Source organism: Zingiber officinale, chromosome 10A (genome assembly GCF_018446385.1).
Source record: "Zingiber officinale cultivar Zhangliang chromosome 10A, Zo_v1.1, whole genome shotgun sequence".
NCBI lineage: Eukaryota > Viridiplantae > Streptophyta > Magnoliopsida > Zingiberales > Zingiberaceae > Zingiber > Zingiber officinale.
This window is the reverse complement of record NC_056004.1, coordinates 57598891-57670979: the sequence shown is the minus strand read 5'-3', so window position 1 is coordinate 57670979 and position 72089 is coordinate 57598891. Positions and strand designations below refer to the sequence as shown.

The window sequence follows — 72089 nt, the reverse complement described above, 5'->3', positions numbered from 1 at the left end:
TGAGATTTCAACTTATCAAACGCCTCAGCATATAACCGGAGTCTGTCATTATTAATTTCAAAATTACCTGATAGTTGTTGGGCTGCCAATTGAGAATCAGAATAGATAAGAACTCGAGCTGCTCCTATATGCTGAGCGACTTGCAATCCTGCTATCAAGGCTTCATATTCTGTTTCATTGTTAGTAGCTCTATAATTCAATCTGATAAAGAGTTGAAGTCTGTCTTCCCTTGAAGATATAAGAAGAACACCAATTCTACTACCTTGTCTAGTTGAGGAGCCATTTACATAAACTTTCCAAATGTTTTCTTCTTCAGGGCCTTGAACTTCTATAATGAAGTCTGCTAAAGCTTGTGCTTTGATGGCCGAGCGAGGTTGATATTGAATGTCATATTCTCCAAGTTCAGTTGTCCATTTGATCAGCCGACCTGATGCCTCTGGGTTAAGTAACACCCGTCCAAGAGTACTGTTGGTTAATACAATAATCTCATGCGCTAAGAAATATGGGCGCAACCTTCGAGCGGTCAAGACTAGTGCATAAGCCAATTTCTCTAGTGTAGTATATCTACACTCAGCTCCCTTTAATAAATGACTAGAAAAATATACAAGTTGTTGCTCTTTTCCTTCTTGTCTGACTAATACAGAGCCTACAGCGCTTTCATTAGCAGACAAATATACCCAAAGAGTCTCTCCTACTATAGGCTTAGCTAATACAGGGAGAGTAGACAAATAATCTTTCAACTCTTGGAAAGCATTATCACATTCCTCATTCCACTGAAATTTATTGGCTTTTCTGAGTATTTTAAAGAAATGAAAACTACGATTGGCCGATCTGGAAATAAACCTAGACAAGGCTGTAATCCGGCCGGTCAATTTTTGAGCTTCTCTCATGTTACGCGGTGACTCCATGTTCTGAAGTGCCTTGACCTTGCTCGGGTTGGCCTCTATTCCCCGTTCGGACACCATATATCCCAGGAATTTCCCTCCTTTCGCGCCGAATAAACATTTGCTCGGATTTAACTTGAGCCCATATTGTCTCAATGTCTTGCAGGTCTCCTCTACATCCCTGCACAGATCAGCAGCTTGAAGAGACTTAATTAAGATATCATCAACATATACTTCCATATTTCTTCCAATCTGCTTCTGGAAGACCTTATTCATAAGCCTTTGATAAGTTGCTCCTGCATTTTTCAGTCTGAAGGGCATAACATTATAACAATAAGTACCTTCATATGTTATAAAACTAACATTTTCTTGATCTTCTTTAGCTAAGAGAACCTGATGATAGCCTTGATAAGCGTTTGGCATAGAGATGTACTCGCATCCAACAGTGGAGTCCACCAATTGATCGATCCTGGGTAATGGATAATAATCTTTTGGGCAAGCTTTGTTGAGATCTCGGAAATCAATGCACACTCGCCATTTGTTTCCTGGCTTAGAGACTAACACCACATTAGCTAACCAGCTAGGGAATTATACCTCCCGGATATAACCAGCCTCCATAAGTTTAGTTATTTCTTCTTTGATGATTTGATTCTGTTCCGCGCTAAAATTCCTCTTTCTTTGCATAACCGGGCGGGCATCTGGGAAGACATGTAAGGCATGCTCCATGACTGTCGGAGAAACGCTCGAGACTTCTTTGGGCGTCCAGGCAAACACATCATTATTCTTCTTCAGGCATTGTACCAGTTCATCTTTCAGAGTAGGATCAAGATCAGCCGCAATATATGTAGTAGCTTCAGGTCGACCGGTCTGGATCTGAACTTCTTCCTTTTCTTCATAAACCAAAACAGGCAGCTTCTCTTGAATGACGTTAACTTCCATTCTTTGAATCTTTCGGGCAGTGTTAGCTTCAGCCCGAATTATCTCTACATAACATTTTCGGGCTGTCTTCTGATCACCTCGCACCTCCCCAACTTGGTCATCTACAGGAAATTTAATTTTCTGAGAAAAAGTAGAAATGACCGCCCTAAACTCGTTTAAGGCAGGTCGACCCAGTATCACATTGTAAGAGGATGGCGCGTCTACTACCATGAAATAAGATCTTCTTGTTCTCATCAGAGGCTCCTCTCCCAGAGATATGTCCAACTTTATTTGACCTAACGGTTATACTTCATTGCCTGTGAATCCATATAGAGGAGTGACTATCTGTTGAAGTTCACTTGGGTCAATTTGTAGTTGATCGAAAGCCTTCTTGAATATAATATTGACAGAACTTCCCGTATCTATGAAGGTACGAGAAATGGTGTAGTTGGCTATCACGGCTTTTATAATTAGGGCGTCGTCATGGGGTATTTCTACCCCCTCGAGATCTCTAGGCCCAAAATTTATCTCGGGACCGGCCGCTCGTTCTCTGCTACACCCCACGGCATGAATTTCCAGCCTTCGGGCATGTGCTTTTCTGGCCCTATTAGAATCCCCATCAGTGGGTCTTCCCGTAATCATATTGATATTGCCTCGAGCAGCATTACTCCTGTTTTCCTCCTGCCGAGTCGTCATAGCTTTAGAAGGTGCTTTTTCTGACACTTGGCTTGTACCGGCCGGGGCTGGTAATGCCTCCTGCCGAGGCTCGATTAGGCGATATTCCAATTTGAGTGGGCTTTGCTGCCTGGGATACTGCTGCCGATAATAGTTTTGCCTCTGATAACGCTCCCTATTAGCTCGTTTATTTTTAAAAACAAAACAATCTTCAGTATGATGACTGCTAGTTTTATGATAAGTGCACCATCTTCTCGGTGCCTCTGGCTGTATCTCCACGTGTTGTACGGCTTGTGGACGATATTCTGGTTGTCGATGAGGTGGATGAGTTTCTCTGGGTCCCCTGGGTGGAGGGACAGGGGCCGGAGTTTTCTCCTTAATCTAGATAGAAGAAGAGGTAACACCCTCCTTCCTTTGAGCAGATTGAGCTTCTTCCACATTAATGAATTCGGTGACTCGCTCAATCAATGAATCAAAATTAGCAGGAGGATTTCTTACTAAATCTTTAAAGAAATCGTTATCATTTAAACCCTGAGAGAAAGCGCTTACTAATATTTTAGTGGTAGCATTAGATACATCAATAGCTACCTGATTGAACCTTTTGATGTATGCTCGGATGGATTCTTTGGATGCTTGCTTAATTGAAAATAGACTCCAAGGAGTCTTATGATACCTCTTGTTGCTGGAAAAATGGTGTAGAAAAACTTTCTTGAAGTCTTTGAATTTTCGAATAGACTTCTCTGGCAGTCTCTTGAACCAACACTGTGCGGCTCCTCCAAGGGTAGTAAGAAACATCCGACACTTCACTCCATCAGAGAATTGTTGTAATAATGCTACGTTTTTGAATTTCAACAAATGATTTTCTGGATCTGTTGTTCCAGTGTACTCACCGATCTGAAGATTTTTATACCGCTTAGGGAGCGGATCATCCAGTACATTATGAGAGAATGGGGAGATGACTTTCTCTGGTGAGCTATCGCTATTTATCATCTTGATCTTACGCTTTTCTCTATCTGGTGCTTTGCCAGAGGATTCTTGGAACACGGGCCTCCTACCCCCTTGCTCCATGGGAGTGCGAAGGAAGGCTCGTGGATGCCTTGTCGGAGAAACAGCAGCTGGAGGAAAATACGCATGTTCCTTCTCTTCCGGTTCCTTTCCTTTTCGATGCTCATAGTTGAGATTGCTAGATTATAAGTTGTTGGTAGAGTGGCTCCAGTGTGGGCTTGAAGTTGTTGTTGCTGTTGTTGTAAGGCTTTCTGTACGTGAGAATTGATGAGGAAATCCAAGTCCTCATGACTGATGGTGAGTAGGTTTGATTTTCTGGCCTCTTCCATCCTGTAGTCTCAGATTCAGGAGAATTTCCCACAGACGACGCCAAATTTGATCCTGTCTGAGAAGCTAGGCAAGATGGAGATCCGGAAGAAGAAACCCACTGTTGATGGAGAAAAAAGCCTGGAAAACCTCGATCCGAGAAACCCAAAGCGGATCGGGGAAAATAGGGTTACTGAATGCCTTCCTTGTGCAAAGATCCGATGACGAGAGAGAAACCCAATCAAAGAGACACACAAATTGGGAGCCTCCCAGATTTCCTGCGCACAAGAGACCAACCAACACTATCGTTAGTGACCTAAGACCGGGGTGGGAATCCCTGGCTAGGTCCTCCGACGCTCAAGTCAGTGATCTCTCTCGGTGTGGAAGAGGGAGGAAGAAGCAGATGAACAGTAGCTGGCAATTAGGGTTATGAATGTGCGCAATGATGTGAACTCACCTTGCCAACGGAGAGGATTCCCCCTTTTATACCACTTCATATAACCTCCGTAGTCATGAAGTAGACCCCGGTTTGTTAGAGTTTGTTATGAGATGACGTAAGTCATGTACTTGTGGTGAATGACTTTTTAAGGAATCTTTCTTGTACCCCAGATGTACCTTCTTTGTCATTTAGCACCTGCAAAACAATCTAAAAACACATTTCCTGCCAAAATATATAATTCCTGTCGTATAGTTACATATTGCAGATATCTTCATTAATTATCGTTTCACCCCTCCTGCTGCAGATAACTCAATGTACCAATATTCATTATATCGATTGAAGTTAATCATGATTAGGTTTAGTTAATGAGGCAACCTTCTATGTTACTGATCCTAACTAGCCCTAGGCTATATTTTATCAAGTATCTTTCCCAGGTATTGGTCAATCGGCCGGTCTCGGCTTTCCTTCTAGGAAGCATATTTCGGTCGATGCGAACTTACCTTCTTTGGAGGTATATCCCGGCTGATATTGACCTATCTCCTTTGAGGTATATGCCAATTGATATGGGTTTCCCTCCTGGGAAACATGTTTCGGTCAATACAAACCTACCTTCTTTAGAGGTATATCCCGGCCGATATTAGCCTACCTCTTTTGAGGTATATGCCACTTGATATGAATCTTCCTCCTAGGAAGTATATTTCGGTCGATACAAACCTACCCTCTTTGGAGGTATATCCCGGTCGATATTAGCCTACCTCCTTTGAGGTGCATGCCAATTGATGTGAATCTTCCTCCTGAGAAGTATATTTCGATCGATACAAACCTACCTTCTTTGGAGGTATATCCCGGCCGATATTAGCCTACCTCCTTTGAGGTATATGCCACTTGATATGAATCTTCCTCCTAGAAAGTATATTTCGGTCGATACAAACCTACCCTCTTTGGAGGTATATACCGGCCGATATTTGCCTACTTCCTTTGAGGTATATGTCACTTGATATGAATCTTCCTCCTGGGAAGTATATTTTGGTCGATGCGAACCTACCTTCTTTGGAGGTATATCCCGTCCGATATTGGCCTACCTCCTTTGAGGTACATGCCAATTGATGTGAATCTTCCTCCTGGGAAGTATATTTCGGTCGATGCGAACCTACCTTCTTTAGAGGTATATCCCGGCCGATATTAGCCTACCTCCTTTGAGGTATATGCCAATTGATATGGATCTTCCTCCTCGGAAGCATATTTCGGTCGATGCAAACCTACCTCCTTTGGAGGTATAGCCCGGCCGATATTAGCCTACCTCCTTTGAGGTATATGCCACTTGATATGAATCTTCCTTCTGGGAAGCATATTTCGGTCGATGCGAACCTACCTCCTTTGGAGGTATAGCCTGGCCAATATTGGTCCTCTTTCCTAAAAGTATGTCTCGATCGATATTAACCTACCTCCTTTGAGGATATCCCGGCCAATATTAACCTATCTTTTTTGTTTGATCCTCTCCCTTCCTTTCCTTATCGGGAACCCATGAAACCTAACATATATCAGTTTGTATTTTGGTTTTTGATTTGGTTTATTTGACTTTACGTAATATATTTTATCTTTAGGGATATAATATTGGTTAGGTCCTATTTGCGTGGTTAAACACGCTTTCGGAACCCAGGCTTTATTCGTTAGTTTGCATTGGGTTATTAATGATTTAAAAGTTTTATTTGAGTTCGACTTATATCCGAGTCCGGTTTTATTATAACATGCTTTTTGATTATTTAGGATTTAGTCTAAATTTTTTGATCTGGTCGTAAATTTTTCTAATATATTTTTTAAATTATTAATTTCTAATTTTAATGATGAATTCTCTTCCTCAAGTGTTAGATCTTGAGTTAGTATATTATTTACAACTTGTTCCTTGAGGGTTTGATTTTCCTCGAGGAGCAATTTATTTTCATTTTCTAATTTAATTAACTTATTATTTAAGCAAGAAATAATTTTTAAAAACTTTCGATTTAAAGTTAGAAATACCTCTTCGGAACCTTCGGAAACGAGTACGGATTCGTGGCTCGATTCGGGTTCGGACCCGTCTTCCGATTCGTCTTCCGACTCTGCTTCGTGAGCCATCAACACGAGGTGGCTCTGGTGCTTCTGATCTTCTACTTCTGATTCGTCCGAGGAGGAGTCGCCCCATGTCGCTTTGAGGGCCTTCTTTTTGGTCGGCTTCGGTTTGTCGATCTTCAGTCTTGGGCACTCGTTTTTGTAGTGCCCCTTTTTGTTGCATTCGAAGCATGTCACGTTCCTCGAATCGGCTGGCAAACTGATCTTTTGTATATCTTTCTTGCTGAAGCTTCTCTTCCTCCTGGTGAACATCTTCCTTAGCAGGTTCACCAGGTGTTCTTCATCTTCAGAGCTCTGGTCAGAGTCTTCTTCAAGTTCATCCTTGTTCTTCTTGGAGGAACCTGCATATAAGGCAATACCTTTCTCAGCCCCAGTGTTAGTCTGCTCATGTAATTCTAATTCACAAAATAGTTCATCTAATTTAAGCTTAGTTAAATTCTTAGAAATTTTGTAGGCATCCACTATGGATGCCCACAAACTATTACGTGGAAATGTGTTTAACGCATACCTGATAAGGTCTCTGTTGTCCATCTGGTGGCCTATTGCGTGGAGCCCGTTGAGGATATCCTTGATCCTCGCGTGCAGCTGACTCGCTGTTTCTCCTTCCTGCATTTTTATATTAAATATTTTATTTAGTAATAAGTCCCTTTTTGTTACTTTTGTGTCGCTGGTTCCTTCATGCAGCTCGATCAGTTTGTCCCACAGTTCTTTAGCGTTCCGGTGCGGTCCTACCCAGTTCAGTTCTTCCCTTGTTAGTCCGCATTGCAAAGTGTTGATTGCTTTGTTCTCCGTCGATGCCTTTTTCTTTATATCTGATGTCCATTTTTCAGGATCCAGTAGATCGCCGGAGCTATCAACTGGTGGTGTGTAAGCTTTTGTGACGCTCAGCCACGGGTCAAAATCGGTCTTGAGATATACTTCCATCCGCTTCTTTCAGTATGAGAAATCATCTCCATTGAAAAGGGGAGGTCACACTGTGCTGAAACCCTCGATCTGTGACATTTTAATCTGCAAAAAAAAAACAAAGAACAGAGGTTCCAAGACTTGGTCTTGGATTAGTAGTGTGGGAGAAATTAAATAAAAATAACTAAATTGATGTTGCACCAATTTAGATTTAATTGTGACGGAAGGAGATTTCCAAAAAGGTAATAATACCAGTTTGGAATTTTTCAAAAAACTGAAATCCGAAAAAAAATAAAAAAATTTAAGAACAAATCACCCCCTTGTCTGATTGGTGGTTGCACCAAATTAGAGCGGTACCTGCTCTGATACCACTTGTTGGATCGTAGACGTTCGATAGAGGGGGGTGAATATCGATTACAAAAAAATTTCGATAAGAGTAAACACAGCGGAAAAGAAAAGAACAAGCCAAAGAGAACGCAAGGATTTACTTGGTTCGGAGCTTTTGGTGACTCCTACTCCAAGGCCCTCACACGAGGGTGCTTTCGATGGGCAATTCACTAGCAGTTCGAAGGATATTACAAACTGAGTACAGCAAGTGCTAATGAAAGAATTAAAGCAATACCGACAAAATAAGAGACTTAAAAGAAAGAAGCAGTGCGTTTGTCAGAGCTTTGCAGCGTCGCAGGAGCACAGGAGAGTGAGTTCTTCAATTCAAAGTGGTTGTTCAAGCTCCACCCCTGCCCCTTCTTTTATATGAGGCTCTGGGCACCCCAGATCCCTTCCGGGCGCCCTGGTGTGACGTAGCAGGTCCAACTAGAGAGCTCCACATGTTGACGCCGCGATCAGGATAGAATTCGCCTCCGGGCGCCCAGACCTCCGAGCTCACGGACAACCTTTCTCCAGGGAACATCTTTCCTACAAGATAAGGTTAGTCCGAGGCAAATAGATAATGTATATCCTACAAAACAAAGTGTTAGCACAGTTTATAAGTTCAATATAAAAAGTATGACTTAGATTCCATCTTTCCAAGACCAGAATCTAGTCACGATCTCGACTTAGATATCCGAAATGGATCTAAGCCGGATCGACGCCTAATGTTCCCTTCCCGGGAACGCGTCCTCACAGTCACTCCCTTCCAGTGACTTACCTTTACTCACCTGCCAAACGTCCGGTCAGCCCTTCGACCCGTCTAGACTTCTCGCCAGCTATCCGGTCAGCCTGTCGACCTAGCTGGACTTCGTGCCAAGTGTTCGGTCAACCCTTCGACTCGCTTGGACTTCGTGCCAAATGTCTGATCAGCCCGTTGACCCATTTGGACTTCTTGCCAAGCGTCCGGTCAACCCGTCGACCCGCTTGAATTTCGTCCCAGACATCCGGTCAGCCCGTCGATCTGTCTGGACTTCGCTTGCACACTCGGTCAGAGTGTTAGATAACGACAAACCTAACTTAACCTGAGTTAGATCGTTAGTGCTAACCGCACCAACAAATACAACCCCTCATACAATAAGAAAGGCACATAAAAAAAAGCAAGTCTTCGCTGCACTCTTAAGATGTCCGGACAGTATGTCGTGCATCCATCTCGCTTGCTCGCCTACTCCGTACGCCTACCTTCCATCATATCCTGGGAAACGTCCTCACCTGAAATGTAGGCATCATGAGTCTACAGACCCAGCAAGAACATCTCAATATGAAGGTATGACATCCATAAAAAGTAAGAGCAGTAACTAATAATCATAGAACATGAACTAAATTAATGTGCAAGGAATAAAGCAATAAATAAAAGAGCCTGTCTAACTAATAAGGGTGGATATGTCACAAAGTGATAACCACATCTTGAGCTAGTCAATCAGTCCCATGATCCTAGAGGTGCCTCCTAGAGAACATACAGTCGTATAGTCGTAGCTAGCATAAAAAAAATTACAGCATCAATCATAAATTACTGTATCAGTCAGGTTTGGAAGGACCCTCCCCGGAACACATCCCGGAGTACCCATCCCGTACTGTTACCATATATTTTCATACCCATCCAATTAGCTTCATAAGAAAACATGTCCTATCCTCATTATCCTTATCATAATTCATTCATTGCATTCTTCACATTAATATATATATACTTATTGCATAAGCGACTTCCATTAAAGAATCTGCAATCACAATGGTTCGTGGGACCATGTGTTTTGGTGTTTGGGCAAAGGGTTTAAGTTAGGTTTACCCTTGTTATTTGATATGTGTACTTGAGTTGTGCAGGACTGCAGGTGACACATGTGACTCAGGTTGATGGCTTCGGGTCCGGTGAAGGATGGAGCATCCGAGGGACCGTGGACAAGGCAGCAAGGACAAGGGCCGAGGGAAGCGATTTCGAGGCATACGCGAAGGATGACATTGAAACGAGCCGCGGGCTTGGATGCATCCGAGGGACGAGAGCCAAAGGAAGTAGGCTTGAAGGCAAGAGGTCAAGGCTGTAAAGGAGAGTCAAGTGAGTCGTGAGGGTCCGAGTGCGAGAGAAATGTACTCGGGATGGGAAACCCTAAGTTTAGGGTTGTACCAGTCGACTGGTACTGGAACCAGTCGACTGGGGGTGAGCACAGAGAGGTTCTGTGCCCGAAATGGCTGGGATCAGTCGACTGGTCCTGGGACCAGTCGACTGGTAGAAAGCCGTTGGGCTGGCACCAGTCGACTGGTGCAAGGACCAGTCGACTGGTAACGGGCAAATCAGCAAGGCTGATTTCCCCAAGCTCTATAAGAAGGAGCTTGGTATGGTCAGCCAAGGTGACGAAATTAGACTTGGTTAAAGCCTAATTAGTAGTCACCAAAGTGCTCAAGGTCTCTTGTGTCCAAGTGTTCTTGGTTGGAGTTGTGGTGAGGTTTCTCCACCCACAAGGAGTTGCTTGAGTATCCAGAGTTTACCGGGGGCTAATCCACCGAAGGATCGGGATCGTCCACCTTACTGACAGCCGTGGAGTAGGAGCATCATCTCCGAACCACGTTACATCGACGTGCATTGGTTTGCTTGTTCTTTTCTTTGTCATTAGCTTTTGTATTCGTTATTAGTATTTGTATTTCCTCTTGCGCACTAACGAATACGTAGGAAGCGAGTATTTGGGGGCGCCGTCTATCCAACCCCCCTTCTAGCAAGCCGCAAGATCCTCCAACAAGTGGTATCAGAGCGAGGCCGCTCTCCGTCGGACTAACCGCCGAGGAAGCTAAGAAGATGACCGGCTTGATAGATCCGCCAAAGTTCGAAGGAGGAAGCTTATGGGACATCACCTTTTGGATGGTAAAGATGAAGAACTTCTTCGAGACGGATTGGGACACAATGATGGTGGTAGAAGATCCATTTGAAGTCCCTAAAGACAAGAAAGGGAAGAAGCTCCGAACACGACATTGGACGGAGGAGCAAACCTCACGATCGGAGGCAAACTCAAAGGTAATAGCAATTTTAATTGATTTATTGCCTCCTAATGTGATAAGTGGTGTAGGTAAATATGAGAACGCACATGAATTGTGGAGCAAAGTGAAGAAATTTCCATGGGAGGAAAGTTTTCCTACACAAGAAGAAGAAGAAAAATCCGAAGAAAGTGATGAAGTGGTCCAAGAGGAGAAGAATGACCAATCGGATGTGGAGCCCAAGGAGATGGGCTTAGTAGCTCAAGAAGAGGAGAAGGAGCAACCGGAAGTTGAGTCATGCTCGACATCCGAGGAGGAGAAGGAAGATGAGGCATCATCTACATCCTCAAGAATTGAAGAAAATTCCAAGGTAAGTGAAGAGGAAGAAGAGGTCTTGGAAGTGGCCAACCTAGTGAGCACTTCCACCGAAGCAATGTCAAAAGATCGCATAGTATGCTTCGGGTGCAATAAAAAGGGACACTACAAGAGTAGGTGTCCAATGGGTAAGAAGAAGGTATCTCCTAAACTCAATTCAATCTCTTTAGAATCTAATTTGAGTTGTAGGAAGAAGAAGGAGAAGAAGCACATTAGATGCTTCACGTGTGGAGAACTTGGATACTACCACACAAGATGCTCGAGGAAGGGAGAGTTCAAGAAGTTGGAGCATCTAAAGAAGTGGGAGAAGAAGAAGAGGAGCTCAAGTCAAGGGGGAGCTTCAAGGGTAAGGGAGGTATACCCTAATTTGAAGTATAATTCAAATTCAAATTCTTATGTTCCCATGCATGCTAGGAAAAATAATGATTATCATTATGTAGCAATACAAAATTTTGGATTTAGATATCATGATAGGAGTAAGGTAAATGTGGATCATAACCCTAGGAAATATATGCATGATAAATTTAGAAATGATAGACTTAAGGAGACCCAAGGCATTAATCCCAAGAAGGGGAGACATATGCCTAGAAATGGTAGGTCTAGGAATGTCCAAGGTGGACATGTTGACTCTAGGTTTAGGAACCTAGAAAGGGAAAATCAAGTTTTGAAGACAAAGCTTGATGGTTTGGAGAAATTTCTTAAGAGATTCACTATTGGATCTAAGGGATTAAGTATGGTGTTGGGAAGCCAAAAACCCAACAATGATAGATCGAGCTTGGGATACCGATCTAGTCCCTCCAAGGTCAAAAGGAGACCATGTGCTAGGGTGGCACATGATAAGGGCAAGGGAGAGTCATCCAAGGCCAATAAAAAGAAATATGTTAGGGTTGCATATGATTATGGCAAGGATGATGTGTCCAAGGTCAAGAAGATAAGGAGATCTTCTAAGGGACATCATTGTGGTTTGGTCACAATAGATGAGTCACCTAGGGAGGTGACTAAGGTAAAGAGCTCTAGGGAGAGCTCCAAGTGTCAATTTGGGACCCATGGCCAATGGATCTCAGGTGGGTTCTACTTGGGGGTCTAGAGGAGCTATGGAGTGTGCCAAATGGTTTAGAGACGGACTTGAGTCTCAAACCTAGGGATTTGGCACACATGGATTATGTTTCATGCAAGTAAATATGACATTAAGGGTCATATTGTATGATAATTGGTTTTGGATGTATAGATTCCATATAAACCAATTCTAGGGATGCATTGTGGGTTGGTATGGACAAATACATCAAAAGGAAGCCAAAACTAGGACTTTAGGTCAAGGTTCAATTGAACCATTTAGCTAGTTTTGGATTTTGTGTCAATCTTGGGATTGGTGATAGATACATTTTGTAATGTATTTTTCCCAAGTAGACAATGGTACAATAGACCTCTCCACAAAATTTGGAAATTTTTGGAGGTCTAGGGAATTTCTGGTGCATTTCTGAAGGTGACCTGAAAAGACTGATTTTTTCAGAAATAGGGTACCAGTCGACTGGTACAGATACCAGTCGACTGGTAACAATGTTTTTTAGCACAGAATGGTTCTGTAAGCTCATTTTGACGAGGGCAGTCGACTGGTGTCGATACCAGTCGACTGGTAACAGTAGATTTCGACCACAGAATGCTTCTGTAAGGTTCTGTCGAAGGGGGCAGTCGACTGATACCAGTCTGAAACTGTTTTCAGCATTAGTTTGTGACCATGTCAACTCACTTAGATGTATGAGATCCAAGGGGGATTAATACATGAGTGTAGGGTCAGTTTGGATGAGAAATTTTCAACAATTAGGATATTGTTGGAGAACTTTTTGGATGTTAGGCAAAGGGGGAGAAGTAAGGTTTAAATTGGGAAAACCTTTAGTGCCTTTGCGTAGGGGGAGCCTTGGGATAGGTTCTTAAAAAGCCCTGTGATAAAATCCTAGCTCAATGGGGAGCTTAGGTGTAGGGGGAGCCTTGTGATAGGTTCCAATACTTGGTGCATTGTTTCGGCGGTTGCCAAGTGTGTAGCCTTGGTGATGTAAGTCCATTCGGCGAAGTAAGTCCAAGTGTGTAGCCTTGGCATCGTAAGTCCATTGTTTTTAGCATGTTTATTTGCTATATGTTTTCCCTAACTTAAACGTATTGCCAAACACCAAAAAGGGGGAGATTGTTGGAGCAATCCCAATGGTTCGTGGGACCATGTGTTTTGGTGTTTGGGCAAAGGGTTTAAGTTAGGTTTACCCTTGTTATTTGATATGTGTACTTGAGTTGTGCAGGACTGCAGGTGACACATGTGACTCAGGTTGATGGCTTCGGGTCCGGTGAAGGATGGAGCATCCGAGGGACCGTGGACAAGGCAGCAAGGACAAGGGCCGAGGGAAGCGACTTCGAGGCATACGCGAAGGATGACATTGAAACGAGCCGCGGGCTTGGATGCATCCGAGGGACGAGAGCCAAAGGAAGTAGGCTTGAAGGCAAGAGGTCAAGGCTGCAAAGGAGAGTCAAGTGAGTCGTGAGGGTCCAAGTGCGAGAGAAATGTACTCGGGATGGGAAACCCTAAGTTTAGGGTTGTACCAGTCGACTGGGGGTGAGCACAGAGAGGTTCTGTGCCCGAAATGGCTGGGATCAGTCGACTGGTCCTGGGACCAGTCGACTGGTAGAAAGCCGTTGGAGTGCCGTTGGGCTGGCACTAGTCGACTGGTGCAAGGACCAGTCGACTGGTAACAGGCAAATCAGCAAGGCTGATTTCCCCAAGCTCTATAAGAAGGAGCTTGGTATGGCCGACCAATGTGACAAAATTAGACTTGGTTAAAGCCTAATTAGTAGTCACCAAAGTGCTCAAGGTCTCTTGTGTCCAAGTGTTCTTGGTTGGTGTTGTGGTGAGGTTTCTCCACCCACAAGGAGTTGCTTGAGTAGCCAGAGTTTGCCGGGGGCTAATCCACCAAAGGATCGGGATCGTCCACCTTACTGACAGCCGTGGAGTAGGAGCATCATCTCCGAACCACGTTACATCGACGTGCATTGGTTTGCTTGTTCTTTTCTTTGTCATTAGCTTTTGTATTCGTTATTAGTATTTGTATTTCCGCTTGCGCACTAACGAATACGTAGGAAGCGAGTATTTGGGGGCGCCGTCTATCCAACCCCCCTTCTAGCCGGCCGCAAGATCCTCCAACACCCATCCCGTACTATTACCATATATGCTCATACCCATCCAATTAACTTCATAAGAAAACATGTCCTATCCTCATTATCCTTATCATAATTCATTCATTGCATTCTTCACATTAATATATATATACTTATTGCATAAGCGACTTCCATTAAAGAATCTGCCTAAATTCAAACAGAGCATAAACTATCTAAAATTTTTCAAGAGAACAATCACACCTTAGAGATGTTCGACATTCCAATCCAATCCATTTGGTGTTCAAAATCATCTCGAAAAGCCATTCACATCGTTAAAATCCAAAGCAAAATTAACCACTTCTGTTTAAGGTCCGAAGACACCGTAAAGTAGCAAGACAAAACCTCAAACTCGAACAACTACTAAATCTGAAACAAATTACCGACAACTGAGGAGTCCGAGAGCATCATAGAATCTAAAACACAACCTACCCATTAATCCAGAATTCCAGTGAAACGGAAAGAAATAAGAACAACATCTTAACCAACACCAATTCATGTTCTTTCGAATCTGACCCAAAGTTTCGGCTAATTTTAAGGAAACACACATCCAATCAACATCGATTCATCACTTTCCAAATCAGTCTAATAAATCAAAACCAAAGCTATCACAAGAATCCAGAATGCAACAATAACCAATTCACCATCTTCCAATCGATCCAAAAAATCCACAGCTAACTCAAAGAACCAAGTAAGGCATTATCATGAAAACAACAAAGCACAATCTACCATAAATCTCATCTAAAAAATACAAAGCTAGCATGATTAAATAACCCCTCCGTGAACTCATACCAGGAATTCCCTAAATCCACTCTCTTACGCCAAACCCATAAGTTTTCAGCATGCACACTCTAGATTTGTTACCCAAAATAAAAACATCACAGAATCAAATTTGTATTATCTTTCCAACTAGATTGTGCACACTTACACATTGTACTCAATGGAAGAAAAATAGGAGTCACAACAACCCTTTAAGGCAAGAACTCTTGAAGTCTGATGAAAAGCAAAGTAGGAATTAAAGGACTTGTCCTCTAAATCGTAGCTAGCTCGGGAAGAATAGAACAACAACAAATTCAATCATAAACGCTCCAAATCCTTGCAAAAATCCATTAGAAGGCACCATCCGAGTAGGAACATCACGAAGATCACAAATCAACAAATGCTTCAAAGAACATAACATCATATGGAATTCACACAAAACCCACAGCTATTCGAAGAAGTTGAACAACCTCATGTTGAAATCACACAAATCCACATCAACACGGTGGAGCAGAATAGTGTCAGAGTGAATTCACCACCCAAAACGATCCAGCAGTAAAGAAACACAAAAGCATCTTCGATCAAAGCTTGAAACACCAAAATCCGACCAAACTTTCGAAGACAATCGGAAGGGTAGATTCTAATCTTCTTCGAACCTAGTTAAAACTACCAAAAGTTTGTTCCAGAATTCAAACCATCGAGAAAACCCAAGCCAGATCCTAAATACCACACGAAGCCCTAATCCATGGTAAAAATCGAAAAGAAATCCCCTGATGGAACCAAAACATCTCAAGAAAATCGAATCACAAAACATCTAGTTAATCGATCATCATAGGCAACCATATAATTCTCTCCTAGGTTCCTATCCTTACCTCCACAGATCTCATACCAAAATAGAGAAATGAACTTGCCTCGTTTCCTTGTGCCTCCGAAAGCCCTCGCCTAGCCGTGCCATTCCGTCGATGAGATGGCTGAAGACCAACGTGCCTGACCGTGACGCCCTCAAAGGAAATCACCCGTGTGAAGAGGTGCTTCGTCGGGTTCCAGCAAGCAATGGAGAGGAGATCGACAATTTGTTTTAGGGCTACAGTGAGGGGCGGTGGAAAATTTAGGATTTATAGTTAGGTTAGTTATTAAGTTACTTAGGGTAATTAAATCTACCAACTCCTAATTTAATTAGGGGTTAACTTAGGCTTCACTTAATCTTAATTGTTCTATCCCCTTAAATCATGCGTACAAGTTCATAAAATATTTTGTAGAAGAATTCCTTAATTACCGCCCATGGGACCTTACAATTAAATTTAGCTAATGATTTTCTTAATTTATTATCTGAATATAAAAATAAACTAGAATCGGTACTACCGCTAGTTGAAGAAAATCTTGATAATTATGTTTGAGAACAGTCGAGTCCAAATTCCGTCGGGTGCTTCATTTCTACATGTCGTTTCAACGACCTATAGTCATGACGGCGGCTTGGAATTTGTAGGAAACATTACAGTGCTTATATTTTGCACGCATTTCTCCCGACGGAAGAGTGACCTTCTCAAAATGTTTAGTGAAAATAGAAGATTTTAGAGGAGGAAGTTCCTGAACCGTAGAAGTAATTGCATCGGTACTTCGTTGTGTTTCAGGTGTCGGATTCGGAAGATGTTCGATCTCATCATCGGTGAATTAAATGTTGGGGTGCTCCTTCTGCGGATTCATTATTTCCTTTCCCTTTCGAGCTCGAGATGACGCACCTCCACAATCTCCTTCCATTGTAATTGAAAATTGGAAACGAAAGCATGTAGAGAATATGAAATTGAGATTAAGAGTAGAGAAGATGTGTGTGACAGTGATGAAATGAGCTCTCTATTTATAGAGTTTTGATAGTAATAGACACTAAATCATAGTCATTGATAAAAAAACGATCAAATGATTCTAACCGTTGAAAAAAAATATCCAAAAAATCCCTCACCCTCTCCCAACGCCTATGAATCGCCGGTTAACCGACGGTTCCAACGACTATGAACCACCAGTTAACCGGCGGTTCAAGCCGTTCAAAAAAATAAATAAATAAAGGTTGAACCGGCAGGCTGAACCGGCGATCTGCCGATTTTGCACCAACGGACTTACCGGGCTGGTTCCGATTCGATCTGACGAATTGGATCAACAAGAAACCGATCCGTTGACCAAGTTATGGGCCCCAGCCAGGTCCGGACCAGACCCGGCCCGGGTCAGGTCTAATCCCGCCTCTGCTAGTTGTCATATTGGGTACCCTGTTGCTTATTGTTGTTTTAGATCAATCAGATCAAAAGTTAGTTCATCGGTTTATGATATAAACTATGATATCCACTCAGGAACATGTACCGTTCGGGAACATGGCTCGTCCGAATTAGATGACACGAGGAAATAGGGCGTTGAGGGTTTTTATAAGATTTAATGGTGCACTCATTTTGACAATATCCTTAATTAAAAATATGTAAATTTCTATCATGCACTCACTCTAAAAACATCTTCGAAATAGGCTATACAACTCTCTTTCTCTCTTTCTCCAAAGATAGTTAAATTGGAAGTCAAATGATAGACTAGATAAAAATTTAAGACTGCAGTAATAATCATCCTACCTAGTGGACCGCTCAATATTTGATTTATCACTTTTCACTTGCAACCAACGATGGAATAATACCAAACCTTATCAATTTTGCATCAATTAAAATGATTTAAATTTATATCTAGCTTTATTATATTTAAACTGATTTTTAGTGAACAAAATTGAAATTGAATAAAGAAATTAAAATAAATTTATTAAATTAAAAAACCAAACCAAGTATTAAAAACGAAAAATATATAAAAGTTTGGAATCAATCATTAAAATTTAATACATTTTAGTGGTCTTTTGTAAAAGGCTTAAAAGATAACAGGCTTGGAGGGACAAAATGAATTTTGCTTTGTCAAAACATTAATTTATTCTCACTCTTTCACACTACTCTCACTCTATCACTTCACCTCCCACTCAACTCTCGTCTCCTCTCCTCCCCTCTCATCGTTCTCCTTCCCTTCTTCCGTCCGCCCCCTGCATTCCTCCACTCCCATTGCATTCCTCCACTTTTCCATCCGTCCATCCTCTTTCCCTTGCAATTCCTCCCCTGTTTTTGGTTTCTCTTCCTTTCTCTTCCCATCTCGGCTTGGGAGGGACCACTTGTTCCCCCCTTCTTAACGACAAGCAAAGAAACACTCGAAGAAATGGACAAGAAGCTTCTGCTCCTCTTCTTTATCTCGTTTCTCTTGGCGGCCGCGGCCACGGCCACCGCCAAGTCTACCATCGAACCGTGCACAGGCGGCAGCTCGTGCTACGCCCTCCTCGGCTACACCCTCTACGCCGACCTCAAGGTCTCCGAGGTAGCCGCCCTTTTCCAGGCGGATCCCCTCGCCCTCCTAGCAGTAAATGCCATCGACGTCTCCCTCCCCGACGTCGAGAACCGCATCCTCCCCTCCGGTCTCTTCGTCCGCGTCCCCGCCATCTGCTCTTGCTCCGGAGGAATCCGCCGATCCATCTCGACCCGCTACACTGTCCGCCCTTCCGATACACTCGCATCCATTGCCGCCTCCGTCTATGCCGGCCTCGTCTCTGCCGACCAGATCCAGGAGGAGAACACTATATCCGACCCAGCCGCGCTCGATGCTGGCACCCCCCTCGCGGTTCCTCTCCCCTGCACTTGCTTCAACTCCACCGACAACTTCCTCCCCGCTGTCTACCTCTCCTACGTTGTCCAACAGGGGGACTCCGTGCCTGGCATTGCCTCCCACTACGCCACCACAGTAACGGACATTATGAATGCCAATTCCTTAGGAAGCCCTTCCATTCAACCAGGGGACATTATTTCCATCCCACTTCCAGGTTCTCATACAACTCTTCTTGTTATTATTGTCATCGAGATGGCTGATGCATAATTGCACATTCTTCCTAGTTTGCTTGCTAGTTTTTCTATTTCCTTGCTTCCTTTGTTAATATTGTGTAGTGTGAATTGTTGGTGGTCGCAAAAACAGTAGAGAAAAAGGGAGGATGAACCAGAATTGATGTTTGTATTTCACAACATTGATTTCTGGACATTGTCAATGTTTTATAGAGAAAGGAAATGAATGTAAAAGGTATCTACGAAATATAAATGATATCACACTAAATTAAAATCCTTGATTTGATTTGTAGCTAAATAATATCAAATCAAATCATCCCTGATTTTGAGCTGATTGCGTGGGATTATCTGCATATTGTGCTGATTTTGTGGGATTATCCTTAACATTCTTAACACTCCCCTTGTCCCGAAGTAGAGCAAAACGATGTGAGGACAAACCTTTGGTGAGAATATCAGCAACTTGATCCTGAGTGGAGAGATATTGAATAACAAGAGCTTTCTGACCAATCCATTCTCGAATAAAATGAAAGTCAATCTCAATGTGTTTTGCACGAGCATAAAAAACAAGATTTGCAGAGAGGAAAATTGCACCAGTGTTGTCACACCATAAGACAGGGGGTTGTTCCATAGGAATACGCAGTTCTCCCAAAGTGACTGAAGCCAACAAATTTCGACAGTTGTATGAGCTAGAGCCCGATATTCAGTCTCAGTACTTGAATGAGCAACAATCTGCTGCTTATTCGAGTTCCACGAGATAAGATTATCTCCAAGAAAGATACAATAGCCCGTGGTGGAATGACGATCATCAGGGCAATCGACCTAGTCAGTATCGGAGTAGGACGATAATGTGAGAGATGGTGAAGGACGGATGACAAGTCCATGATGTGGAACGTGGCGAAGATAACAAAGGATACTCTTAATGGATGCCCAATGAGAGGTAGTAGTAGGTGATTGCATGAATTGGCAGATGCGATTGACTGCAAAGGCTAGCTCAGGGCCCGTAAGAGTCAAATACTGTAAGACCCGACAATGCTTCAGTAAGTGAATGTGTCAGAAAGTGGATCACCATCATGGCGTGAGAGAGACGATCCAGAAGCAGTTGGGGTATGTTGGGGTTTGGATTGATGCATGTTGGCCCGAGTCAAAATATCGTCAATATACTTAGATTGGTAGTGAAATAACCCAGGTGTACGAATGGCTTCCACTCCCAGAAAATGATGTATTTGCCCTTGATCTTTGAGCGGACAATTAGTACTAAGTGTGGCGATGATGGTAGAGATGTATTTGGAGAGTTTCTAGTAAAGAGAATGTTATCCATATAGACTAAAAAATACGCTATAACCTGTGCTAAGTGGAATAAGAAAAGTGACATATCTGATTTGGATTCAATGAACCCCAATGAGAGTAATAAAGTGTGTAGCGTGACATGCCATTCCCGAGGTGCCTGTTTGAGGCCATTGACCTTGTGCAGCTTGCAGACATGAGATGAGAAGTCTGGGTGAACAAACCCAGGTGGTTGAGCCATATAGACATCCTCATGAAGAGTGCCATGTAAAAAGACATTACTAGCATTAAGTTGGTGAATTGGCCAATTCTTGGATACAACAAGTGTGAGAACAGTTTGAATAGTAGTGGGTTTGACCACAGGACTAAATGTCTCAACATAGTCAATACCGGGCTGTTGATGAAAATCTTTAGCAACCAGTCAAATTTTGTGTCTCTCAATAGAACCATCAGGCTCGCGTTTCAGTTTAAACACTCATTTACAGCCAACAACATTGTTCGTAGCAGGGCATGGTACAAGAAACTAGGTGCAATTGTGGATAAGTGCATTGAATTCAACATCCATGGCTGCTCACCAACTAGGATCTTTGCTGGCAAGTGTGTAGCAAGTGGGTTCTTGAGACCCATTGCAGATTGCTGTGTGGGCACTAGCTTTAGCTCTGGTGATCATTGGATGTGAAGAGCATGCAAGGGCTCTAAGAGGTCCATTATCAGCTGGAATAGAGACAGGTGGTGAAAGAACCGACGAACCAGTCAGGATTCAGTATTCATATGTTGGGGTGACGCATTTGACATGCCTGAGCTATCAAGTGCAGGGCTCGATATATGCTTGTCAGGAGCAGGAATTGCAAATGACATAGATGATGTAAAGGTCGAGTGGATTGAATTGGAGTTCATCGATTTGTTGCAAAGGGAAAAGAATGCTCATTAAACACAACATGCCTTGAGATATAGATGTTAGTACCCCGGGTTGATTTTGGTGTGGTCAACCAAATCAAGTTAGGTCCTATTGTGTTTAATGCCTTGTGTCTAAGTGTGCAGGAGCTTAGGAATACATGAAGTCGAGCGGAAGATGAGGCTAGCGAGAAGGATGACACGGGAAACGAGTCGATGGGCTTGGTACATCCGAGGGATGAGGTGTTACGGAAGAGTACACCGATGGACGAGGATGTACGCGACGTTCGAGGGATGAGAAGCCAGGGAGGAAGCTTGCTTGAAGAAGATCGGAGTTGAGTTCAGGTGAGCTCAACTCTGGATGACTGGAGCATCACCCAAGCGAGCAGGATCGAAGAAGATCAACTTGGAGGTTGATCTTGAAGACCCGAGGCGTCTCCCTTGTGATTGAGGGCGCCTCGTGTGCCTCTGTTGAAGCCGACCAACAAAGGCGTGGAGGTGCCTCTAAGGTGTCTAAGGCGCCTCTGATGAAAAGGCACGAAGGTGCCTTAAGCAAGATCGAAGGCACCTCAAGTAGAGGCATAGAGGCGCCTCTAATGACATTGAAGGTGCCTCCAACCACTTAGTAACTGTTAGGCTACCGTTGAAAATAGGATAAAAGTTTATCTTCTTGGAGGCGCCCTGGATCCCTTGGAGGCGCTTCTAAGTAATGGTAACTTTTTCCAGGAGGCCATAAAAAGTTCTTTGGAGTTAGGAATTATTCAACAACTTCTGTAATCAATTCCTAGTCATTTTCTGATATTTTCAAAGAGTGTAAGAGACTTCTCTACCTAGAACGAACGAGATTCTTTTAGTACTTTCATTGCTTTGGATTAACAACTAACTAGGTTGTAACCAAGTAAACTCTAACCTTCTTACTTGTTTTTAAGTTGTTTTTTTTATGTTGATTACTTGTTTTAATTAATTGTCTATCCTTGCTAAGTTTGAAAAGCAAGAGAAAATTTTAACTTATTTGCAGGGTTATTCACTTCCTCTTTAGCTAGCGTAACGCGGACCAACAATAGATACGTCCTGTACTAGGATGAAGACACCGATTGCCTTTGTGAGAAGTACTATAGCTGAGAAAGACACACTTAACTATCCGAAAATATAGTCTGTGATGATTGTACTGCTTGTTTAATGGAAAATAGGCACAACCAAAAACTTTGAGTAACCGATAGTCAAGAGATCGATGGAAGAGTACCTCAAATGGAGAATGTTGAGCTAGTGTATGCGAAGGCATTTGGTTAACAAGATACACAAAGCACCATCCTAATAAATCAGAGGCATAGAGGCATGCACTAGTAGAGCTAGTCTAGTTTCAGTGATATGATGAATTTTTCGTTCAATGACATCATTCTGTTTACTAGTATGAGGGCAAGATAGATGATGCTGAATGCCATAAGACTCAGCAATTGTATGAATTATGCAATATTCACCTCCCCATCTGTTTGTAAGGCTTTAATCTTTCTGTTAAATTGTAGTTCAACTGAGTCTTTAAAATAAACAAACATGTGAAGCACGCCAAATTTACGTGTGAGAGGATAAATCCAAGTGTACCAGCTATAATCATCCACAAATAATACAAAGTACAGAAAACCATTAGAAGAAAAAATCGGAGATGGTCCCAGACATCAGAATATATTAAATCGAGAGGAGCATCAATTCTAGATTGAGATAACGAGAAGGGAAATTTATATGCCTTTCCAAATTGACAAGCTTTACACAAATTGATAGTTTTATTTCCTAGAACAAGTAGTTGAAAATGAGAAATGACATAAAATGCTCTTACTGAAGATGAGTGCCCAAGTCTATGATGCCAGGTATCAGCTTGCACACGTTCCACAACAAGAGCAGTCCGGTTGATAATAGGGCTTACGGGCTGCTTTATGTAATATAGACCTCCTTTAACTATACCTCAGAGTAGTTCTATCTTCGTAACCCGATCCTTAACAACACATAATGTTAGGTGAAATTCAAAATAAACTTTATTATCAGCTGTAAAACTAGCAACACTAAGTAAATTTTTGATAATAGCAGGAACATGTAGAATATTACGTAATTACAATACTCTGGCATTATTGAGGATTGTAGAATTCCCAATGTTAGATATCGGAATAGTCTTGCCATTTCCAACGATAATATTTTCTATACCTTGATAAGGTGAGTGGACTTGCAGGTTTGCAAGATCAGCAATAAGATGATATATAGCACCAGAATCTGGATGCTAGGCAGGATTAGAGATCGTTTATGTTCAACTATTAGTGCCATCGGTGATGCTGATAGATTATAGTTTTGGTCAAAATGCTTGTGACAAGTGGTCGCCGAATGTCCCACACCATAACATATTTGCCACTGACGGTTGGATTTGTAATTTGAAGCTACATGGCTAAACATATCGCATAGTTGACATTTACGATGACGTTTACCTCTGTTGCAACTGCTTCGGTAACCACATCGATTGTGGGTTGCACTGCCTTGAAAATGATTTGGGTCTGAGGAATTCATTCCAGTATGCCCCATATTCTGGGTTAGATAAGTGGGAGAACTTCTGCCTAAAGGAGACGTCTGGTGTGGGAGAAGTCTAGAGGGGGAGAAGTGTGAGGTGGGTGTGCTGCGTCAGTGGGTTTGCCCGACGGCAAGATGCACCGATGGATGACTTCCGATGGCAAGATTGGCTGCCACTAGGAAGGTGCCTTGGTGAAGTTGCTTAAGTCGCTGCTCGTGCATAAGGAGCATGTCGGAGAGATCATCAGTGGAGACAACTTTAGGTCTTGTCGTAATGGAGACAATAAGGGCTTCGTATTCAGGCCCTAAGCCACCGAAAATGTAGAGGAGGAGGTCTGAATTGGGAATTTTCTGTCCGGCAACGACAAGTCCATCGACAATGATTTTTTCTTGAAGGTAACCTGTCATCGTAGAGTCTTCCTTTTTAATTGTTTGTAATTGCAACTGCAGCTGTTAAGTCTTGCTTTAGATTGTGAGGCAAACCTTCTTTCGAGTGTAGTCCGTAGGCTGCGGGAGGTTGTGCCAGCATCTCCAACAACTTGTGCTAAAATTGGCTCGGTGAGGGTTGACATCAATCACGAGAGGAGTTGATCCTGCTTTTCGTTAGTTGATGCAGAATCTTCACTGGAAATGAAATAGATCATGCCCTTTGAGTATAGGGGTGATATGTGATCGCTAGAGAATGAAATTCCTTTAATCTAACTTGATCGGAATCAGTTGTGAGAAGTTGGGCAGAGTGGCCGCGGTTCTTTAACCAACCATTTGACTGGCCAGCTCTGATACCAAGTTAGAAAAACAATAGATAAAAAGAGAGGATGAACCAGAATTGATGTTTGCATTTCACGACATTGATTTATGTACATGTCAATGTTTTATAGAGAAAGGAAATGAATGTAAAATATATCTACAAAATATAAATGGTATCACACTGAATTAAAATCTCTGATATGTAGCTAAATAATATCAAATCAAATCATCCCTGATTTTGAACTGATTGTTTGGGATTATCCGCATATTGCGCTGATTGTGTAGGTTTATCCTTAACATTCTTAACATTGGCTGATTCAATCTTTTATGAAAGCGAAATGCAATCTAATATAGTAATCCCTACTTGTTTTTCACATCAGAATCATGGACTACATTTAAAAATTATTCTATTTCCTTTCATATTCACTTAGTATATGAAGAGAAATGAACATACAACTCAGTGAGGTTTAAAATCTGAGCCATGCTAATGTGAACGATACTATTCCAATATTATTTCACGTCATGTTGATACAATTTCAATATTTATTTACTTTTAATTAAAATTATATATAAATAAAAAAATATTTTCATTAATATTTAAGAAAAATAAGAATAAATTATTACAAACAAAACTCATCCACCTAATTAATAGTTAAAGGGGTATTGTGCACTAGATGAGACCTTGAAATCAATTCTATAGTTTTCCAAGATTCAAATTTATTCTACTGAAATATGCTACCGAGTTGGATGTTGAGGTAACGGTAATGATGTAGAGATGTGCACCTTGTAGTCTGATTTGGACGGTGTGACCTAGCCTACACACACTAGAGCAGTTGTTAGAGGGTGTCAAAATCGTCTAGAAAATCCCTTTGATGCTTAAATAACTAGGGTGTAATGGAGGTAAGAAGAAAAAAGAGGAGAGAGAGAGAGAGATTGAGGGAGATAAAATATATATATCGTTGGTTTTGAATCCATCCTTAGATATTTATATGTGTGAGTCGACAAAGTGCCCTAGTTTGAAACCCTAAAGTTTTGATGCACTAAAATTGATGCATTAATGATCTCCCAAAAGGATTCGAGTTTATTATCATGAGATCATGTTATCGACCTCACCTTTCATCTTCAAGGTTTATCCCCTTCTTTATTTTCTCATTATAGAGGGACCTTTGTTTCCCCATTTCTCTATTTTCCCAGGAGGTTCCCGTTTATTTCGACATCTACTTGAGTCAACTCATTCCTAATTCCTTTCGTCTTCTTACTGGGATAACGATTGTCTTCCTCCATGTAGGCCTTCCTTTGACTCCCTTCTCTTTCATTCTTTTTTTCTCTCATGAAAAAGAATAATGTTGGGGTCAACCTAACTCCTAGTTTCGGGGGGCTTTCCTGATCTCCTATAAGGCTTTGAAAAATAAATTTTTCTTTATTTGACACTTTTTTTCCTTTTCTCTTTTTAATTCTCTAGGAGAGCTCCCCCCTATGCCTGACTTGGGCAAGTTTAAGGGGAGGAAAGCCTACAACTTGTTCTCTAGGGCCCTCCAAGGTCGGCATTATAATGTTAATTACCTCATCGAGGAGGGTCCTTTATATCACTTTGTGTTGAGCCTTGCTGAGACTGAGCTCGAGGTAATAGCTTGTGTTTCTCATCCATTCATGATTGATTGAGATCTGATTTGAACTGTCTTTATGTAGAAGAAAAGATGTTGTCGACATTATAACCAAAAAGTTGAAGGCAAAGGGAGGCCTCAAAGGAGCCTAGCCAAGAAGGTCCATCTCTGCTATCCCAGCCATCTCCTCCCGTTCTTCAAGCCGAGTCCTCTCTTGAGGACGCTAAGAAGGTTTGAAGGAGCCGACGACGTCTGTTGCTCCGCAAGTGCCTAGAGGCCGCCCTTGCAAAGGTTGCCCCTGCCAAGGCCACCCAGTAGACCATCCAACAACTCAACCACATAGTCCCCAACCTTCAACCTTGTTTGGTGGACCTTCCTGGTCGAACTCGGGTCTTGTCCTTGTTCCCTTGCTAATTGAGGAACAAGTGGCTTTAGCTATCTAGATGTTGCCACTCGCACATCGGTCAAGGTTGCCTACACTTGAGGAGTGACAAGCTATGCGGAATTTGTAGCTAGCTCATGTGGTGGGTAATATTTTGGTCAGCTTGGGCTCCATTTCGCCACTTACCCACTGATTGCTTAGTTATGTTGGTCTAATATTGTATGCTTGCTTAGTTATACTGGTCTAATGATGTAAGCTTATATAATAGGCTTTAACATATTACAAAGAGCTAATGGAGTAGATTCCTTGCATCCATGCGGCTCAAACTGCATTCTGAGCATGAGAGGCGGAGCTGAAGTCCTTGGTCGAGCATTGGGAGAAGGTGGCTAAGGCCTTCAAAGCTGAGGAGGCTCACCTTACTTAGTTGAGTTTAATGGGAAGAATACCAAGCTATATAGGACTAGGGTTGAGTTGGAGGGGATGAGGTCTAAGCTAGAGGGATCAAGGGTTGAGCTATGATTGACTTTTGAGGAGTAGACTTCCCTTGTGGCGGAGTTGGACCGTGTGAAAATAGAATTAGTGAAGCTAACAACCCATAAAGCTAGGGAAGAGGAAAGGTGGCGGAAGCGAGAGGCTGACTTCTTAGAATCCCCCAAAGTGACTGAGAGGTTAGCTACCCGAGCTGCTACCTTCTTTGAACTTAAGTTCAACATATGGGTGGCTTAGTTCAAGGCGTTAAGTTATCCTTTAGGGGGGGAAGTAGTGAGAAAGCCTTGCAGAGTCTCCTACCTAAAGCTTGAACCCAAGTAGATCTTATGTAATTTGTGATGTAATTATGTAATAGACTTAATTTGCGAAAACTAAAGTAATATTTTGCAAAAATAAATTTGTATTGCAAGGGGGCTAAGGGGGAGAAGTCAATCCCGTGAACTTTAAGCGAACCATTGAGGTCAAGAAGAAGCTACTATAAGTCGACCCTAAAGTCTTTTGGCGAATCATTGAGACTAAGAGGAGAGAGCTCGATCTCATAATCTTTAGGCGAACCATTAATATTTAGGAGAGATTGTAATAGATTAACTCCATGACTTTTAGGCAAACCACTGTGGTTAAGGGGGAGTTCGTTTTACGACCCTTAATCAAACTACTAAGGTTACGGGAAGGTCACATCGTAACTCCTAAGTCTTTAGTAGACCATTGAGACTAAGACTCATTTTACTTCTAGGTTAGATTGAGGAAGAGCTATGCAAGGACCGTTGTATCTTCATAACTCGGGTGTAGTGCTAAATATATAAGAGTTCACATTGTAGGGTTCGACTGTAATCTATTGGCAAGGACCACTACATCTTCATGAGAACTTGAGTGTAGTGTTAAATAGGTAAGAGTTCTCACACTATATGTTGGATAAAAACAAATATAATAAGGAAACTAATAATATAAGATTTGAAACATGAAACATAGAACTCTCACTAGTAAAATGAATGTAGTAGATACGATGATTAGGAGAAGAATTAATATTTTATACAACAGATAACATGAGTAGGCAAGAAGGCAAAGATGATAGAGAACTCGTGTTTTAAGTTATGGTACACTAAAAAGAGTAAAACAAGAAATGGAATGAGTATTTTTGTAGATAGTTCATTAAAGGATAAAGTTGTAGGAGTAGTTAGAAAAGAAAATAGAATTATTATTAACATAATTAACATATATGCACCGCAAGTAGGAATAAATGAAACTACTAAATCAAGATTTGGGGATGACTTAGATGAAATATTACAAAACATTCTGCCAAATAAAATGATTTTAATAGAAGGTGATCTAAATGGGCATGCTAGAGTGAAAAATGAGGAATATGAAAGGGTACATGGTGGTTATGGGTTTGGAATAATAAATAACAAATTGACTTTTTTATGATTAGAAAGAAGAATAGAAAGATTTGTAAAGATTGCAAGATCATCCATAGATAAAACTTAACTACCCAATATGGGTTAATAGTGTTGGATATACGCCTCAAACATAGTATCAATAAAAAAAAAATATATACAACTCTTAGAATTAAGTATTGGAAGTTAAACGATGAGAGGCAAAATATATTTAGGAGAAGGTAGGAGTATAAGCATTAGGTGAAATATACGGTGACTCTAGTACGACATAGGATAAGATGATATTAAAGTTGAAAATAATAGCTAAGAGTCCACTCGGTGAGTTAAAGGGACATGCACCACTAAGTAAGAAATCTTAGTGGTATAGTGAGAAAGTATAAGAGAAAGTGGAGGAAAAATGAATAGCTTATAAGAAATTATATATTTGTAAAACGAGGAAAACTTAAAAATAATATACAATAGCCAAGAAAGAAACTAAGGAAGTAGTGAATGAAGCAAAGAATAAAACTTTTGAACCATTATATCAAAAATTAGATACAAAAGAAGGGGGAAGAGACATTTATAGAATAGCTAAAGTGAGAAAAAAGAATTTAAGAGATCTTATCCAAAGAAAATGTATTAAAGATGAATGTAATATGATACTAGTAAATGATAGAGAAATAAAAGAGTGGTGAAAGAGGTATTTTCATTAGCTTTTTTTAATGAAGGTTTAGGTGACTAACTTAACTTAGGTAATTTAAATAGGTCAAATGAACATAGAAATTTAAATTTTTATCATAGAATTTAAATTTTATAAGTAGAACAAACTTTAAATGGGTTGCATAATGGAAAGCCGTTGGACCTGATGATATTTCGATAGAGGTATGGAAGTGTCTAGGAAAATAATGTATTGAATGACTTATAAAATTATTTAACATGATATCGAAAAAGAAAAAAAAATTTGATCAATGGAAGATAAGTACTCTAGTTCCCTTATGTGAGAACAAGGGAAACGTACAAAATTGTGCAAACGATAGGAGTATTAAACTAATGAGGCATACTATAAAACTTTGGGAAAAAGTAATTAAAAAGAGATTAAGGAAGGAGACCACGGTGATCGAAAATCAATTTGGGTTCATGCTTAGAAGGTCAACAATTGAAGCTATACATCTTCTTAGAGAAAAATGTCGGGAGAAAAAACAAGTTCTATATATGGTATTCATCGACTTAAAAAAAGTTTATGATAGAGTTTCAAGAAAAATTATATGGAGAATTCAGGTGTTAGCGTAACATATATTGAACTAATTAAGAATATATACGAGTATGTAACAACTAGAGTAAAACTTCAGGCGGAGTAACTGAAGTATTTCTAATAAAGATAGAGTTATATCAAGAATTAATTCTAAGTCCCTATCTTTTTATACTAATTATGGACGAACTCACTGCGCACATTCAAGACATAGTACCGTGGTGCATGTTTGCAAATTATATTGTTTTGGTAGATGAAACACATGAAGGAGTAAATGCTAAATTAGAATTTTAGTTGGAAACACTATAGAATAAAGACAGAATATATGGAATTTAAGTTTAGCAATATTAGACGTAATGAGACAATTGTTAAGATAGGAGATGACGAGTTATCCGGAATCGAGAGTTTTAAATATTTAGGATCATTTTTTGCAAAACGATAGAAGAATTGAGAGAGATGTCTTATATAGAATACAAGCAGGATGATTAAAATGGAGAAGAGCGTCGAGTATTTTATGTAACTGTAAAATACCTCTAAAACTTCAAGGAAAATTTTATAAAACCGCAGTTACACTTGTTATGTTATATGTAGCTGAATGTTGGGCTATGACTCGAACACATGAGTATAAGATGAGAGTTACAAAGATGAAGATGTTAAGGTGGATGTGTGACATACGAGGATGGACAAAATTAGAAATTATAGCATTAGAGAAAAAATCGGAGTTGCATTTATTAAGGGAAAACTCCGAGACACACGTTTAAGATGGTACGGGTATGTACTTAGACAACCAATAAATGCTCCAGTTAGGCGATGTGAAACTATGACTAACAGACATATCAAATGAGAAAGACCAAAAAAGACTTGGTTAACAACAATAAAATAAGATAAAATTTATTTAAGTATAAATGATGATATACAAGGAGATAGAGTTTAATGACGTAAAATGGTTTATATAGCAGACCTCACCTAGTAGAATAAAGCTTGGTTGTTGTTGTTGGATTGAAGAAAAGGAATCCTTTATTTTGTGTGCTTATTTACTTCAAGTAAGGAAGGTGAATGAGATCAATCTGTGACATTATTTTCTTAGAATAAAGGAAAGAAAACTAAATAGTTTATTATCCAAAATACGTTTTTTTTTCATTTCTAGACCAAGAATCCAACATTATTTATTGAACTAAAAAAATGTTTAAATTATTTATAATTGTGTTCTTCCATATCCAATGTCTTTATTTTATTTTTAAAAAATATTTTTATATATTTGTTCATTAAGGTTTTCCTTAGTTTACATTTAACCAACTTGATATTTGCAAACTAGGTAAATTTAAAATTAAACTAAAAGATCAATTCGGTTCACATTAAACCAATATACTTACAGCCCTGTCATATATTAAAACAAAAAATTATCAACAATAAACATTACTTAAAAATAATCCAGAATTATTACAAAATTATTGTCAATTAAAAAATTTAAACTTATGACTTTCATATACTAATAACTATAGATAGCCCATAATCCTATACTTTGAACCTATCCAAATTAGCTTCTATACCTATCCCAACCTTGTAAATTGTGACTATTCAGGTCAACACAATTCAAAATTAGAAAGAAAACATCTTTAGAAGAGCAAGTCTCTTCTCCGGTAGACATCCCATAACAAGCATCATTTTCTCCTTGTTCTCTCTTAGCCTTGATCATATTCCCTTGCCTCAAGTCATCGTCTTGTCTCTTATTGCAACTCACTTCATTGTCATAATTTACATCCAATTCATGATCCACTTCACTAATCAACCTCTCATCTAGATTCACCCATTAAGAAATTATGAAGAATACAACATGCTAAGATAATATTTGTACAAATGCCAATTTCATAGTGAAGTTCTATGTTTCTATCAATAATTGGAAACCTCTTCTGTTGAACCCCAAAGCTCTTTTGATTGCATTGCGAAGAGATGTATGTCGAAGATTGAATAACTCTTTTGCATTTGTATGACCACTTCTCGAGTACTCCTTCAAGTGATAATGAATTCCTCAATAAGGGGTAATCAAACCCCTCTTCAGCATAAACTTGGAGTCAACTAAATGGTATTTACCTACCAGCTAAAGGAAGGATATAGATTAATCATATTTACTTCCAAAAATTGTCCACTAATGAACATTAATTATAAACTAAATACCGTGAGGTATTATTAATTTATTACGTCTAGATAGAACATTTTGACTATTCGAGAATCAAATGTATTCCTTCCTACCTAGACAACATATATGTGAATTGCAGGTTGAAAGAACATGCAACCAACACATTGGTAGTTGGCCAATCCTTCTTTTATATCTAGGCGCGTCTATATCAGACACCTTAACATGCATATGAGTTCCATCTAATTCACCAACACAATCCTACAATTAGAAGACAATGAGCATATTTAACTACAAAGTAACTTACAAACCTTCTAAAATTCAAAATGATCAAAATGAGTGATATCTTGAAGTAAGGGTAAAATCTACTGCTACTCTTTATAAGCAGAGGGATTTCAGATCCATTTGGTTGCTTTATAAATTTAGCATGAAGTTCAATAATGACTTTCAAGATTTCATGAAAACGATTATTAGTAGTCCTTGTACTTCAACGAAGGAAAAAAACTCAATTCTTGATGATTGACATCATGACTAAGTAAATATAAAAACTTAGCAACCTTCTCTTCAACACTTGAATTTCTATTGACTTTTACCCTTGTTGTGCTTTCATGGTTCACACAAGCAAACAAAGCCATCCACATTTATCTTGAGAATACTATGGCATGTCTCATTAGATGCCATAAGGTTGTGCAATAGAATATGTCATGCATTATCTGTTTGCTCATTACTCTCCATTAAACCTTTACCTATATTCTTATTTGGAACCTTCAACATCATCCAAAGAATAAAAACATAATTTTTATTTATGAAAACTTCATCATCTGAATTCTCATCCGAACTACCATTGTTCTCCTCATAACAATCATTAACATTCAGATAATCTCTACACCATTGTCCCACTCCATCTTATCAAATCTGCGGAAAGATAAACAATAAGAGAAGTTGTAATGGTTAAAGTCGATCATGAAAAGCTTTTGATAAAGTCATCTGGGATGACCTACTGTTTGATTCTTAGGACTGTTGGGTGCTACTCGGAATTTCGTTCTGTTTCCCTGTACAAAAATTTGTACAAGTACAAAACTTTTTCTAACAACCCATGTGTTCTTCAAAAATTAAACATGGATTGCAAACGAAACTTAACATTATTAATCCAAGTTCAACTCATGTGTTCTTCGTAAATTAAACTTGGATTGGAAACGAAACTTAACATTATTAATCCAAGTTCAACTCATGTGTTCTTCGTAAATTAAATTTGGATTGGAAACGAAACTTAACATTTTTACTCCAAGTTCAAACCATGTGTTCTTCGTAAGTTAAACTTGGATTGGAAACGAAACTTAACATTTTTACTCGAAGTTCAAACCATGTGTTCTTCGTAAGTTAAACTTAGATTGGAAACAAAACTTAACATTTTTACTCTAAGTTCAACTCATGTGTTCTTCAGAAGTTAAACCATATTATAGAAGTTAATTAAATATCTATTTCAAGGATTGACTTCCAGGTCGTTGGCGAGGCACTCGGCCTTCTTGGTTATGAGATCATCCACCACTTCCTAGACAAAGTCTTTCAAAGAAATTGAATATTTAAACTCTTCATAGTAAACCCTAGGTTTAATTAAAGAGACCTCAATCGAAGCACAAGATCGAAACACAAAATCGAAGCACAAAATCGAAACACAAAGTCGCTAGCCTCTTGTGTTGGTATTTCAGGATCCATACAAAGAAAAACTAAACTAGTTCACAGTGGAATAAAGAACTAGTTGTACCTTTCTTTATAACCTAAAGACCTCTTGATCTTCTGTTGTATTCCTCTTCTCCTCTTGGACGTCGTGTGGGCGACGATCTACCAAAACAAAACACCCGATCTTCTCCTTCTTTTCCAAGCTTTTGGCCACCAAAGAATACAAAATGAAGAGACCTTCTTTTTCTTCTTCTTCTTCTCCTCCTCCAAGCAACCGACCACAAGGTGAAGGTCCTTTTCCAAGTGCCGCTGGCCCTTATGAAGAGGAAAGGGAAAAGAGGGAAGAGCCGGCCACAAGAAATTAGAAGAGGAGCCTTGGTTGTGTTTAGAGAGCATCCCCTCCTCCTCTTTTATAATCTTTGCTAGCGGTTAATAAGGAAAGTTTTTAATAAAATTTCCTTTTATTTGCTATAGTAGATGGTTACAAAAAAGGAAAGATTTTAACAAAATTAAAATTTCTTTTTTAAACTATTGTAAATAGCTATAAAAGGAAAGATTATAACAAAATTTTGTTTTAAACAAAAACTTCCATTTATTCCTATAATGGTTGGTTACAAAAAAAAAGAAAGATTTTAACAAAATTAAAATATCTCTTTTAACCATTGTAGATAACTACAAAAAAGGAAAGATTTTAACAAAATTATAATCTCTCTTTTAATCCATTGTAGAAAGCTATAAAAGGAAAGATTTTAATAAAATTTTGTTTTCAACAAAACTTCCTTCTCTTCTTGTATGGCCGACCCCATGCTTGGGCACCAAGCATGGCTTGGCCGACCCACATCTTGGGCACTAAGAGGGCTTGGCCGGGCCCTTGCTTGGGCACCAAGCAAGGATGTGGCCGGCCCCTCATTTGGGTAAGAAGGAAAATCAAAACGGGTGAACGCGAGGTTTTATAGAGGCTACAGCAGGGACCGAGAGGAGGAATTAGTTTTGGCCTCCCGATGAGCTTGAGCTTCCTGTGTTCGACCTGAACATTCAACTCAAGTTCATCAATAATAACTCATACCACTAAAGAGTTATTATTGAACTATCGCACCAATCCCATATTACATTATGGGCTCCTTCTTATCATGAGTGCGTTAATCTCCCTACGTTTAAGATATCGAATGTCCATTAATTAAATGAGTTACTGACAACTCAATTAACATCTAGCTCCAAGAGTAGTACCACTCAACTTCATTGTCATGACGGACTAAGTCCACCTGCAGGGTTTACATGACAATCCTTATGAGCTCTTCAAGGGGACATCATCAACCTAGATAATTAGGACACAGCTCCTTCTATAATCAACAACATACCATATAAATAATATTATTTCCCAATTTATCGGGCCTATTGATTTAACGAATAAATTTCACCCATTGATAAATCAAAGAAATAAATACTATGTATATGTGCTTGTTATTATATCGGGATTAAGAGTACGCACATCCATAATAACAGAGGTTATATTCTTTTATGCAGTCAGTATAAAAGGAACAACTTCAAATGGTCCTGCTCAATACACACATAGTATACTAGTATAATTTTATAGTCAAGATAAACTAGTACCCAATTACACTACAATCATTTCAATGGTTTGTCTCAATTCATCTTGGTTGTGAGCTACTATTTATAATTTATAAGGAACTGATAACATGATCTTCTGTGTGACACCACACACCATGTTATCTATAATATAAATTAAATGGACAACTGCATTTTACTAAATGCAGACATTTGACCAATGTGATTCTCATTTCAAAATAAATGTTTATACAAAAAGCTAGACTTTTAGTATACATCCTAACAATCTCCCACTTATGCTAAAAGACTATGCAGCCATATATACTCCCATACATCTGATTCTCATCCCCTCAACATGCCATCAAAAGCTCTCGCCTGAAGGGCCTAAGTGAAAGGATCCAGGTTATCTGCTGATGCAATCTTGGCAACAACAACTTCTCCTCGTTTTACGATGTCTCGTATCAGGTGGTACTTGCGCTCAATGTGTTTACTTGCCTTATAGGTTCGTGGTTCATTCGAGTTTGCTACTGCACAATTATTATCATAATAAATTGTGATAATTTTGGGTAAATCAGGAATCACATCTAAGTCCATCAAGAAGTTTCTGAGTCATACAGCTTCTTTGGCTGCCTCGTAGGTCACATATTCATTTTCACGGAGTCCAAACGATTATTAACACTCTTCCACGCCATGGCTCCACCTCCCAAAGTAAACACATACCCGAGGTCGACTTACTATCGCCATATACGACGAAGTCGAATCCACAGTATCCCACAGAGAGCAAATCATTCTTGTAAACCAAAGATATAATCTCTAGTCATTCTCGTGTACTTTAATATACGCTACGACGCTCAACGCCTGTCTCCGATTACTTTGATATTCAACCACGCCTACTCAAGAAACAGATATCCGGTCTCGTACATAACATCGATACATTAAGCTTCCTATAGTAAGAATAAGGAATCGCCACGTCTATCTCCTTCATGTTTAGACACATCTCTTTAGATAAAGGTACCACGCCAAAAGATAAACCTTTCGAGTTTCGGATTCTAAAACGAGCTAGATAAGATCGATGTATGAAGCTCGGGATAACCACAATATTTTTTCGCGATTCTTATTAATTGATCCCAAGAATATCCCACATTCTCCCAAATCCTTCATATCAAACCGCTGACAACCATACCCTTATTGCTCGACAACACTACGACATCATCGCCAACGCCAAAACGTCATCTACGATAATACAAGAAATACCACCACGTCATACACTCTTCAGATATATTAAGACTTATCCTGACATCGAATAAATCCATAAGATCGATTATTTCATTAATCCGGATGTTCCAAGATCTCAAGCTTGTTTCAATCCATGATGTAATCGATCGAGCTTACATAAAAGACGCTTCGCTTTCGCAGAACGAATCCTCCGTCATGATATGGATGTTTCTTCAAGACTTCCATTAAGGAAAGTCGTCTTGACATTCATTCGCCAAATCTCATAATCCATATGAGTGGCAATAGATAAAAGAATCGATAGACTTAAGCGGGTTATCGCCGAAAAGGTTTCTCATAATCGATTCTCTCTTCCGAGTATACCCGCAACAAGCTTTGCTTCAAGGTTTCTACCTTCCGCCTTCCCCTTTTCTTTCAGACCCATTTACATCCAATGACTTTTACACCATTTGGTTCTACGAGCTTCCAGATCGATTAGAGTACATAGATTCTATTTCGAGTTCATCAGACTTCGCCAAGACGTCAGATCTTTATCTTGAGTGCTTCATCATACGCCAGGATCGTGTCATGTTCACCGTGATCAAGTCCAAGACTCTCCAAAAACTCAATCTATCAGTCACGAACAACCTCCCACTACGACGCGGCATCGCTTGTAATCAGCATCATTTACGACACGTGTTACAATTTCTCGGTATCTCATCTTATACCGCACAAAAGTGTACGCCTTCTTATTTCTTCAAGAACAATTTTACTGATGGACTTGTGGTTCATTACATAGTCCTCTTTCTAAAATCCGCATCGGTGCTAACAACGACCTTCGATCTTTAGACTATAAAATAAACCACCTTTGTTCCTTTAGATAACCCACAAACAAGTTTAACTCAGACGCGATTCCAACTTATCGCCTCCTTCAAAGACACGCGACGGACTACCCCAAATCTGAATATGTTTCAGACTAAGCTTAAGCCCATTCCACAATTCTATGGGAGTAGAGGTTACTGACTTAGAAGATACCAAGTTCAGAATGTACACTACTGTTTCCAGAGCATATCCCCAAAACGAATTTGGTAATTCTGAATAACTCATCATTGATCTAACCATTTCCATAAGAGTCATATTCCTTCGTTCTGCCACACCATTCTGTTGGGGTATACCAGGTGCAGACAGTTGGGATTGAATCTCAGCCTTTGATAAGTAACTCCTAAACTCTCCTAAGAGGTACTCGCCACCACGATCAGACCGTAGTGTCTAGATATTTTACCATGACGTTTCTCCACATCAGCATTGTATTCTTTGAACTTATCAAAGTACTCAGACTTGCGGCGCATCAAGTAAATGTACCCGTATCTCGAATAGTCGTCTATAAAAGAGACAAAATATTCGAAACCACCTCTTGCTTGGATAGTCATAGGTCCACACAAATCAGAATGAACCTATTCTAACACATCTTTGGCTCTATACCCCTTAGCCTTAAAAGGTCTCTTGGTCATTTTTCCTTCCAAGCAAGGCTCGCAGGTTGGAAAGTTTTCCACCACTAATGAACCCAAAAGTCCATCGGCTATTAACCTTTGAATCTTACTCGAATTAATATGACCTAGCCTTAGATGCCAAAGATATGTTTGATTTATTTTCGAAGGCTGCTTTCTCTTATTTGAATTAGAAGATGTGTTATTAATTTTCATTTGTTACATCGTGGGAGTTATTGGATTTAGAGTATAAAAATTGCCAACCAATGTACCAGAACAGATAGCTACCCTATTTTTTTTTTGACAACTATTTTGTCATCAAAAGAAACAGAATATCCATCCATAAATAGTTTGGAAACTGAAATTAAGTTCTTTCTAAAACTTAGTACATAAAAACAATTCTCAAAATCAATATTTTATTCCTATCAAAGGATAAATAAACATCTCCCACTGCAATAGCCGCTACTTTTGTAGCATTGTCCATGTAGGTGATTTCCCTTTCATATAGTTATCGGATTTCCAGGAACCCCTGCAATGAATTGCAGACATGATCAATGACTCCCGTATCTACACACCAGATACCGGTAGATAACACTGCTAAACATGTTTCAACCACTAATGAATAAGATACACCTTTATTGTTCTCCCTTTTTCAAGGACAGTTCAAGTTTTGTTTCCAATCAATGTAATTGGGACCAGTAAGTTTGTTCTCTTTCAATATATCAGCAAGAGCATTGAAAGCTATTTGAAATCCTAAGAATCACAAAATATTTGGTCAAAACTTTAGAATTTAAAATAATATTGATTTCTCAAACAATATTATTTAAATTCACCAATACCTCAAAACACCGTAAATTTTATATGCCACAATAGCGTGGACGTATACAAATTCAGACATTTGTATGAGGGGGGGTTGTCCCATTAATTTTATTATTTTGTCAACCTAAATTTATGACAAATAAAATTAATAGTTGATTTTTCTTCGGTCACACAAATAATAGCAGTGACTCCGATGGGGAGGATACTATTAAATGCGCCTAAGTGTATATCATTACTTGATACTTAGTTCATTAAATAGAATTGTGCCCCTTCAGATGGAGAAGATCACACAAACCTAAAAAATTTCCTATAATTATCCATAAAGGAAGTTTGATCTAGTGATCCGCAAACAAACTCATCCGATGTGGAGGAAGACACTCAAAGCCAATGCAAGTTTGAATGCATCACTTACAAACCAGTAATGGAGACCGTGGAATTTAAATAATTCCTCTCCCATTTAGTTATTTAAAACGAGGAATTTTAATATGCACACACACAGCACATATAAACAACATAAAAAACAATAAATATAAAAAATAATTTTCCAACTATTATGGTCATAGCTGTCCTTCGTGTGCCACCAATCCTAGCCGCCGCTAACGGGTCATGTCGTCGCGCCTATCTTGCTTCCTTTTCCGTTGCGCCTTTGGTCCTCAAATAGTACCACGCCTCGCAAGGATACGATCCGTGACAAAATAAAATTTTACATTTATCGATCCTATATTCCACAAGAGAATGTACATGTAATCTAGATCGAACAAAATGTAAAATCCTAAAACTAATACAGCTCCTATTGTATTTAATAATTAAAATCATGCACACATAAAATGTCCTCGACATGCCCGAGGGTCCAATCACACACAAACACAATTGGCCATAATAGTTGGAACTAAGATGTCTGCAACCACAGAGTTAATCTATTTGCACATCCTACTATTATCCTGTCTAAATTTTTGTATGAAAAGTGCATAATTTAATTGAAAACCAAACAAACAGAGGCAGAAAACTAGTTCTGATACCAATTGTTGGGTGATACTCGGAATTCCGTTCTGTTTCCCTTGTACAAAAATTTGTACAAGTACAGAACTTTTCCTAGCAACCCATGTGTTCTTCAAAAATTAAATTTGGATTGCAAACGAAATTTAACATTATTAATCCAAGTTCAACTCATGTGTTCTTCATAAATTAAACTTGGATTGGAAACGAAACTTAATATTTTTACTCCAAGTTCAAACCATGTGTTCTTCATAAGTTAAACTTGGATAGGAAACGAAACTTAACATTTTTACTCCAAGTTCAAACCATGTGTTCTTCATAAGTTAAACTTGGATTGAAAACGAAACTTAACATTTTTACTCCAAGTTTAAACCATGTGTTCTTCATAAGTTAAACTTGGATAGGAAACGAAACTTAACATTTTTACTCCAAGTTCAACTCATGTGTTCTTCAGAAGTTAAACCATATTACAAAAATTGATTAAATATCCATTTCAAGGATTGACTTTCAGGTCATTGGCGAGACACTCGGCCTTCTTGGTTATGAGATCATTCACCACTTCCTAGACAAAGTCTTTAAAAGAAATTGAATATTTAAACTCCTCACAGTAAACCCTAGATTTAACTAAAGTGACCTCAATCGAAGTACAAGATCGAAACACAAAATCGAAGCACCAAATAGAAACACAAAATCACTAGCCTCTTGTGTTGGTATTTCAGGATCCATAGAAAGAAAAACTAAACTAGTTCTCAGTGGAATAAAGAACTAATTGTACCTTTCTTTGTAACCTAAAGACCTCTTGATCTTCTGCTGTATTCCTCTTCTCCTCTTGGACGTTGTGTGAGCGGTGATCTACCAAGACAAAGACACCCGACCTTCTCCTTCTTTTCCAAGCTTTCGGCCACCAAAGAATACAAAGTGAAGAGGCCTCCTCCTTCTTCTCCTCCTCCAAGCAACCGGCCACAAGGTGAAGGTCCTTCTCCAAGTGCCGCCGACCCTTATGAAGAGGAAAGGGAAAAGAGGGAAGAGCCGACCATAAGAAATTAGAAGAGGAGCCTTGGTTGTGTTTAGAGAGCATCCCCTCCTCTTTTATAATCTTTGCTAGCGGCTAATAAGGAAAGTTTTTAATAAAATTTCCTTTTATTTGCTATTGTGGATGGTTATAAAAAAGGAAAGATTTTAACAAAATTAAAATCTCTCTTTTAAACCATTGTAAATGACTATAAAAGGAAAAATTATAACAAAATTTTGTTTTAAACAAAAACTTCCTTTTATTCCTATAATGGTTGGTTACAAAAAAGGGAAAGATTTTAACAAAATTAAAATATCTCTTTTAATCCATTTAGAAAGCTATAAAAGGAAAAGATTTTAACAAAATATTGTTTTCACCGAAACTTCCTTTTCTCTTCTTGTATGGTCGACCCCATGCTTGGGCACCAAGCATGGCTTGGTCGACCCACATCTTGGGCACTAAGAGAGCTTGGCCTGCCCCTTGCTTGGGCACCAAGCAAGGATGTGGCCGACCCCTCATTTGGGTAAGAAGAAAAATTAAAACGGGTGAACGCGAGACTTTATAGAGGCTACAGTAGGGACCGAAAGGAGGAATTGATTTTGACCTCCTGATGAGCTTGAGCTTCCTGTATTCGACCCGAACACCCAACTCAAGTTTATCAATAATAACTCATACCACTAAAGAGTTATTATTGAACTACCGCACTAATCCCATATACATTATAGGCTTCTTCTTATCATGAGTACGTTAATCTCCGTATGTTTAAGATATCGAATGTCATTAATTAAATGAGTTACTGAAAATTCACTTAATTAACATCTAGCTCCAAGAGTAGTACCACTCGACTTCATTGTCATGTCGGACCCTGCAGAGTTTACATGACAATCTTTATGAGTTTCTCAAGGGAGCATCATCAACCTAGATAACTAGAACACAGTTTCCTTCTATAATCAACAACACACCATATAAATAATATTATTTCCCAACTTATCGGGCCTATTGATTTAACGAATAAATCTCACGCATTGATAAATTAAAGAAATAAATACTAAGTATATGTACTTGTTATTATATCGGGATTAAGAGTACGCACATCCATAATAACAGAGGTTATGTTCTTTTACGCAGTCAGTATAAAAGGAACAACCTCAAATGGTCCTGCTCAATACACACATAGTATACTAGTGTAATTTTATAGTCAAGATAAACTAGTATCAAATTACAGTACAACCATTCCAATGGTTTGTTCCAATTCATCTTGGTTGTGAGCTACTATTTTTAATTTATAAGGAACTGATAACATAATTTTCTATGTGACATCACACACTATGTTATCTACACTATAAATTAAATAGACAACTGCATTTTACTAAATGTAGACATTTGACTAATATGATTCTCATTTCAAAATAAATATTCATACAAAAAGCTAGGCTTTTAGTATACATCCTAACAAGGACAATGGAATCCTCTATATTAGTAGTGAATCTTATCAACTATTGATATTAGTTAACTATTTGTGTGCTATCATAGGCATGCATTTCTTCTCCAATTGCAGTTATAATTTCAATAATGGATTTTTTACACGTGGACTATTTTCAAGCAAAAGGGCAAATCTCAGTGACAATTACAGAATGCCTAGACTCAGTAAATGATAGAAGAGGGTAAAACAAGTATGGTTGTGATCCTCCTTTATTAAACAGATGGGAAGTACTGTTGACAGTGAGGACTATGTGGATGCACTTGGTACGCACGAAGCCTATGCTCTTATAACTCTAACAATCAAGGTAGAGAACAAAACAACATTTAGGGATCTGATCACATCATATCGCTAGAAAGAAAATATTCATACAATTAGTATTGTCAGAGATGATGCATATTCAGATGAAAAATCATATGAAGGCATTGTTGCATTCAAAATCAATGGATTGTCTTCTATTTGATGCACACGGTTGGAATGTAGCTTCATTTGCAAAGAAAATTAAAAAAAAGGGCAGCCCAGTGCACGAAGCTCCCGCCATGCGAGGTCCCGGGGAAGGATCCATTGTATGCAGTCTTACCTTGTTTTTTTGCAAGAGGTTGTTTCCAGGATTCGAACCCGTGACCTTTTGGTCACATGGCAACAATTTTACCGTTACGCTAAGGCTCTCCTTCATCAAGATCTTGGTTTGAATGGCTCCAGCCAACACCAAATATATATCAAGATTGTTAAAATGGAGACAGAAATCGACATAGATAATGAAGATCTTTGGTTAGGCATGCATTTCTTCCTTCACTGATGGAACAATGGATTAAAAATTTGCCTTTTCCAGTAAGATCAGATCCGAAGAAACGAAGGCAAGAATGGCGGACCATGTTGTTGCAGAAGACGGTGAGGATGGTTGAAGCGGTGACGTGCAACAATTGTGGCAGCAATCACGAGAGCAGTCATGAGATTAGTCGCGGGTAGCCGTGGGGGCAATTGTGGGAGAGGAGTCGACACAAAAGAGAAAAAGAGGGAAAAAATCCAGAGTTATTTATGTAATTTTTTTATTCGTTCTTTCACTTCACTTTCTGTCCGATTCGGAGGGGATAAGTTTTTCTCTCAAGATTATCTGCCGAAGGATTACTTTTTCCATCTACTTTAAAGTTTTAATAAAGTAAACATAAGAAATCTTTCCCAGAGGAAAATTTTCCCTTGTTTTAGTAAGTAGGGGGTAAGGGTGGAGAGCTTAACTCAGGTGAACCACTGAGATTGGGGAGAGTTTGTAGGAAATCAACCCTAAAATATTTAGCGAATCATTGAGGTTAAGGGGTAGTTCAATCCGCGACTTTTATGCTCTGTTTACCTAAAGAAGCGACGATGGACGGATGAAATAAACATAGTGGCATGGGAAGAGAATGGAAAGGGAAAGAAATCTCTTCCTCTGCATGCTTGTTTACCTTGATAGGGCACATGCGTCATTTTTTAGGTATATGATATAATTTTGTAGTTAAAAAGGGTACTTGCATCATTTTTTTTTAGTATATGATGTAATTTTGTGAATGAGAAGGGGCACATGTGTCATTTTTTTCTTTCCGATTTTGAAGTGATCGATTTTGACACTAAAATTATCCGCTGATGGATTACGTTTCTCTTCCCTCTTAAAATTTTAATGAAGTAAACGATGAAAACTTTTTCACTGTGAAAATTTTTCCTTAGTTTTATTTTCCGCTCTCCCAAGTAAACAGAGCATTAGGTGAACCATTGAGGTTGGGGACAGGCTATCGTAAGTCAACCTTGGAGTTTTTAGGTGAACCATTGAGATTAATGGAGAGAGTTCGATTATGTAATCTTTAGGCAATCCACTAAGGCCTGGGAGAGGTTGTAGTATATCAACCCTAGAACCTTTACGCGAACCATTAAGATTAAGGGGTAGGTCGATCCACGACTTTTAGGAGAATCACCGAGGTTAGGGAGAGACTACTGCAAGTTGAACTAGAGTCTTTAGGGGAACCACTAGGACAAAGGGGGAGAGCTCGATCTCGCAATCTCTATGTGAACTGCTGTGGTCGGAGAGATTGTAGTAGATTGACCTTAGAATTTTAGGTGAACCATTAAGGCTAAATGGGAGCTTGATCTACGACCTTTAGGTGAACTATTGAGGATTGGGAGAGGCTACTGCAAGTTGACCTTAGAGTCGTTCGGTGAGCCATTGAAACCAAAGGGGAGAATTCGATTCTACGATCTTTAGTCAAACCACATAGGTAAGGGAGAGGCTGTACTAGATCGATCAACTAAAAGTTTTAGTTGAACCCTGAGGTTAAGAGGGAGCTCAATCTGCAACCTTTAGATGAACCACTGGTCAGGAAGAGTTGTAGTAGATTGACCCACTAGAACATTTAGGTGAACCATGAGGTTAAGGGGGACCTCGATCCACAACCTTTAGGTGAACCACTAAGATGGGGAAGTGGTTATTGCAAGTCCACCTTAGGGTCTTTAAGCAAACCATTGAGACTAAGGAGGCGAGCTTGATCCCATGACTTTCAGGTGAACCACTAAAATCGGTGAAATGAGGCAGAAATTGTGATCCTAAGATGAGGTCTACGAGGCATATCTGGAATGGAATAGTAACAAAATTGAATGTGTATTTTAATTGAAAAAGGAGTGATATATTAGATTAAACGCAAACAAAAAGAAAAAGGCAGTGGAAAAGGAGAATAACTTCCCCTCAAGGTGGAGCACAACCAGTGGTTGTATGAAGCTCGCTGGTGAGGGCGCTTGGCTTTGAATAAAGTACAAAAAGAGCTTGGCTATAGTATGGATGCAGGTGGAAAGTGTTCCACATTCTCTTCAACTCATTCTCTTTTGCATCATGCAAGTAGTAAGCTCTTCTGAATGACCTTGAACAACCCTTCCCATTTGGGGTTGACTTTGCCGACCTCTCCCATAGGTTGAAATCTTTGAAGGACTATGTCCTCGACTTGGAAAAACATGGGACAGCTTCTGCTTGGCATACACGGTTTTTGTAGTGCTCCATCCCTTCCCCGCTTTCAAATGTACAAATAGAATCATTTATGTGTTTGTGTTTTTAGATATAAGCCTATTCTCTAGGACTTTCAGATGATATTGATGACATACCACTGTAGCTCGTGTTAAAGGAATGATAATGTATTAATGATATATTTTTTTTATTCTTTTATGATTACAAATTATGATTAACCACTACAGAGACCATCAAATCTCCATCATGACTTCTTTCTAAGTTATTGGCTTGCTCTATAAAATTTAACCATAGGACCATCTTGGGCTGGTAGCTTCATGTTCCCTAAGATAAAAGCTGTCTCTTGGATTTCCTCCACGGAGGATGGTTCTGCTAGTTGGTCCTATTATATTCTGAAGGTGTTGACTAGCGTAAGAATGCTCCTATTAAGAGGAAAGTTTAAGGTCTGTTTCCAGTCCAAAGAACAGATTAAAGAATGTGAAGTTTGTTGGCTATCTGACATGATGAGTTTCAATTACTCCAAAGCCAATAAGAGAAGTCAAATCTATATAATTTTCTGTAGGATGGCACAGTGAAACTAACATTTACTAAAAACAGTTAAGATATTTTTGTTGTTACAAATCTATTGCCATGATGGGATGTGTCCATCATAATTTGTTAATATTTTAGTTGGTGGATTTTAAATATATACTTTGTTTTTGCCCTTGGTATAAGATTTTTTTAATCACTGCATTAAGCATACATTAAAGCATGTTGGGTTTCTTGGTGTAGCATGTTCATCAATGTTCTCCAAGAATGCAACAGATTATGGTTTGACTGTGGCTAATGGGACTTATTTCATAACGGCAAGTCACTGTGTGCAATGCAGTTGTGGACCAGGAAATCTCAAGTAAATTATTAATCTGCCTTTCCTTCTACACACTTTAGTTCATTTTGTTTTACCCTGAAGCTAATCACAACGTTCTCTGCAGTCTGTACTGCACACCAGCATTTGTAGCAGCATCATGTTCTAGCATGCAATGCAGTAACAGCAATCTTATAATAGGGAATTTTACTTCCCAGCAAACTAGTGCAGGTTGCAGTGTTACTTCTTGTGATTATAGTGGTTTTGTTAATGGGTCTATCATCACTGCGTAAGCAGCTTCCTTTCCCATTTTTGTATCCTTTGATTTTTTTCTTAAATGAATTGTGTGATTTTGAATTATTCATTCAGGTTAACTACATCTATCGAACCCCAATGTCCTGGTAATATTTCACTTCCTTTTCCTATTTCTGACTATTTCATGTGTTTTGAAGTGCTGACATAGCATAATTGTGCACTTCAATACCTTGTTTCAGGGATGCATCAACTTCCTCCAGTTATATCCCCACCAACTGCTCTAGAGCATGGTTCATTTTTCTCTCCATCACCATCTCCGGTGGCCGAATCAGGTGGTACTATCACAAACCCAAGGTCGTCAATGCCTGGAACATTTTCTCTTCCTGGTATTTCTCCTGCGTCTGGTCCATCTGGAAGCTTTTCTGATGCTATTGTTATTAGACCTTTGTGCCACAATTTGGATATGTTGGCCTATTCCTTGTTTGTGTTCAGCCTCCTGTCGAGTGTTTATGGCATTTAAAAGACGTGTATTTGTGTGAAAGTTTGCTTTGGGAATTCCACTTTGCCAGGGACTAATTTCTTTTTTCATGTATCTCAACAATTAGCTGCAATATATCTCCATTGTTTGAATGAAATCTGAATATCAGGTCAGTATAAAGGTAATGTATTCTTTTCTGCATTAGTAAATACTTTCAGATGGTAATAGACCAAAGTGTCTGGCCTTTTTGTTTTTCTATTGGTATGTTGTTAGTCGAAGCTTCTTTGCAAAACTACACTAGAATGCAATGGAACCGACGAGGCTCAGGATCCCTTACAAACTCACGTTGAAAGCTCCTCAGACAATTTCTCTAATATACCACCCTTCCACACTTCCTCTTCAGAAAAGAATAATTGATTATCTTCCTTGAACTTCAATTCCACTGGTCCTTGACTTAATTAAAATGACTACAACAACCACAATCAAATTTTATCTTACTAGATAGGTCAGTTATATGGATCTTTTTATATTATTGGGTTCTATCTCTTATTATATCTTCATATATATATATATATATATATTTAAATAAATTTTATTTTATTTTATTATTTTTAATTATTTTTTTTTTGTCTTTCTATTCTTTATTTGATGTACATATTTGTTATAATTTTATATCGTCTAATTATAACATTTATTGGTCATCTAAATACATATTCGTACTATCTTAAATTTGTCTAGAGTTTTTTTTTAGATGCAACTTCAACTTTTTCTATGATATTTTTATTTCTTATTCTCTATCCTTATATGCCCGTTCATCTCCCTTAATAGCATTATATATGCAAGTCTTATTTTTTGCTCATATGCTTGAGTTATAACTCAACATTTCATTCCATATAATACAACATATTTTATTGGGCGTTACTGGAGATCCATGCGAAGGGGCACATATTCCCCTTCGTTACTCTCTTTGCTGCAAACGCCAAGGAGACGAAGGGGCGTCATTTCCTCTTCGTCTTCCTTAGCCTTCTTATAAGAGGTGTCCAAGGCAATCAGAAGAAAACGACGACTGATGTTGTGAAGGTGATCAGAGAAGAGCATTGTCAAGTTGTGAGGTGTTTTGGTCGAGCAAAGGGAGAACATCCAGGGGCTGGGATTTGGCTCGTGAACCTTGAAGCGCTTTCCGGCAGCTCCGTGATTGTGCTTCCGACAGCAGCAATCTCTTCGTCGACCGGTGGTTCTTCGTCGACCGGCGGTTCTTCGGCGAGATCTTCGGGAGATCACTGTGAGTGGTTACCGCATTATTTAGATTTTGTTTTATGCTCTCAAAACTACTTACAATGGTATCAGAGCATACATAGTTTTGAAAGCATAGAAATCGACGTGAAAAAGCTCTCGTTTTTCTTCTTTTGTTGCGAAGAAGACGATATTGTTCATCAATTGAATCGATTGAAATTGTATTTCAATCGATTCAAAATCACGGGATGAACAGTGCTTTTGACGAAACACAGTGAGAAGAAGAAACTGCTTCAATCGATTGAAGAGAAGAAAAAGTGGAATGAACAGTATTTTTACGAAGCACTGTAAGAAAAAAAAACGTATAAAACCGTGCCTGCATTTTTTTTATTTTATTTTTTTTTCTTTTCACATATATGAAGTATGGTTAAAAGTTTAATTAAATATATTTATTAATTAATTAAATACATATAGATATGTATTATTAATTAATAAATAAATATTTAATTAATTTATGGTTCAATTTACTATAAATGGAACTAGACCAACTTGGCCGATCAAACCCAGGTCTGGTTTAAATTATTAATTGATTTAAGCAGACCAAATTGATTCAATGATACCTAAAGCTGGTTCAAATTATTTGTTGGTTTAACCAGCTCGGTTTATTATTGAATTAATTAGGGTGATCTTGATTACAGATGTTGGGCAGATCAAATATGACCGGATTAGTTCCGTTGTGTCAGATTTGATTAGAAACATTAGATTTGTTCTAATGAGTCAGACTTAATCCAATGGGCAATTGGACGAATCAAACGAACCTGAGTTTGATTAATAAGTCCATGATTGACTCAAATGAGCTTAAACAATAACAGAACATAGGTCCAATTAGATTAGTTCTAATGATGACAATAGACTAAGTTTAACATCAGGACTCCTGATTGACCGGTCTAATGGGTCAGTCAACTTAAACTCCTGAAAATCGAGAAGATTTGTTTTTCTTGATTTATAATGATGGTATGCCTATATAAATTGAATTAAACTGGTTTTGTACTGGTTAGTCGGTTTTGTATTGACTTATTTAAATTCAATTTTTCAGATGGCACAGACGATTACCACATTGACTCGTCGCGAAGTGCAACAAAACCAGCTCCGAGAGGAGATTCAGGAGATAGAGTATAAGTCTGCTTATGGAGTCGACGGACATGTTAGACTGCTGGATAGACTATTTGTTGGTTGCTACTCGGAAAACCTAATGGTTCCACTGTATAAAAATTTTGTACAAAGGTCTAAACCTTTTCCTAACTAGCATGTGTTCTTTTAAATTAAACTTGGATCGCCTGCGGAACTTAACACGTTTGATCCAAAGTTTAATCTATTTGTTCTTTTAGGTTTAGACTCGGATCTCCTGCGGAACTTAACACGTTCGATCCAAATCACCTAGGTTATTAATTTCATTAAATATTAGTTTCCAAAATTGGCTCCCAGTACTGACGTGGCGAGACACATGACCTTCTTGGATATGGGAATAACCACCACTGACTAGACAAAGCCTTTTAAGGAAAGTTAATATTTAATTTCCTTAAATAACTTTAGGTCAACCGAAAAGAACAATCAAATCACAAGGAAAAGAAAAAACAAAAGAACACAACATCGAAAACAAATTCGAAATACTAGAATCATATGCCTCTTGTATTTGGTATTTTTACAAAGAAATAAAACTAGCATGATGCGAAAAAACATTACTAGTTATACCTTTCTTTTGAAGACAAAGACCTCTTGATCTTCTACCGTATTCCTCTTCTAACCTCGGACATTGTGTGGGCAATGATCTTCCGAGACAAGAACCACCTAGCACCTTCTTCTTCTTCCTTCAAGTTTCGGCCAAGCAAAAACTTCCAAAGGATGAAGAACTTTTTCCACCAACCAAGCTTCAAGGGATGCAAGATTTCTCTCCTTCTTCTTCAAGCTAGAATCCGACCGCCAATTAAAACTCCAAGAGCATGAAGAGGTTCGGCCATAAGATGGAGAAGAAAGAAAGAGGAGGGGCTGACCACACCTAAGGAGAAAAACAGAGGAGAAAATAATAGAGTCGTTCACCATGAAGGCACCTCTACCCCTCTTTTATAATCCTTGGACTTGGCAAATAAGAAAATTTAAATAAAAACTTCCTTAATTCTTTTGCCATGAAAAGGAAAAATTTTAATTAATTAAAATCAAAATTCTTTTCTTAATTTCAATGGCCGGCCACATTAATATCTCCAAGCAAATAAAATTTTAAACACAAATTAAAACTTCCTTATTTGCTTCCGGAAATTTATAAAAATTTATCCAATAATTTTTATCCCTTCATGATTGGTTAATAAAAAGGAAATTTTATAAATTAAAAACTTTCTTTTAAACATGTGGATAATTTCTAAAAAGGAAAGTTATTTCTAAAAATTAAAATCTCCTTTCAATCTATAAATAAGGAAAGATATTAAATCTTTTCTTAATCTTTTGTAGAAACTAATAAAAGAGAATTTTTAATTTTTAAACTTTCTTTTAAATCATGAACATGATTAAAAGGAAAGTTTTTACCAAAATTAAAATCAACCTTTTAATCTACAAATAAGGAAAGAGATTTAGCTCTTCTCTTAATCTTTTGTAGAATCTTAAAAAAAGGAAAGATTTAAATTTTTAAACTCTCTTTTAAATCATGTTATCCACACAAGAAATTTTTTTAAAATTAAATTCCTTTTTATTTTAATAGGGTCGGTCACCTAAGCTTGAGTTCAAGCTAGGGCCGGCCACATGAATTCACCCATGAACCAAACCATGGCCGGCCCTAGCTTGGTCTCCAAGCTAGCTTGGCCGACCCCTATAGGATGGGTAAGAAGGTGGGTATGTGGTGGGTATAAATCTCTATATACAAGAGGCTACGATAGGGACCGAGAGGAGGAATTGGTTTTGGTCTCCCGATGAAATTAGGCATCCCGTGTTCGCCCCGAACACACAACTTAACTTCATCAATAAGAATTAATTCCACTAAAGAATTATTATTGAATTACCGCACCAATCCCAAATTACATTTTTGGGCTCCTTCTTATTATGAGTGTGTTAGTCTCCCTGTGTTAAAGATGTCGAATGTCCACTAATTAAGTAAGTTACTGACAACTCACTTAATTAATATCTAGCTCCAAAAGTAGTACCACTCAACTTCATCGTCATGTCGGACTAAGTCCACCTGCAGGGTTTAACATGACAATCCTTATGAGCTCCTCTTGGGGACATTCTCAACTTAGATCACTAGGACACAGTTTCCTTCTATAATCAACAATACACACTATAAGTGATATCATTTCCCAACTTATCGAGCTTATTGATTTATCGAACTAAATCTCACCCATTGATAAATTAAAGAAATAAATATCAAATATATGTGCTTGTTATTATATTAGGATTAAGAGCACACACTTCCATAATAATTGAGGTCTTCGTTCCTTTATAAAGTCAGTATAAAAGAAACGACCTCAAATGGTCCTACTCAATGCACTCTAAGTGTACTAGTGTAATTATATAGTTAAGATAAACTAATACCTAATTACACTACGACTTTCCAATGGTTTGTTCCTTTCCATCTTGGTCGTGAGCTACTATTTATAATTTATAAGGAACCGATAACATGATCTTCTGTGTGTGACACCACACACCATGTTATCTACAATATAAATTAATTGAACAATTATATTTATCATAAATGTAGACATTTGACCATTGTGATTATTATTTCTTGATAAATGTTTATACCAAAAGCTAGGCTTTTAGTATACATCCTAACACTATTTTGGAAACTTGAGCAAGAAGAGTTTCCAGTCCTGGACAGTTATAGGATCTGGGCATTGATGCATTCATTGCCAGAGTATCATAGGATAATAGCAGACTATGTATCGGGGCGTCATGAAGGACGAGTCACATATTCAGTACTATATGAGGAACTACTTCACCATATGGGTGAAGAAGAGCCTAAAGAGTCTGAAGAGGACCAGGAAATGCTCGAGGAAGATTCAAAAATGGATCTGATGGAGAATCCTGAAGCTGTCCCATCTGAAATTATCCCAAATAAGTCCAGGTTAATAGGGATAGTGTTGGCTGCTATACTAGTGTTTGTCCTAGTGGGAGCAGTCCTAGCTTATCTAGTCTATTAGTGTTCGGTTTACTGTCGTTATGTATGAACAGTGTTATCTCATCTAGTTTTGAGTCATGTAATAATTTTTGTTGTTTTGTATGAACAAAATTATATAATAAAAGTTATGTTATATGTTAACTAACTCGGAAATGATTAGTTTATTTCATGATATGATTAGTTCATATATCCATATGATTAGTTCATATGAAAAATGATTCATTCATTAGATGGGATGTGTGCAATAAAATTGATTAATGTTGATTAGATTAGAACATACAAATGATGAGTGGAAACAATGTTATCACTTGATTTTGTAAACTAATTATAATTTACACTGAGTTAATGATTAATTACACATATATGAATTACACTGAAATAATAAATAATTTATTTATTTATGTAGATCATGACAACTAAAAACATCATAGCTGAACTCAATAAGGATGAGAAATTATATGGGGATAACTACAAAATTTGGCACCTCAAGAAACAATATGTTCTTGAGGAACAAAAAGTTCTAGAGGTTGTAAACTAAATTATGGAGGAACCGGTTGATGGTTCTTCAACACAGCACATACGTGACCTTGATGCCTATAAGGCATGGAAAAGGAAGGACTCCATTGCTAAGGGAATATTGATTAGTTCAATGGTGGATGACCTGGTGTTTGAATATGAGCCATTACCATCTGCTCATACTATCTGGGTAGCCCTTAGAGAGAAGTACAGTGGAGTCAGTCTGAGTAAGCTCCGTCAGCTAACTATCAAGTTTGATAGTTGTAAAAAGCGCTTAAATGTTACTATGGTCCAACATCTCAGGGAGATGGGTAACATGATTCGAGAGCTTAAGACTGTTGGTTATACGTTGACCGATGAACAACAGGTTCAGGCAGTTATCCGTTCCCTTCCTGATTCTTGGGAAACGATGAAACCGAACCTAACCCATAGTGAGAGTATCAAGACTTTCACGGATGTCTCACGCCATGTGGAACTTGAGGTGGAGAGGATTGAATCCGCAAGGATTTTGGGTCAAGCTTTTGTAGCTGAAGGTTCTAGTTCCAAGAATAAGAACAAATGGTTTAAGAAAGGAAAGGGGAAAGGAAAGGAGGCTAATGTTGTTGCTGCGAAAAACCAAATCAAGAAGAAAGGAAAGAAATATGGACAAAAACCTAAGAGTAGGTTGACTTGCTTCAACTGTGGCAAGAAGGGCCATTTTGCTCGAGATTGTACTGAGCCTAAAAAGGTAGATCCATTTTTGTCTTCTTTCCACGAGCAATATGTTGCAAGTACAGTGTTGTTAGCTGATTCGTATCCTTTGTGGATTGTAGATTCAGGAGCAACGAACCACATAGCTCGTGATTGAGCTACATATGTGGAGTACTGTCGGGTACCAGCTGGCAACAAATGGATATATGTAGGAAACAATGCAAGAATTGAAGTAAAAGGAATTGACACTTGCAACCTCAACCTACGTGGTGGAGGCACCTTGTTTCTACATGATGTCTTGTACGCTCCTGAGATTCGACGGAATCTGGTTTCCGTTATTTGTCTTCTTGATTTAGGTTACAATGTAAATTTTTATAGCCATTGTGTGGAACTTCGAATTAACTCTGTGTTAATTGGATATGGTTATGTAACAAATGGTTTTATGGTTCTTGATATAGAACTAAATAATAATGGTTGTTTTTCAAACATTGCTCTTACTAGTAATGCTGATGTTAATGATGAAATTTGGCATGCTAGATTGGGGCATATAGGACAAGAACGAATGAATAGATTAGATAAGGAGGGCCTCTTAGGCACTCATGCTAAGATTAACTTGTCTATATGTGAGCATTGTCTTGCTAGAAAGACGACTAGGAAACCATTTGGTAAGGCTATTAGGGCTGAATCACCATTGCAATTAATTCATTCAGATATTTGTGGTCTGATGAATATGAAGGCTAGAAATGGGAGTTTTTATTTCATTATATTTATCGATGACTTCACACATTTTGGTCATGTGTATTTGATTTCTCACAAATCTGAAGCATTGGATTGCTTTATTCGTTACTTGGACGAAGTTGAGAATCAATTGGAACGTAAGATTAAAAGCTTGCGCACTGACCGTGGAGGAGAATATTTGTCTGATTAGTTCAAGACAATGTGTAATGAGAAAGGGATTATTAGACAACTAACTATCCCTGGAACTCCACAGCAAAATGGGGTTGCTGAAAGAAGAAATAGGACTCTTCTTGAAATGGTTAGGTCTATGATGCTGCAGGCTAATTTGCCAATCTCCTTTTGGGGAGATGCATTATTAGTTGTGACCTATATATTTAACAAAGTGCCTTCAAAGTTAGTTCCATCTACCCCACATGAATGTTGGATAGGCAAAAAACCGGATTTGAGTAATTTGAGACCTTGGGGGTCAGCTGCCTACGTTCATGATAAGACTCACGAATATGGAAAATTAGGAATCAGAGGTAAGAAGTGTATCTTTATAAGGTACTCTGAGACTTCTAAGGATTATGTTTTTATTGGTGAGCGACAAGATGGAACCATCTCTGAAATAGAGTCAAGAGATGCTACTTTTCTAGAAACTGAGTTCCCAACACGAGGTGAAGTTGATAAGACAATTCCTCTATATGAGATAGAGGAGGAGGAGATAGAGGAGGAGGATAATGTTCCTTTATCAACACCATAAGTGGCCGACCACAATGGGAATTGAAACCCCCATTCTCATTTAATGTGGCTGATCCTGTCCGAATCGCTGAACCAAAGGACGTTGGGCACGTGGCGCGCTCCTAGTCGATGGAGTGGATCTCCAGCTGGATGGAGTGGATCTCCGGCTGGTCAAACGAAGCTCCGGCGATCCTGCACCAAAGTCGAGCCGGGAAGGGATTCCCGGCGGCGACCGTCCGACGCTCAAGTCAGGTAAGTGGTGGAAAAAGTGGCTGCCAAGCTTGTATTATGCGTACCTTTGGCGGAGTAATAGGCTCTTTATATAGGACGGAGAAGGAACTAATGCACGTCCACCGAGGTGCATACGTGTCAGCAACCCATACCCCGGTATGCACTTGTCAGAGAGCTTACCTGACACCATACTGCTACAGTCCGAGCATGTTCTTCGATGGGACAACAGGACCCCCCGTTGTCAGACTAGGAGTATGGCGTAGCCATACGACTTGACGGCTGTCAGAAGATGTTCCCGTCTTTTACCCACCGCCTGACCGGAACGTCCGGCCGGCCGGGCGGGCGAAGAACGTCGTCCGGACGGCCTTAATTCCTTGCGCCGGCCGGGAGGCACGTCCTTCCGCTCGGTCATTATGTACTGCTTCATTTGAGCGTCGGAACCCTGGTCCCTACCAGGGTGCCTTTTACTATCAGATTTCCCTTTCTTCCGAGTCTGGTCGGCTCGTCCCTTTCCGGCGAGCCAGTGGACCCTTTGACCTCCCCGTGGCGTTGACCCCTCCTTATGGGGTTCCGGATTCTTACCGCCGGATCACTTGCCTTCCTCTCGAGTCTAGTCAAAGGAGGCAAAGTCCAACTGACTGGACTGCCGATCTGCCTGAGCAATGATCATTGCATTAGGCCGCTCGGCCAGGCATAAGGATGCTTATCCGTGCAACGGTATCTGTCCGTTCGGCGATATTTTGTCCATGCCTTGTGTTTTCTTGGAATCCACGCCCGTTGTTCTCCCATGCTACCCATCACGTGCTCTGCGCACGGTAAGGGGAGCTCATTAAATGCGACTAGTAACCGGCTGACACGTGGCGATCGCGCATTTGTCAACGTATAGCGGTTGCGTCACTTCCGATGGGACAACCGCCGTTTGAAATGAACGGCTAGATGACAACCTCGATATCAACGACCTGGATCGGACGGTGGAGATCGCTCCCGGGCGGCGATATAAAGCCCTTGACTCCATTTCCGCCGCATTTCGCCCTCTTCGTTTCCAGACCACTGTCGTTCCTCCTTTCGCCGGCGACCTTGTGCTCAGGCTTTCCGACGACCATACGGCTTCTTCCGATCATCTTCCTCGCTTGTAAGACCTTTTTCTCGCTCCCGACGCTTTCTTCTTTCTGTTAATCATCTTTTTCAGTCGGTTTTCCTCCATTGCTTGAACCCTTCTCTTCTATCCCGCATTCTGGCCTTTCGATCATGACCAGTACCTCGCAGTCGACCGGCGGTACTCCGGGTCTTTGGTACTCGAACATGGAAAGCCGGTTCGACGAGGAAGACGCCTTGCGCCTCACTCGAGCATATGACCTACCGATCGACCACCAAATAGTGTTAGCCACACCGTTCGATCGGCCTCACGATCCGCCGCCCGACACTGTTGTTTTCTTCCGGGACCAATTTCTGGCCGGCCTACGTTTTCCACCCCACAAGTTTTTCTTAGAAGTTTGCAATTATTTCCGCATTCCGCTCGGCCAGGTAGTTCCCAACTCTATTAGGTTGCTGAGCGGAGTGATAGTTTTGTTCAAACTGAACGACGTTCCCTTAACCCCAAAAATCTTCCACTACTTCTATTATCCCAAGCAAGCCGAGTGGGGCACTTTTGTTTTCCAGTCTAGGATAGGCTTCGTCCTTTTCGATAATATGCCGAGCTCCAACAAACATTGGAAGGAGCATTTTTTCTATATACGTTTTCCTGAACGGCCAACTTTTCACACCAAGTGGCAGACGGCGATGCCATCGCAACCGGAGCTCAGCAAATTTAGAGGTGACGCGGCCTACCTTCATGCAGCCGAACGGCTAGTTGGCCAGCGCTATCATATTGACAAGCTACTCCTCCCGGGAGTAATGCACATATTCGGCTTGTCCTCTACCACAGCCGATCTGCCCTGCAGCATGAGTAAGTTTCCTTATCTTCCCATTTGTTTTGTTCTAACTGATTTATTTTTTTCTCTTGCAGCTGAAGTCATGTGGCGCGCCAAAGCTATCGAGAAGCTCAAACTGAAGGCCGCTCAGATTGAGGCGGTGACGAACAAGGAGGCCGCCGAACGGGGCCTTGCTCCGGCTGATCCGGCAGGCGAAGAAGGTGAGGGGATGCCAACTGTCCCCGAAGCCTCAGACGCCCCAACTCCTCATGATGAGGCCGCGGGCGACATAGAACCTCCTACCGAAACTGAGGTGGAGGGCCGTTCGGCCGATGATGTGCCGCTACGCACTAGGAAACGTCGACGACCGGAATCCGCCCCTGCCTCTACACTTGATGAGCCACAACCCGAGCGGGGCGCGGATGCACCGGTGCAGTCTGGGACGGTTTCCCTCGAGAGTACCCCGACCCCTCAGGGTTCTCCGAGGGCCAGTTCGGAGGTGCCGTCTTCCATCCCTTCAAGAACTTTGCGCCGTATCAGGCGTTTAGGCGAGCTACCCTCCTCGTCTGCTGGTGGGCCGTCTCAGAGCGAGCCGAGCGGCCAGAATTTACTTAAAACCGTTCTGCGCCTTCCTTCGGAGGAGTACATGGCTGCTGCTGATCGGCCAGTGTTTCCTGAGCAGATGATCACCCTGACGGGCCCTCTCGCCCAAGCTTGGTTGGATGCTCGGCGACGAATAGCCGCGCTAACTCCCGGGCAGCTCGGTGACAGCAACCTTCAGTCAGCCACCGGGGTATGCTCTCCCTTTTTTTTTTTTTTTTTTTTGTATATTTGAATTAACTTTTTAACCTGCCCACGTTTGCTAGCAGAACTGGGTGGAGCAGATCGCTATTAGCGATCGGTTGGCCGAACTGGAGGATGAACTGAAGAAACAGAAAGCAGCGGGGGAGGCCAGGCAGTCGACGGCCGCTCTGGAGAAGTCCCAAAAACTGCTGGATGCCGAGCGGAAAAGGGTGTCCGATCTGGCGAGCAAGGTCGTTCGGCTTGAAACAATGATTAAACAACGAGACAAGGAGATCAAGACGGCGACCACTCGGAAGCAACAAGCCATCAATGATATGGACCGCATGAAGGTGGAGATCCGGGGGCTGGAGCAACGCATCAAAGACTTGGACGCCCTGCTGACCACCGAGAAGGAGAGCCGCTCGGCTGATCTCCAGAGATTTGATGGGGACTTGAAGGAGCTTCAAGCTGCCAGTGATGCCGCCCACTCCGCGCTCAAGGAATACCAAGAGGGGGAGTCGGCCCGCTTGGATGAAGTGAGGAAGGCGTTCCTCCGCTCGGAAAACTTCGGAGAGAAGTTTACCGACAAGATATCCCTCACTTTCGAGGAGGCGATCAAGGCGGCGGTGGGCTATCTGAAGACCAAAGGCCACCTGTCTGCCGAGCTGACCATCCCCCCCGAGGATCTAGCGAGCGTGATGGACACCATCCCCGACGCTCTTTTTGATTTTGATGTGTGAGGAGCGTTTCTGTAAACTTTTTTGAATTCCCGCCGTTCGGCCCCGCTTATCTCTGTAATGACTTTTTTGGATTGCATATTAGATAATCTTCTGTTCCTTTCACTTTCTATTTTGGCAAGAAATTTTTCCCTCGTCCCAACTTTGTGTTCTTTAAAACTCTTCTGCTCGGCACCACGCTACGCCAGATAAGCGAATTGTCTTTAATGTCTTTCATCATGCGACTAAGCAGCCGCTCGGCGCATGGACGACGCTCGTTCACTTGCTCGCATTTTTAATTCCGATTAACCATCTTTTGCTTCGCGCCTCGCCTCAAAGGGGTTTTTGCTGGATTTTCGCAAGGTCTTCCGCTCGGACGTTTATAGACGCCGGCTCGTCTCTCGATCTTTAACGTCGGAGCTCGACGGCGCGGATATTTATAGCCGGTCGGCTCTCGATCTTTAACGACGGGCTCACGGCCTTCGCCGGACGTTATAGACACCGGCTCGTCCCTCGATCTTTAACGCCGGAGCTCGACGGCGTGGATATTTATAGCCGGCCGGCGCGGCTCTACGGTTCGACGGCCTTCCGCTCGGACGCTTATAGACGCCGGCTCGCCTCTCGATCTTAACGTCGGAGCTCGACGGCGCGGATATTTATAGCCGGGCGGCTCTCTATCTTTAACGACGGGCTCGTCGGCGCGGATACGATCGGCGCGGCCCTCGATCTTTAACGCCGGAGCTCGACGGCGCGGATATTTATAGCCGGTCGGCGCGGCTCTCGATCTTTAACGACGGGGCTCGTCGGCCTTCCGCTCGGACGTTTATAGACGCCGGCTCGTCTCTCGATCTTTAAAGATGGAGCTCGTCGGCGCGGATATTTATAGCCGGACGGCGCGGCTCTCGATCTTTAACGACAGGGCTCGTCGGCCTTCCGCTCGGACGTTTATAGACGCCGCCTCGATCTTTAACGCCGGAGTCGACGCGGATATTTATAGCCGGCGCGGCTCTCGATCTTTAACGACGGGGCTCGTCGGCCTTTCGCTCGGACGTTTATAGACGCCGGCTCGTCTCTCGATCTTTAACGTCGGAGCTCGACGGCGCGGATATTTATAGCCGGTCGGCGCGGCTCTCGATCTTTAACGACGGGGCTCGTCGGCCTTTCAAGGCTAACTCCTTACCAGGCCGAGCGGCCTTGGCCTTCGTATCATATCCCGTGCTCGAACAATATTTATGCCCGGCCGAATAGCACGGGCTATTTGCTTACAAAGTCTTTAAATATATAAACCTCCCGGCCGATCGGCTCGGGGGCCTTCACTTAGTAAGCCATTCGGCGGAGAATGCTCAATGTGTTTTCATCTTTTTGCTTCCTGCATTACAAGTATATAGGCGACTAGCATATACACAAAAATGGATTACATTCGTGCACCTTTCATCCAGCTCGATAAGGCTGGAGATGATTTGCATTCCACGGTCGATCCAGCTGCCGCTCGGATTTATCTTCCAAATAGAGCGGAGCTTTTCAATAACTTTGAAGGGGCCTGCCCACGGTGCCTCCAGTTTGCCTACGTCGCCGACCGGCCTGACTTTCTTCCAGACGAGATCGCTGACCTGGAATGATCTGGGATTACTCGACGGTTGTAGTTCTGCTTCATCCGCTGCCGGTATGCCATCAGCCGAACGGACGCCTTGGCTCGCTCCTCTTCGACCAAATCCAGCTCCATGTTCCTCCGTTCGGCGTTGCCATCATCATAGCTCTGGATCCGGACGGACTCAACGCCGACTTCCACCGGAATGACTGCCTCGCCGCCGTACACCAAATGGAAAGGCGTGACGCCCGTTCCTTCCTTTGGAGCCGTTCGGATGGCCCACAAGACGCCCGACACCTCATCTGGCCAGCTTCCTCCGAGATGGTCGAGCCGAGTGCATAGAATGAGAAGGATTTCCCGATTGGTCACTTCGGCTTGACCGTTGCTCTGGGGATAAGCCACGGACGTGAAGTGTTGCTCAATCCCATAGCTCTTGCACCAATCTTCAAGCAACTTCCCTGTGAATTGCCGCCCGTTGTCGGACACAAGTCGACGCGGGATGCCGAACCGACAGATGATGTGTTGCCAAATGAATTTTTTAACCATCTGTTCGGTGATCTTTGCCAGCGGCTCGGCCTCCACCCACTTGGAAAAATAGTCGACCGCCACTAGTAAAAATTTCCTCTGCCCGGTCGCCATCGGAAATGGACCGACAATATCCATTCCCCATTGATCGAACGGGCATGAAACGGTTGATGCCTTCATTTCTTTGGCCGGTCGGTGGGAGAAGTTATGATATTTCTGGCACGAAAGGTACGAAGATACTATCCGAGCGGCGTCTGCTTGTAAAGTTGGCCAAAAATACCCGGTCAAGAGGATCTTCTTGGCCAACGAGCGGCCGCCCGGATGCCCCCCGCATGATCCTTAATGTACTTCCTGGAGGATGTAGGCCGAGTCCTCCGAGCTCACACATTTCAGCAGCGGGCGAGAGAAAGCTTTCTTGTAAAGCTGATCGCCGATGAGTGTGAACCGACCGGCCCTCCTTCTTAGCAGCCGGGCTTCATACTCACTGGATGGGGTGGCTCCCGAGCGGAGGAACTCTATGATAGGTGTCCGCCAATCGCTTGGAAATGTAAGGCCTTCCATCCGGTCGACGTGCGCTACTAACATTACTTTTTCAATTGATTGCTGAATGGCGACCGACGTTATTGAGCTTGCAAGCTTGGCTAACTCATCAGCTGCTTGATTTTCTGCTCTGGGTATCTTCTGTACAATAACTTCTCTAAAATCAGCCTTGAGTTTCTCGAAGGCTTCAGCGTAAAGCTTGAGCCGAGCGCTATTGATTTCGAAGGTACCGGAGAGCTGCTGAGCGGCCAACTGCGAATCCGAGTGAAGAGTGGCCCGACCGGCTCCCATATGCCGAGCTGCCTGCAAGCGAGCTATGAGGGCCTCATACTCGGCTTCATTGTTGGTAGCTTTATAATCCAACCGGACGAATAAGTGTATCTTTTCTTCTTGAGGGGAGAGTAACAATATCCTAATCCAGCTTCCGAGACGTGTGGACGACCCATCCACATATATTCTCCACATAGCTTCTGGTTCTAACCTCTGCACCTTAGTCGGCCAAGGATTGCGCTTTGATCGCCGAGCGGGGCTGATATTGGATATCAAATTCACTCAGCTCCGTCGTCCATTTGATGAGCCGTCCGGATGCCTCTGGATTTAGTAGCACACGTCCGAGCGGGCTGTTGGTTTTGACAACGATTGTGTGCGCCAGGAAGTATGGACGAAGGCGTCGAGCGGCGAGAACCAGAGCGAAAGCTAGCTTTTCGAGCCGGGTGTAGCGAGATTCAGCGTCTTTTAAAATGTGACTAAGGAAATACACATGCTCTTCTCCGCTCGATCTCACCAAGGCTGAGCCGATTGCATGCTCGGTTGAAGACAAGTACATATGAGATGGCTCACCTGCAGTCGGCTTGGCTAATACCGGGAGGGAGTTCAGATATGCCTTCAAATCTTCGAACGCCCGGTCGCATTCTCCGTCCCAGTAAAATTTTGTAGCTTTGCGTAAGATCTTGAAAAAAGGAAGGCTCCGGTCGGCGGTTTTGGAGATAAACCTGGACATAGCGGTTATCCGACCGGTCAGACGCTGCACCTCCCTTGTATTTCTTGTAGAGCTTTCACCTTGCTGGGATTGGCTTCTATGCCCCGCTCGGTCACTATGTATCCCAAGAAGCGTCCTCCTTTAGCTCCGAATAGGCACTTCTGGGGATTTAGCTTGACTCCGTACCTGTGCAGCGTTTGGAAGGTTTCTTCCATGTCTTTGAAGAGCTCGGCCGCTCGGACGGACTTAATGAGAATGTCGTCCACATAAACTTCTAGGTTCCGCCCGATCTGCTCTCTGAATACTTTATTCATCAACCGCTGATATGTGGCTCCCGCATTCTTCAGTCCGAACGACATCACATTATAGCAATAAGTGCCGTCGACCGTCACGAAGCTGACTTTTTCTTGATCTTCGCGGGCGAGTGGCACTTGGTGATAACCCTGGTAAGCGTCGAGCATACAGATCAATTCACATCCGGCCATAGAGTCCACCAGCTGATCTATCCGGGGCAGAGGATAAAAATCTTTTGGGCAAACTTTGTTGAGGTCCCGAAAATCTATGCATACTCTCCACTTGCCGCCCGGCTTGGAGACCAGCACCACATTAGCCAACCAGCTAGGGAATTGGACCTCGCATATATGCCCAGCTTCCAGAAGCTTTTCTACCTCCGCCCGGATGATGGCATTCTGCTCGGCGCTGAAATCTCTTTTTCTCTGCTTTACCGGCCGAGCGTCCGGTCGGACATGTAACTCGTGCTGCGCTATGCTCGGCGAAATTCCAAGCAGTTCATGTGTTGACCAGACGAAGACATCATGATTTCTTCTGAGGCATTGGATCAGCCCCTCTTTCTGCTTCTCCTCCAGATCGGACGCAATAAAGGTGGTGGCCTCCGATCGGATTGGATGAATCTGCACTTCCTCTTTTTCCTCATAAATTAAAGTGGGTGGCTTTTCGGTGATGGCGTTTACCTCGATCCGAGGTGTTTTCCGAGCAGAATTGGCCTCTGCTCGGACCATTTTGATGTAACATCGCCGAGCTACTAGCTGGTCTCCTCGTACTTCTCCCACTTTGTCCTCCACAGGGAACTTGATCTTCTGATGGAAGGTTGAGACGACCGCTCGGAATTCGCTGAGCGCCGGTCGTCCCTAAATGACGTTGTAGGACGAGGGAGAATCAACCACCACGAAGTTTATTGTTCTTGTCCTCCTGAGCGGCTCTTCTCCTAGCGAGGTAGCCAGCCGAATCTGTCCAACCGGCTGGACTTCGTTGCCCGTGAACCCGTAGAGCGGAGTCATCATGGGTAGTAGCTCGGCTCGATCAATTTGCAACTGATCGAACGCCCTCTTGAATATGATGTGTCAACAAATACGCGGTGAATAGTGTAATTGGCTATTACCGCTTTGATGAGCAGAGCATCGTCGTGGGGTACTTCGACTCCTTCCAAGTCCCCTGGTCCGAAACTGATCTCCGGTCCGTTCGCCCGCTCTTGGTTGCAGCCGACTGCATGAATCTGGAGTTGCCGGACGCTCGCCTTTCTAGCTCGGTTGGAGTCTCCTCCGGTCGACCCTCCAGCAATAACGTTGATCTCGCCTCGGGAAGTATTGCCCCTATTTTCCTCTTCCCGAGCGGACGGTCGGGACCGTTCTCTGGACGCTCGGCGATTCTCCTGCCTTGGAGAATGACGCCGATCGGGAGTCTATTGCTGCTGTGGCCTATCAGCTTGCGCCCGATCGGCTTCATGTGTTCTCTGTCGCCTGTCGACTGAGGGCGACCGTCGTCCGACATTCCGAGGAACAGGATGAGCCACGAAGGGAAGACTTCGACAATCCCTTGTGTTGTGCGTATCCGTCCGGTGGAATGAGCAAAACATCGGGGTCCATCTTTTCTTTGGCTTGGGCCGAGCGGCAGCTACCTCTTGTACGTGTGATCTGGCGTGGGTGGATCGGATGGCTTCGGCCCTCGGTCCTCTGGGCGGCTGATGAACGGCAGGCTGTTTACGCTCGGCAGGCGGAGCCCGCTCGGTTGGGGCTTCTTTCTTCCTAGCCACTTGTGCCTCTTCCACGTTGATGTATTCGTTCGCCCGGTGTAGCATGTGATCATAGTCCCGGGGCGGCTTTCGGATGAGTGATCGGAAGAAATCCCCATCCACTAGACCTTGTGTGAAGGCATTCATCATGGTCTCCGAGGTGGCTGTTGGAATGTCCATGGCCACAGTGTTGAATCGCTGAATGTAGGCTCGGAGCGATTCGCGGGCTTCCTGTTTGATGGCAAACAGACTAACGCTAGTTTTCTGGTAGCGCCTACTGCTAGCGAAGTGGTGAAGGAAGGCCATTCGGAAGTCCTTGAAGTTAGTGATTGATCCGTCCGGCAGTCTCCGAAACCACCGTTGGGCCGACCCGGAGAGGGTGGTGAGGAAAACTCGGCATTTTACTCCATCTGTGTATTGATGGAGAGTAGCTCTGTTGTCGAACTTACCCAGATGATCATCCGGGTCGGTTGTCCCATTATACTCGCCGATCGTTGGAGACGCGTAGTGCTTGGGCAGAGGATCTCGTAGAATATCCTCCGAAAATTGGCGATTGATCCGTTCGGGAGATGCGTTCGCTCGGGGGGCTTTTCCTTTTCGTTCATCTCGTCTGGGCATTTCATCCGAAGAAGATCCCCTATCTTTATGAGTTGGTACGGCTTCAGGGGTGCGGAATAGAGCCCGATGAAATGCAACGGTGGCCTGCGGCGCTTCCGCTCGGCCACCAGAAGCAGACGTTGCCTGCTGCTCCGGCCGCTCGGCTGTTGCTTTCTGTTTTGCTCCACAAGATTGGCGGCCCTAATTTCGACCAGAGCGTCGAGTTCCTCGTTCGAGAGCGTCACCATGTGTTGTCGTCCAACCTCGTCCATTGTTTCCGATCGGATGCAGGAGCGTTCCCACAGACGACGCCAAATTGATCCTGTCCGAATCGCTGAACCAAAAGACGCTGGGCACGTGGCGCGCTCCTAGTCGATGGAGTGGATCTCCGGCTGGATGGAGTGGATCTCCGGCTGGTCAAACGAAGCTCCGGCGATCCTGCACCAAAGTCGAGCCGGGAAGGGATTCCCGGCGGCGACCCTCCGACGCTCAAGTCAGGTAAGTGGTGGAAAAAGTGGCTGCCAAGCTTGTATTATGCGTACCTTTGGCGGAGTAATAGGCTCTTTATATAGGACGGAGAAGGAACTAATGCACGTCCACCGAGGTGCATACGTGTCAGCAACCCATACCCCGGTATGCACTTGTCAGAGAGCTTACCTGACACCATACTGCTACAGTCCGAGCATGTTCTTCGATGGGACAACAGGACCCCCCGTTGTCAGACTAGGAGTATGGCGTAGCCATACGACTTGACGGCTGTCAGAAGATGTTCCCGTCTTTTACCCACCGCCTGACCGGAACGTCCGGCCGGGCGGGCGGGCGAAGAACGTCGTCCGGACGGCCTTAATTCCTTGCGCCGGCCGGGAGGCACGTCCTTCCGCTCGGTCATTATGTACTGCTTCATTTGAGCGTCGGAACCCTGGTCCCTACCAGGGTGCCTTTTACTATCAGATTTCCCTTTCTTCCGAGTCCGGTCGGCTCGTCCCTTTCCGGCGAGCCAGTGGACCCTTTGACCTCCCCGTGGCGTTGACCCCTCCTTATGGGGTTCCGGATTCTTACCGCCGGATCAGTGGCCATTAAAGAGATTTGTAACCTCCATGAGGTGGCACACACATGTGCTAAACATGATGATGTGTAACACCATTATTGGCCACTTAATGCCAAGTCACAAATGATGTGGCATAAAGTCAAGTCAAACTTGACTCTTCCTCTTCCTCTCAAGTCAAGTCAAACTTGACTCAATCTGTCTCATGATTGATCTAATCCAACCATTTAATTCAAGCCAATTTAATATAATGAATCTAATTCATTTAATTAAATTAATTCAATGAGTCATAATCTAAATTAGACTCATTGAACACATGAATCAACTTGAGTCCAACTCAATTAGCCCAATTAGGATTACTCTTAATCCAATTTGATTCATCACATGAATCTAATCCTCTTGGTTCATCATATGAACCTAATCTCCATCTAATTGTTCTTAGTGTGTGACCGTATAGGTTCATGTAACATTGGCAATGCCCCTAAACCCTAAACACATCATTACTACTCAAGTTACAAGAATGTTGAGATCCAACATCACCTTATGACTACTAATTGTGACTCCTCACAATATATGACAAGTGTCCTTCTATCCTAAATATCTAGATTGATCAATGTGAAGTATAGACCGTGTCATCCTCTGACCAATCTAAATCTTGAACTCCAAGTAGACTCACTCGATCAAATGAGCTCAATATCTCATATTGACTCATTTGGGCATGGCCATGCACTTAGTGGTCTCACTCTATCAAGAATATCGATGTCTCTCCCATCATATAGGAGGGATAGATCCCATCCATATCACTCACATCCCTCTGCATAATTTGTTACATATCCAATAATCGCCTTTATAGTCCACCTAGTTACGGGTGACGTTTGACGAAACCAAAGTACATAACTCCTTATGTAGGGATCCATGGTGACTTCAGGTCTAAGGACTAGTAGTCATACTAATAGCCACATGAGAAAGTATATGACACTCATATAATGATCTATGATACTTTCTCATGGCGGGTCATTCAGTATACATTCTCCAATACATACACATGTGTCAGCTTGATATCTCTATATCCATGACTTATGAGATCAAGTCATCGAGTTGACCTACATGCTAGTCTCGTCACATTAACATTGTCCCTGAATGTTAATACTCGACTAGGAATGATTAAGAGTAGTGTTCCCTATATCATCTCACTATCGATTCAACCAATCGATTGATATAGGTAAGAACCTTCTACTCAAGGACGCTATTATACTTAGTTTATTTGGCACCAATACAAGTAAGTATAATAACCAAAAACAAATGACTTTATTTATATAAGAATATGATACAACAAGTCCATAATACAATTATCAAATGATTGGCTCTAGGGCTCTAACTAACAATCTACCACTAGCACTAGTGCCAATCAGTGTAGGCTCTATGCCCCAATGACCTAGTGTGACCATCATGCTTCCTCTGTGCCAAAGCCTTGGTCAAGGGATCTGCGATGTTAGCCTTTGTAGGTACTCTGCAAATCTTCACATCTCCTCTGTCGATAATCTCTTGAATGAGATGGAAGCGCCGTAGTATGTGTTTGGTCCGCAGGTGTGAGCGAGGTTCCTTAGCCTGTGCTATAGCTCCATTGTTGTCACAATAGAGCTCAATAGGGTCAGCGATACTAGGAACCACCCCAAGTTCAGTGATGAACTTGTGGATCCAAACTGCCTCTTTGCGCCTCGATGCAAAGAATGTACTCGGCCTCTGCTAGAATCAACGAGTGTCCTGCTCGAACTCTTCCACTCACAACACCATCATTAATGCAAAACACGAACCTTGATTGCGATCAAAAATCATCCTGGTCAGTCGGAAGCTGCATCACGAACCCTTTACACTAGCTCATCATTGCCTCCATATATCAAGAAATATTCTTTAGTCCTTCTTAAGTACTTAAGAATATTCTTGACCGCTATCCAATGACTTTCACCTGGATCTGACTGGTATCTGCTCGTCATGCTCAAAGCATACGTGACATCAGGTCGAGTACATAGCATGGCGTACATGATAGATCCTATGGCTGAGGCATAAGGGATCTGATCCATGCGGTCTCTCTCCTCTCTAGAAGAGGGACCTTAAGTGTTCGAAAAACTCACGCCATGTGACATCGGCAGAAATCCCTTCTTGGAGTTCTGCATGGCAAACCGAAGGAGTACCTTGTCAATGTATGTACTCTGACTTAGGCCAAGCAATCTCTTAGATCTATCTCTATAGATCTGTATCCCTAGAATGCGGGATGCTTCACATAAGTCTTTCATTGAGAAACAACTCCCTAGCCAGGTCTTGACAGACTGAAGCAAAGGGATGTCTTTCCCAATGAGCAGTATGTCATCTACATACAATATGAGGAAGACAACTATGTCCCCTACAACCTTCTTGTAGACACAAGGCTCATCTTCATTCTTGATGAAACTAAACCATTTGATTGCATCATCGAATCGAAGATTCCAGCTCCGAGAAGCTTGCTTTACTCCATAAATAGACTTATGCAGCTTGCATATTCTACTAGTATGCTGTGGATCTACAAAACCCTCAGGTTGTGTCATGTACACATCCTCGAGCAGGTTTCCATTCAGAAACGCGGTTTTGACATCCATCTGCCATATCTCATAGTCATAGTATGCTGCAATAGTAAGCATGATCCGAATGGACTTAAACATCGCTACTGGAGAAAAGGTTTCATCATAGTCAATACCATAAATTTGCTTGAAACATTTAGCTACCAAGTGACCCTTATAGATAAGTCCATCCATGTCAGTCTTTCTCTTAAAGACCCACTTACACCCAATGGGTTTTACCCCTTCAGGTGGATCAACCAAAGTCCATACTTGGTTGGTGTACATGGATTCCATTTCAGATCTCATGGCCTCTAGCCATTTCTCGGAATCTGGTCTCATCACAGCTTCCTGATAGGTGGTCGGCTCATCCTCTATGAGCATAACGTCATCATGGTCAGACAACAGAAATGAGTATCTCTCAGGCTGACGACGTACCCTATCAGACCTGTGAAGAGTTATGTCTACTTGAACTAGTTGTTGTTCCTCAACTCTTTGTGGACAACATCATCCACAACACTTTGTGGTTCCAGTTCAACTTCCATCGAGGCTTTAGCGCTATGGTCCGTATCTTGAACTTCTTCAAGATCGAACGTACTCCCACTAGTCTTTCTAGAAACAAAGTCCCTTTCTAGAAAGACCCCAGTCTTTGCCACAACTACCTTGTGCTGACTAGGAATGTAGAAGCAATATCCCTTACTTTCCTTGGGATATCCAATAAAATAGCACTTGTCGGATTTGAGTCCTAACTTGTCTGAGACTTGACGTCGAACGTAAGCCTCACAACTCCAAATCCTCATGAAAGACACCTAGGCATCTCTCCCAGTCCATATCCTATATGGTGTCTTTATCACGACCTTGGATGGAACTCGGTCGAGTATAAAAGCTGTCGTGTCTAGAGCATAGCCCCAAAGAAATGTCAGAAGATCTGTGTGACTCATCATAGATCGTACCATATCTAATAGGGCATGATTCCTCCTTTCGGATACACCATTCCATTGTGGTGTTCCAGGAGGAGTGAGTTGGGATAGAATCCCACACTCAACTAGATAGTCACGAAACTCATGGCTAAGGTATTCTCCACCTCGATCTGATCGAAGTATCTTAATACTCTTGTCAAGCTGGTTCTGTACTTCATTCTTGAATTCTTTGAACTTTTCAAAGGATTCAGACTTATGTGTCATCAAGTACACATATTCATATCTACTGAAGTCATCAGTAAATGTAATGAAGTACCTATAACCGCCTCTAGCAGCGACATTGAAAGGGCCACATACATCACTATATATAAGTCCTAACAAATCAGTCGCTCTTTCACTGTGCCCACTAAAGGGAGTCTTGGTCATCTTGCCTAGTAGGCATGACTCGCATGTCTCATAAGATTCAAAATAAAATGAGTCCAGCAAACTATCCTTATGGAGCTGGGATAAGCGCTTGTCATTTATATGACCTAAGCGACAGTGCCAGAGATAGGTTTGATTCAAGTCATTTGACTTGAACCTCTTGGTATTTATGTTATAGATAGGGCTTTCAAGGTCTAGAATGTAGAGTCCGTTCATCAGAGGTGCACTACAATAGAACATATCTTTTAAATATACAGAACAACATTTGTCCTTAATTATAAAAGAGAAACCTTTCTTGTCCAAACAAGAAACTGAAATTATGTTCTTAGTTAAAGCAGGCACATAACAACATTCATCTAATTCTAATACAAGCCCAGAGGTCAGAGATAGAAAATAAGTCCCTACAGCAGCAGCAGCAACCCGTGCTCCATTGCCTACGCATAGGTCCATCTCGCCCTTTGCCAATGCCCTACTATTTCTCAGCGCCTGCATATTAGTACAAATGTGAGAAGCACATCCGGTATCTAATACCCATGATGAAGAAATAGATAGATTGACTTCTATAACATATATACCTGAAGTGGAAGTCTCACTTCGCTTCTTCTTAAGATCTTCCAGGTACACCTTGCAGTTCCTCTTCCAGTGTCCGGTCTGACCGCAGTGGAAGCAGGTAGCATCCTTGGCGACCCCTCCTTTAGGCTTCAGTGCCTTGCCTTTGCCCTTATCTTGGGACTTTCCTTTGCCTTTGGGCTTGCCCTTGCCCTTGTGTTTCTGAACCATCAGAACAGAGTGGGGCTTAGCCTTCTTAAGGTTCAGCTCAGCAGTTCTTAACATGCTAAGCAGCTCGGGCAGTGGCTTGTCATTTCGTTCATATTGTAGTTTAGAACGAATTGACTATAGCTATCCGACAAGGATTGCAAGATCAGGTCAGTGGCCAGCTCTTGGCTAAGCGGGAATCCCAACCTCTGCAGGTTTTCTATGTACCAAATCATTTTGAGTACATATCGGCCTACGGGAGCCCCATCTGACATCTTGCACTGAAATAGTGCCCTTGAGATCTCAAATCTCTCATGCCGCGCTTGTCCTTGATACAGTTGACGAAGATGTTCAACCATATCGTAAGCGCCCATCAACTCGTGTTGCTTCTGAAGCTCAGAGTTCATGGTCGCGAGCATTAGATAGGATACATCTAATGCATCATCTTGATGCTTCTTATAAGCATCTTTGTCATCTCGCATGACATTGGCTGGAGGAGCCTCCGGAATGGGCTGCTCCAGAACGTACAGTTTACGTTCTTGGGTGAGAACTATTCTCAAGTTCCTGTACCAGTCCAGGAAATTTGCTCCGTTGAGCTTGTCCTTCTCAAGAACAGAACACAGGGAGAAAGAGTTCATATTCGACGTCATGGTTATCTACAACTGAAAAATGCAGAAAATAAATATCATATTCTTTTAAATCATTTAATTAGGTCTTTAACTAAATGATGCTCCCACTGAATTCTATAATTCATGTGGGACAAGATCCACATCATACTAACCCTTGAGTTAGCTTTGGCTAATAGGCCCAAGATTTAGTATGATCGGTAGGTAACGATTTACCAATTACATCTCTATGGAACTCTTGTTTATAGGATCATTATCCGCTGTTATATTAAAACTTGAGTTAGCTTTGGCTAATACGCCTAAGAATTAATATAAATGTGATTTATGTCCTATCTTTCCAACCGTTGGAAGAATGTCTATAGTTGTACTCGATCCAACCGAGTTAACTAGGAATACTAAATCTAATTGAGTTTGTACTCGCCCATGCGTTGATAAGCGGGACCAATATTGTCCCTCTGTACCATACCAAGATAATATGTGTTGCTCTGCTTTGGCAGATTCAACAACACATGTGATCGAGGTAGTGATAGGTATCATGGCATGGTAGGCATTAGAGTTGATGCGATTGAGATCTAATCTAATCGAGAGGGTGCATCTTGTACACGATTTAGATCTAATCTAATCGTTAGTCACTAATTAATTACTAATCATGCATCACATACACACAAGCAATTAATTAAATTATTTGTGACTAGTCATGGCCCTACTACGATCTTCTCAAGCCAATGAGAAGATCGGATGGTCAACCTATGGTCAACAACTTCTCAAGCTCCTCCCTTTGACCACCTTGTGTTGCTCGCGCCCTCCTCGTAACTCTGTCTCCAGTGGACCTTCCACCGCTCCAATTTTATACATTACAATTTTGAAACTCAAGTTACATTCGAGTCTAAACTAATTTACAACAAGAATAAATGGAGAAAGGCACGACGCACAGGTCGCGTATCAAATATACAACACACACAACACAAATGACGGCGCGCAGGCCGTAATATGAATTACAACACAAATATACCAATCAAATTGAGTCTTTTTGGGCCATGACCATCACAAATTATACATAATTCTAAATTATGTAATTGCCATAATTTTCTGTAATTTTAATACTATTTTTACAATTTTTATGAGTAAAAATTCTCGGCGGTCCCGTTTAGCGATTTTCGGGCGCAATCGCGGAACGAATCCTCTTGCGGGGCCAGGGGCAGCGCCCCTACCCGCGATCTAACCATCACGAGTGTTCGTTAGCGATCCTACAACGCCTTAGCCCACTGTCCCAAAAATATTTGGGGCGAAACCTTGCCGTTTCGAAAAAATCTTCTCGGTAGTCGAAGCCTACAAGTGTCGAAACACTTGTGCTTTGCTTCTACGAGAAAATTACCCATAAAAACTATAAAATTAGAAAATTTACAGAATA

At 41.4% G+C, this 72089-nt stretch overlaps 1 protein-coding gene across 1 annotated transcript; it reads left to right on the top strand.

Annotated features, from left to right (window-relative positions):
• Positions 1-17920: 17920 nt before the first annotated feature.
• Positions 17921-46517, top strand: LOC122027671 (lysM domain-containing GPI-anchored protein 1-like). The gene is made up of 5 exons (XM_042586664.1): positions 17921-18832; positions 45555-45672; positions 45755-45916; positions 45997-46028; positions 46122-46517. Exons 1-5 carry the CDS (start codon positions 18178-18180, stop codon positions 46400-46402), a joined length of 1248 nt encoding a protein of 415 aa, XP_042442598.1. The 5' UTR covers positions 17921-18177; the 3' UTR covers positions 46403-46517.
• Positions 46518-72089: the final 25572 nt, after the last annotated feature.

Coding starts and splice junctions, on each gene's coding strand:
- LOC122027671 (XM_042586664.1), top strand. CDS start 18,178: ATGGACAAGAAGCTTCTGCTCCTCTTCTTTATCTCGTTTCTCTTGGCG. Junction 45,673..45,754: donor TGTGGACCAGGAAATCTCAA/GTAAATTATTAA, acceptor CGTTCTCTGCAG/TCTGTACTGCACACCAGCAT. Junction 46,029..46,121: donor TATCGAACCCCAATGTCCTG/GTAATATTTCAC, acceptor ACCTTGTTTCAG/GGATGCATCAACTTCCTCCA.